The 72,089-nt window shown below is 38.9% G+C and overlaps 4 protein-coding genes and 1 long non-coding RNA gene across 6 annotated transcripts; all 5 read left to right on the top strand.

The window, feature by feature from the left end:
• Window positions 1-12,452: 12,452 nt before the first annotated feature.
• On the top strand, window positions 12,453-23,242 carry LOC113078201 (collagen alpha-1(XXI) chain-like). Its single transcript, XM_026250508.1, has 14 exons — window positions 12,453-12,534; window positions 13,106-13,663; window positions 15,755-15,924; window positions 16,077-16,298; window positions 16,914-17,087; window positions 17,204-17,281; window positions 17,682-17,693; window positions 17,780-17,872; window positions 17,942-18,141; window positions 21,667-21,720; window positions 21,914-21,967; window positions 22,203-22,250; window positions 22,737-22,790; window positions 23,127-23,242. Exons 1-9 carry the CDS (start codon window positions 12,453-12,455, stop codon window positions 18,047-18,049), a joined length of 1,497 nt encoding a protein of 498 aa, XP_026106293.1. The 3' UTR covers window positions 18,050-18,141; window positions 21,667-21,720; window positions 21,914-21,967; window positions 22,203-22,250; window positions 22,737-22,790; window positions 23,127-23,242.
• An 8,294-nt stretch (window positions 23,243-31,536) lies between these two features.
• LOC113078200 (uncharacterized) lies at window positions 31,537-35,794 on the top strand. The gene is made up of 4 exons (XM_026250507.1): window positions 31,537-31,857; window positions 32,624-32,870; window positions 33,281-33,425; window positions 34,212-35,794. The coding sequence occupies exons 1-4, from the start codon at window positions 31,537-31,539 to the stop codon at window positions 35,458-35,460; spliced, it is 1,962 nt and encodes a 653-aa protein (XP_026106292.1). The 3' UTR covers window positions 35,461-35,794.
• Window positions 35,795-38,101: 2,307 nt separating this feature from the next.
• LOC113078199 (uncharacterized) lies at window positions 38,102-43,531 on the top strand. The gene is made up of 4 exons (XR_003281468.1): window positions 38,102-38,146; window positions 41,461-41,505; window positions 42,286-42,339; window positions 43,489-43,531. It is a non-coding gene; the product is annotated as an uncharacterized LOC113078199 (long non-coding RNA).
• Window positions 43,532-43,846: 315 nt separating this feature from the next.
• Window positions 43,847-57,295, top strand: LOC113078197 (collagen alpha-1(XXI) chain). The gene is made up of 10 exons (XM_026250506.1): window positions 43,847-43,896; window positions 44,023-44,094; window positions 44,883-44,918; window positions 48,517-48,561; window positions 49,752-49,784; window positions 50,488-50,634; window positions 50,920-50,974; window positions 54,722-54,913; window positions 55,012-55,089; window positions 56,100-57,295. The coding sequence occupies exons 2-10, from the start codon at window positions 44,065-44,067 to the stop codon at window positions 56,288-56,290; spliced, it is 807 nt and encodes a 268-aa protein (XP_026106291.1). The 5' UTR covers window positions 43,847-43,896; window positions 44,023-44,064; the 3' UTR covers window positions 56,291-57,295.
• Window positions 57,296-57,447: 152 nt separating this feature from the next.
• LOC113078196 (C-C chemokine receptor type 1-like) lies at window positions 57,448-58,646 on the top strand. 2 transcript variants are annotated; one of them, XM_026250505.1, is made up of 2 exons: window positions 57,448-57,525; window positions 57,601-58,646. In XM_026250505.1, the coding sequence occupies exon 2, from the start codon at window positions 57,609-57,611 to the stop codon at window positions 58,599-58,601; it is 993 nt and encodes a 330-aa protein (XP_026106290.1). In that variant the 5' UTR covers window positions 57,448-57,525; window positions 57,601-57,608; the 3' UTR covers window positions 58,602-58,646. The 2 variants fall into 2 exon arrangements, with proteins under 2 accessions (XP_026106290.1, XP_026106289.1); XM_026250504.1 differs by having other exon boundaries at window positions 57,451-57,525; window positions 57,590-58,646.
• Window positions 58,647-72,089: the final 13,443 nt, after the last annotated feature.

Here is a 72,089-nt window from a genome sequence, read left to right as displayed (position 1 = left end):
TCACACAGAATGGAGAAGCCATTTCCATACATTCAGAAATGGCTGACGCAAACACTTTGAAGCAAATGCATTTAGAGAAGACTTTAAATCTCAATTTAAAAGCATTTCTCCTGCTTCCACTGTAAGCAATCTATCATGTTCTTTCACTCCTTCTTGTCAACGGGAATTTAATATCCTGGCATGCACAACGTTAGAATCATTCAACCGGGTCTGGCACTTTACACTGACAAAGTCTTAAAGTTTCTAATATAGGCAACACATTAAAAATGTATTTGTTGTCGAAAAGAACAGAAAATTATTCAGTACTTCATTTTAAACAACAAAACACCACATTATGAAAGTATTTCCTTTATAGGTAACTATTTCCTAAATCATTAAATGCTTGACAGCGAGTCAATGGAGGGTAAACAGGTGGGGGTCCTTCGATATAAATCACTTTCCAGTCCCGTGAACTGAAGTGGAGGTCACATTTAACACAGTAACACGTTTAACATCCCATAATATGATTGTGCTCAGTGTGTAATGAGCGATCGGGTGAAAGAGGAACCATCTCATCAGTGTTCAAGCTGGAGATCCACCTGGAAATACTGCCAGGCTTTCTGTCCAGCATCATACACAACCAGGCCAGGAGCTTTAATACTTAGAGAAATGGATAATACTATAACCAAATCAAAGATAAACATGGCATAAGCATATACTATTATTATAACAACAAAGGTCGGGGTCAGGCTTTTAAACCAATGCTTTTATTAAGGATGCATTAAATTGATCAAAAGAGTTAGTAAAGACATTTTCAGATAAAAGCTGTTCTTCTGAACTTTCTGTTCATCTGTGAATCCTGAAAAATAAAATGCATCACAGTTTCCACAGAAATATTGAGCAGCACAACTGTGTTCAACATTGATAATAATCAGAAATGTTTCTTGAGCAGTAAATCATCATATTATTCTGATTTCTGAAGTCTTCCAAAGTTTTATTCAATTAAACATATCACTGATTATAGAGAAAAAATATTATATACATTAAATGTAGCCCAAAAAAGCTTTGTGCTTTTATGACTTCATCTCCACAGACATACTGTATGCAACCAAAGGTGTGTGTCTCTCTGTCTGTGTGTCTGTGTGTGTCTCTCTCTCTCTCTCTCTGTGTGTGTGTGTGTCTCTCTCTCTCTCTCTGTGTGTGTCTCTGTGTGTGTGTGTGTCTCTCTCTCTCTCTCTCTCTCTGTGTGTGTCTCTCTCTCTCTCTGTCTGTGTGTGTCTCTCTCTCTCTCTCTCTCTCTGTGTGTGTGTGTGTGTGTGTGTGTGATAGGTGTCTCACTGCTCTGACCATCTGTGCGGCTCTCATCTGATAACATGAATTTCACATTTAATTCAATGTTACTTGTTGTTTCTTTCTAATTATGTGACATTTGCTATCAGTTTCTGAGTGAAAACTGCTTCCTTTTCTTCTGTGTATTAAATGTGCAACAGAAAGCAGAAAAATATCCTAAAAAAATATTCTTCAATATTCAGATGTATAACATTGAGAAAAAATATATTAATCTCTTACTTTAAAAATTCTGAAACATAAATTGCATAAACTACTTAGACTAGTCTTAGAAGTTATTACTAGATTATTTTCTGCAAGACTGGTCACAATTTCTTTTAACTCAGTTACATAAAACTGGTACATAAAATTGGTGAACATGTTTATGCAACTATCCCAATTTTATTATAGTTAACCTAAACTAAATAAATAAATCTTGGCTTGAAATAGAATAAACTTACTGAAAAAAAAAAAAAATCTCATTTTCTCATTAACATTTATGTAGGCCCGCTCAATACTAGTCAAAGCTATCAAATGACAACAGAAAAAAATAATAAAATAATAATAATAATTAAAAAACAAATTGTATCCACATATATAGTATATAGCATAATAAAGTGCATGCCACTCATGTTCTGAAAGGAAATGAAAAGCCGAATGAAAGTTATCAGAACTCTTGAGGATTCGGGTTTAGTTCTGACCCTGGATCAGTGACCTGCTGAGGAAAGGCTGGATGATGTTGTGTCCTAATGATTGAATCAGCACCCAGTGTCAGACTGAACTCATCAAGCACTGACCAGTGCCATAATCGGTCTGGATGATGTCTGGATGATGTCTGGATGATGTCTGGACAATGCTGGTGCAGTCTGTCTGTGAGCGAGGCCATGCAGAAGAGCACTGTCACGCTGAGCAGTGGTCGTCATGGAGACGGAGGATGCCTTCCACAATACCAGGTTCTTGTTAAAACCCTAATTAAGATGAGATTAATTCATATCGTCAAGCTCAAAACATAATGGAGATGTGATGCAGGGGGAATAATAGCCTGAGATTGGAGCGCAGAAATCCTCCCACATTCACCTGCTTTATATACACTGAGGATATTCTGTTCTGATGAACATGAGCACTCTCTCTCCTCCAGAAACATTTCTTACAGAGAAAATACTCTTCATTGAACTACTGACACACAGAATTAATTAATTTATACTGTAAGGACAAGTCAAAAAACAGATGTGCACTGACGCCACCTGCTGAACAAAAGAAGAACTGCAACTCTCTCTCTCTCTCTCTCTCTCTCTCTCTCTCTCTCTCGCTCATGCTGCAAGGCATGCTGGGAGCCCACACAACTGCAACATTCTTCATGAAACATTTTTTAAGGCCACATTAACATATTTATGACAATCATTTAGGATAATATAGTGCTTTAGTGTGTTTTTATGTGAACTCACATTAAAGTATACTGAATAAAATTCATGTTTTATGCATTGCATCATGATACTCTCTGCATTATCATCAACCTGTGCCAACATCGATCACTAGATGAATGACATTAACATTGATTCATTTGTATTAAGCACATGTCACAGAAGAAATGGCTGCTGTGGATCAAACATGCAATCATTTCATCAGACAGATTTCACACTGAATGCTGTGTAATTGTGTCATTTCACACAACAGCAGCTAATACTGGGATGTTTACTTCACTTTCAGGAAAGATCCTCCAGCTGAATCCTGAATCCACTGCACACCAGTCATATACAGGAGAAACACAAGGTAAAGCAAACTAGTTACAGCTCTGAATTTATGCTCTGAATCCAGTCTCAGATCTACCAAGTTGTTCTCAATGTCAGCTGTCAGCCGGAAACTGCTCCTGGTCTCCAGTCTTGATTCAGGACAGGAATCACCCAGCAGACAAAATCTTCAAATATGATGGAGATAAAGATTATTTCTCTGCATCCCTCTAGTGGACACATTAGACTCCTGCAGGAGAAACATCCAGAGAGAAGGGAGTCTGAGACAGAAGCTTGAATAAAAACATCATATTTCTGTCATCCCAAACCTGTCCTGCACATTTAGTGTCTCCCTAATCCTAAACACACCCAGTGTAGTTCTCACGAGCTGATGAGTGGAGTCAGCTGTGTTAGATAAGACACACACAGAATGAGCAGGACAGGTCTGGGAACCACTGCTGGATGTGTTTATAGTTGTCATTTATATGACTTTACCTGATTTAAAATAATTAGAATTAAGTGAAATAAGCTAAAAAAAATTGGGCGTTTTCATAATAAATATATATATATATTTTTTTTTTTTTTCAGTTAAGCTAAGTTCTAAAATATTTTTGTAAGTAAAAAAAATAAAAAAATAAAAAAAAATAAAATAAATATCCTTTTCCAGTAAACAACTGGAAAACTCATGCAAATTAATCTCTTGACCCTTGTGTGGTCTTCGGTCATATCTGAACGGAGAATTTTACATTTAAAATGTGTTTAATTGTAGCTTCACCAGAGTGGTAAGAAGCTTGATGGCTTTTATGGCACCTGGTATGTGAACACACAAAAAAATTGAAGGCATGATTTGAAAAAGCTAAGGTCTTTGGTCAGAAATGACAGACAATAAATAAATAGGAAGTGGGAAAAAAGAAAAAAACACAGAACATTTTTATGTGTACAATCTACAAATCCCCCAAAATGCAGAAATACATTGCACAAGGGGTGAGACTCTAAAACATCTACAGTGCAAACACACCAACTCTGAAGACTGAAAGGAGAGGTTAAAATCAGATTGTGTTACATTTTTATAGAATTTTAATGTTTTGTGTTACAAAGAGCTTTCTGTGTTCAGGTGTGAATGTAGTTATAATAATGCAAAAAATAAATAAATACTTAAATTACACTTCAAATCAACATTTAAAAAAAAAATACATATAAACCTTGACCAAAAAGTAGTTTTTGAGAATGTCTTAATATACATTTAAATCCGCAACCTAATAAAAGTAAACAATTATGTATAAAAACATGTAGGAAATTCATAGAGTCCTATACAGGCATCTAGTGGTTACACCATGACATTACAGGTTTTAATTAATTGTTTTGCTCTCACCAGGAGGTGCTATTCTGCCATGAAAATGTGGATTTTAAGGGCCTAGTCTCTATCTCAAACTGAAATACTGCATTAATTGAAAAAATAAATAAATAAATTATTTAAATCATAAATATTGCATAAATATTAATGAGTACCATGAAGTTCTCTCAAAATGCAAGAGAAAAGAGAAAAAATATTATTGAACAAAATTATATTGATTTTACTGAAGGAAAAAAAAGTTAAATTTCTGGTGTCCGGTCACTTTTGACCGTGAAGACATGAGTGAGACTCTCAAATGAGGAGCGCACAAGGGTTCAGAGGAATGGGAACCTTCAGGAAATTCAGTTCTCAAAACTTCTGGATCCTGAATAGTGCATTTAAACTAAAAAAAGTTTCAAACATGATTAATATCAGCCTACGTGATCCACACATCATTAGAAAATCATCACTGTCTTTCCCACTTAATGCATAATTAACCCTCTCCTTCCTCAGCACACTAATGGCATCTGAAGCACAGATAATCAGACTAATGTCAGAGTCAGCACACGTGCACAGAAGAGTCTCCATCATCGGCCTTCTGCGTCACAGCTCGATTCTCTTCATGGAGACGCTGAAACACACTTCTTCAGCTCAGACCTGGATTTAGAACAGAGAGAAACACATGCAGGGCTTTTAACTTACAGGAACAAATCAGAAAATGCCACAAATCTAACTTTTAAGACAACAACCTTTCAAAGAGATTTCCTTCAGTGCACTAAACTTTGTGACTTGCCTTGCTCTTCAAGTACATACTACAAACCTTTCAGCTGAGCACAGTCAGAGATGTTTATGATTATATCAGATATCTGTGTTTGTATATCTCTCATTGTTTCATTCTAAGTACACAAATGTACATTGAAAGGTAAATGAACTTTGACCTACACCATCGCCCCCTGCTGGCTGTCTTTATGAGCATCATTAATCATCTGTGCAGGAGAATTTGCCTTCTGTATATTAACCATGATAGGATTAATTCATTAGTTTAACTTGTTTTATATGTTTTTGAACACATGTCTCAAAGCATGTTGTTTCGTATGGTTTACTCACTCAGGCTTTCTTTATTTTTTATTTGTTTTACTCCCTTGGGACACTCTTCTGTTTTGAAGGAATACAGTTCAGTTATTACCGGTTCTGTGTATTTTCAGTGTGCTGTAATGCAGGGCTGTCAAACTCAGTTCCTGGAGAGTTTTCTTCCAATCCTGCTCCAACACACACACACACACCACTGAGAGTCTTCAGATGAGGAGCTGGTGTAACCGAAAATGGTCAAAGGGGCGGGGTGGGGGTGGAGCTAAAGTGTCTGTTTGCTGAAGCCACGCCTTCCTAGTGCACCGTGATCAAGTTAGCTCAGGCTAACCCTCACTTTCAGTCTTCACTACTTCTGTGACATATTTCCTGTATTTGGCTCAAGTGTTCAAGTGAGGATGAAGACCACAAGTGTGTGTAGAACTTTCATTACCTGATGGGACACACTCAATACTGTAAAAATGCAAGTGTTTACATAGCTTTATTTTTTTTGCTTGCATTTTAAAATCAACTTCTAGATGAGTAGTCCCTATAATTTTAATTTGTGGTGCTTGTAATTAAGTGATAAAAATCAGTTGCAAATGTTTGCAAAAAAAAATAAAATAATAATAATTAAATAATATCATATATATATATATATATATATTTGTTTTTTTGTTTTTTTGCTGTTATTGTTGGGTATTCTAACATGGGATTGACTCTCTTTTACAGAGACCAGAAAGTCTTTTATTTACTACAAATAAAACTCCAAAATTGTAGTTAAACCATAGTAAACACAAATTAACCCGGGTTATACTACACTATCCACAGTTTAACCATGGTATTTGAAGTAAAATTGTGCTTATACAAAGGTTAATACAAATGATGCACTTTGACTAATAAAAGGGTGTTTTTCAGTCAAATTAATTTAAAACAGGTATATGACCGGTAAGGGGAAAAATGAGAAGCTGTTAATGAGAAGACAAGCGCTGGACTTCAGCAGTGGGGAAATATAGATTATTATTCAGAACGCACATTTGGGAGGGAAATATATTTATAGGAACATTTCAGCAGGTTGAAGATAATTCACGTTAACACAGAGAATTTGATTAACAAAAATCTGCCAGCCTTAAAACATAGCAATAATCTGCTTTCTCACGAGGAACAGCTGCGTCCCAAATAATGCAGTGCACTGTGCATTTATGTAACTAAGTACTCAACCATGGGATGGATGAATTATATAAGGTTATTTTGTCATTCATAATAAGTGTCCTGAAGTGTCCAACAGTCTACACTTCATTATTCAGGTAATTAATGTGCACTATCCGGGAACTTTCACTACTTGCACGTCTATGCTACAAAAAGCCATTGAAGAGTGCATGGTTTGGGCCTAAGTGTGCTAAACTCACGGACTGTACTAGATAGAATGCATAAGTGGTTGTGCAAATAGTCTGTTAATTATCAATGAGACAGGAAAGATTAATGAAATATTCTGTAAATATGATGATTAAATGATGATTAAGTGGCCGTTATCTTTTCACTGCATTAGCATTCATTTGTAGAGTAGACTGCTCATGCATCATGAACACGTGGAGCAGATCACGGTCATGTCTGCAGATGGCAGTAGAGCAGCGTCATCACTCACATCAGCCCAAATGTGTGGTCCTGACCATAGACATGGTCCTGGGGCACTGCTGCTCATTCTGAGATAAAGAGACGTAGGTTTATCACTTCCTGAAGATGCCTCATTTTGATTAGCAGGGCATTTTAATTCGAGTTTAAATCTATATATGAGTAATAAACTCAGTTCTGTCAGGATCCTGTTACTATCCTCAGTCAAATGGCACAGACTGATCTCTGTAGTGGCAGATTTGATCACAAATAGGTTCATGTGGGATTTGTGGTGGATCGTGAAAGCAGAAGGGTGTGGAAGCTGTCAAAAACACTAACAACATTTCCCTTTCTCGTTCTGCTGTAAGCTCTCAGGTCCATTGATGCTGTACAATAATCTTAATTCAGATCTGTTTATCCTGCATTATTCATTGAACACTACAGTACTGTACAGTTTAGTGTAGATTTTTCTATCCATAATTATATTAAAAGGCAATTTAACTGCAAAATACAAGGCGTGTGCATTTGGGCACACTGGAACAATAATAGCAGTACAAGAGAGTCATGAAAGGGATGTTTTTGGCTCCAGGGGGCGTGTCCCTCTGACGTCATCGGGTCTGGCTGTATAAGCAGTGAGTGACACTATGGCTCCTCCAGTGGAGACTCAGAGTCATGCAATCATTTATCAAGTCATCTTTCCAAAACAAGCCACTCACTTTTCTGGAGGCAATTTTAAAAGAGGAGGTAAGATCCAGCATTAATTAATCATGCATACATTTTTATCACTGTGCTGGTTAAAACTTATCATTTATTTAACATTTAGTCAGAAACCCTTTTTTTATTAATATTAATTTAAAGTGCAAAGACTTTTGATCACTGTTTAATCTGTTTTTGTCATCTTACATACCCTAATCTAAATTGATGTAAATCTATACTAATTAATAATTACAGGCCTTTATTTGAAATCCACTTATTATGAAGGCATATTTTTCTTGATTTTTAAAGCATTTTCTAATATTTGCTAGCACACAGATGACGCCCTCTATAGGACAGGTGATCTCAACACAGTATTGCTCTCTTGTCTTAGTGTTATAGTTATTGTGATTATTCTCATCATTACTATTACTGTGCATTCAACAGTGCGTTCCAGTAATAAAAGAGCGGAGCAGTGCACAGGTTTTGTAAAGTGAGAGAGCAGAGAGAGCAGTGGGTTCTTATGGAGAGAGCAAACCTGTACTTACGAAGAGTGCAGAGACTACATCTGTAATTTAACATAGCTCCACTTATTTTAGTTCCTTTTGTTGTATATTCTGAGTTAAAATATGTCTAAAACCTCTTCTGACTGAAGCCTAGGCTTTATATTCCTGCATTTATTTGTGCATTTCTTGTCACTGTGCAACCAGCTGAGACACAGAGCAGAAACGCTATTATTCATATATGCACGCTGCTGCTGAATTAGAAGAATCTGCATGGTCAACACCTTTTGTTCTATTAAAAATGGACTTTATAAGCTTCAGTGATTGCTGGTGCATTGCTGTTTATGAAGAGAGAAGGTATGTAATGTAAGTCTACATGTTATAGTGATGTACTTGTGTAACTTCCCTCCTATATGTTGTGTTTGTTCCTGACTTAAATGGCCTGCTGTAAGGGACTTCTGACAGTCTTTTGAGATGGCTGTGGGAGAATATCTCCCGGGATGTTGTCTTTAGATGCCAGACAGGGATGCACGCAAGCGTCTGAGTTCATATGTTTGTGGTAATCCCTGGGGTCGGTGAGTTTGTGGTCAAGCGGTTTGTTTATTGCTAACTAAAAATGTCCCTGGCCATGCTCGGTAGAGTAGAACATACCTTCTTAGCTGGATCAGGACTGGCTCAGTCACACAGAACATAAATATAAGAGAGACACAGACTGTGTGTGTGCCAGCTTCTGTCCGTCTCTTTATTGATCAGGAGCTGCCTGATGGCCGTGTAGCATACTGAAGATCCATCTGATCACACTTCAACAGAGGACAGCACGGAGGAATTCATTGATCTTTCAAAACCCAGATGTTCTCAGTTTTGTTTTACTGAAGTATTAGCTTAGTCTCAAGTGCTTCCCTTAAAAAAGAACATAAATTTGAACAATGTAAAACAGGAATAGACATAAAAACTTAACACAGGTAACATATTTAGGCAATGGTAGTTCACAGTCCTGTCATTATTTATTCCCTCTCATGTCATGCCAAACCTGTGTTACTTCTGCCTAACACAAATAAGATGTTTTAGTTACTAAAAGTTTGGTTACCGTTGACTTCCATTGTGTTAAATACAAAACAACACACAGAGCCATTTCTCAAAATATCATCTTGAGAAATATTGTTAATAAAATATTTTACATTTTAGATTAGATATGCCATATGTATAAATCAGAGGTGTAAAGAAAACTGAAAACCGTACTTGAGTAAAAGTATAGACACCTTACAGCAGAAATGACTCTATTACAAGTCACTGATCATAAAACGACTTGAGTAAAAGTCTTAGAATATCTCATTTCAACAGCACAGAAGTATTTTACTGAATGTAGCCTCAAAAATGCATTAGTACTCAACCAATGATAAAGAAGAAATTGTTGATTTGTAAGGAGAGCAAATAAAAATTAACACCTTTAAAAAAAATCCAATAAATCAGTGTCAACACAACCGTCTCTCAGACGGGTACAGACACTCAAGTCTCAGCGAAGCACAAGTGCTGGAAAACAGCATAAGTAAACCAATATCCTTCAAAAAGATCTCTTCAATTTGATGGATAAATAAAATAATGTTAATAAAATTAAAAATGCTTCTTGCACTAGACGTGCTGGTTTGAGCCTCGTTGCCGGCTGCAGTCATGTCCTCATCTCGTGTATAAAACCCCAGCGATTCACAGATACCTGCTAATGCACTTGCATTCACGCAGAGAAGCCTATGACAAGTTTGGGTGAGCGAGGGCAAAACACACAAGATATATCACCGTTAATAACAGGAGATGGAAATATTGATTCTTTTGTAGCAGAAATAAACTACAGCAGAAAAAGTCGGATGCCATGCAAAAAGTAATTAAACTCAATATATAATATGTATATTAGGAGTTTTAAAGTATTTTCTTTCTAAAGGGTTACTGATAAAATAAAAAAATTAAATACAGTGTTTTAAGATGTGCATTTTTAGATATCCTAACTAAAGGTAAAAATAGAGTGAAAAACCCAAAAAGGTTTGGGACTGGACTGTTAAGAAAGTCCTAGCATACACCCTTGTTGCATCTCTGTTATTGAAGCAATCTTGTAGACTCTTCCACACTGAACATGAAAGGCTGTGATATACCGCAGCACATCTGGAGGAGGAAAACACCAGGCCTTCCCAATCTGTGGCACAATCACAAGGTCCTGACTGATGAAGGGACCACACCACACGCTCTTTATCCAATCAGTTATTTAGTGATGTTCTGTTCAGCCCACTGATGATGTTTGCAGGAAACCAGTTCAGACTAATTCAAATCTGAATCTGGTAGCTGTTTTGTGGGTTTTGTAATGGATGGACTGAACACTAGTGCCCCTAAACACATTTAATAGTCAGACCCCATGAACTTGTTGAAAGTGATGAGTAATTTACAAGGGATTTGAGATTCCTGACTCCTGGATGTAAGTTTAACGCAGTACACCAACTTCAGCTGGTTTCTTCTCTATTTAATCTTCAATCCAGTAACAGCTTTGCATTAGCATTCCTCACAAACTCATGAAGTGTCTTTGAATGTCTGGTGTTTAGCATGTTATCATGGATATCGCAGTCAAAGCCACAGTCAAACAAAATGTTCCCATGGCCTTTCAGATGTGCTCAACGCCTAGTGTCAAAGTCTCTAACATTTCATTATGGTTTTATGGGACAGTGCTCTACTATAGGGAGCGATTCCTTGTGTTGTGTTTGCCCTGGACAATGCCTTCGCCTCGGTCAAGCGTGCTTTTCCTCAGAATAACCCTTGTAAAGTAGATGAACACTTTGTGCAATGTGTGTTTTTAAAGAATGGCTGTTTGACATGCAATTACATCTAATCCAACATGTTGTACTCTTTACACTATGGTACTTTTTGCACTGCTTAATAAACATGATTTACAGCATTTTAGGCATTGATGAATGATGAACTACATAAAGTGTTTTCTGTAAGTATAGGTTTGTGTGTAATGTCGGGATTGTCTCGTAATCCAGTACACGGCCACATGCCATGTTTATTTCCATGTTGTGTTTTTAGCTTACGCTGTTATTTTCTTCGCTGCTGTCTGTGGTCTGTTGGGCAGTGTTTTATGCTAAATGAGAGCTTGTAGATTTCACTGAAGCATAGCGAGAAAATAAGACCACATGTCATTTGGTACCAAGCAAAATGTCCCTCTTACCAAGGAGACTTTTATATGGTTGAATAAAAGGGAATTGTCGTAGTCTGTAAAGTTATAGAGGGCCTGTCGCTTGGCCAATGAAATCCTAGCAAAACAGCCTGACGCATGTTGATTTATTTATATAAATTTATGCATATTATTTAGGGTGTGTCTGGCTGAGAAGTTTATGGAGGAATGTAAAATTCTGGGTGGAGTTTTAGGTTAAATGTGAATATTTTTGCAGAAAATATTAGTTTTGCTTAAGCTGTAACTTCAGAGGTACAACATCTTTTCACTTTGAGAGTACTTTTAAAGGGACAATTATGTACCGTATTTACCCCTTAACGGTTCATAGTAATACTCCAGGTACTCATATGCACATTTTAGGTGTAGATAAGATAGAAACTTGTCTCTACTGTCTCAGTGACAAGCTGTTAAAGGTACAGTTTTGAATGTTTTTGTCTGGTAGAACTGTGACCAGCAAGATGCTAGCATTGCTAGATAATTGCACAAGTTCAGGTTACTTGGTGGTCTCTTAGTGTATAGAGTCGAAGGAGCTCATATTCAAGTCTATATGATGCAAGTATCAACCACTAATTATCTGATGATGATGATTTTCAAGATACTGCTTCTTTTTTGGGATCATAATGTCTGCATAAATCTTTATTTAAGAAACATGGTTATGTTGGTTTTTCAGAACATGGGTCAAACGCGGCCCAATGACAGAACGCAATAGGCCTTTCCATTATTCTGTAGTAAATGCTTAATCTCAGAAGTGATACTTGATTGTTTCTGAGAACGCATCCCCTGTGAACAACTGTGCGCTGATCTGATTAGCTTAAGTGAGTGTGTAACATCAGAGGTATAATCAAATGAAACAGCCATCTTTGAGTAATTATGTGAGCAAACTGATTCTGAACTGTTTAGAATAATTATAGATAGTATCCAAAACAAACACATTTTAATTCTCTTCATTTAACAGGACTCTTAAGACTGACATTTTAGGGAAAGGACTGGAAGTTTGGTTGGGAATGTCGTGGATTCTGAAGAGCTTTCCGGCACTGCTCTTATTGGTGTACTCACGCGCCGCAGAGGACCATGACATTCGAGCGGGTATTGACAGTTTATTAACCCTTTGAGCGATGCATCTGATGTATTAAGAACTAAGAAATAGCCAGTTCATATTTTGAAATAGAATGTTAAATTATTATCAAAAAATGTTTCTATGCATATAATAATTTTTTTATTAATGTGCCCCCGTAATCTTTATTAAAAACATATCCCACCTTCACAATGACTGGGCAATATTCCCTTCTCTCCAGCAGCATGTATTTCGCAAAACGTTCATTTTTTTCCTTGTTTGAGAAGCCGTTTCAAATATAAGCCACAATAGAGGAGAGTGGATTGCAATTCCGGTTTCATGATGACTTTAAGGTTTTCGAAACCTTGTGAGGTGCCAAAATAGGCAGCATTTTAAAGCATCATATTTGAGCAAAAACTCCATATTTGGTCCAAAACTGTAAATGATGCTCCAAAAGAGAGATACTTCGGCAGGGTAGAATGCATGTATTCTTCACAGAGAATCCAATCCATTAATGCATTTCAATGAGCTTAGTAAAATAAATCTATGAAAAATAGTAAACAGATAAAGTGAAACGTGACAATTCTTGTCCTCATCTTGTAGGCTGCAGCACTGCTGTGAATGACCTGGTCTACATCATGGATGGCTCCTGGAGTGTGGGAAGTGACGACTTTGAGACAGCCAAGCTCTGGCTAGTCAATGTCACCAGTGGCTTCGACGTGAGTTCACACTACTCGCAGGTGGGTGTAGTACAATACAGCGACACCCCCAGGTTGGAGATCCCTCTCGGTCTCCACAAGACCACTCGAGATCTCATTAAAGCCATTGAGGACATCAGCTATTTAGGTGGCAACACGCAGACGGGGCGTGCCATCAAGTTTGCCGTGGACCACGTCTTTGCATCTTCGCAACGAAGTGACGTGAAGAACCGCATTGCTGTAGTGGTGACTGATGGAAAGTCGCAGGACGATGTTATGGATGCTAGCATTGATGCGCGAGCACAAGGGATTAAAGTATTTGCGGTGGGTGTCGGGACGGAGATCACCACATCAGAGCTAGTGACCATCGCCAACAAGCCAGAGGGTGAATACGTGCTGTATGCGGAGGACTACACCAATATCGACCGTATCCGTGATGCTATGGAACAGAAGCTGTGTGAGGGTGAGATTTGCATGCGTGTGAGCCTACCCATAAACATTTACCACATTAAAACTAGGTTTTGGCATTACCAGTCCACTCCTGGGCGTGCAGTTCTATCAGTGAACCACCAAAACACCACAGTCCATTCATGCCCAGTGACAGGGAAAGCCACAAAGCTCGTGGGCCAAACCAGCGGCATGATGCCATGGCAGGGAGGAACTGAAGGGGAGTGGTAACAGGAACCAGATGTGGCTTTGCCCACTTTTAACCACAAAGCAGCTGGCAGCTCTGGTTTGGACAGAGAGTTGACACTAGTAGCAGGCGTGTAGTTTCTCTAACTGGAAGTCATTACAAACCTACACCTCATTGTTTGGCACAAAATGTGTCAGCGCAAGGTGTCAAAGGTACAAAAATGGTACTCATGTAGGGAGATACTTACTGTACACATTATTTCAACCCTCTCCACATTTTCTAAACTTTGCCCACTTCTAAATATCTGTTTAGTCCCAGTATAACAAGTTACAATTTAATAGCGGTGCTTCTAATTAAGGGATAAAAAGCAGTTCCAAATGTCTTACACTTACACTTTAAGTTTGGTTGCACTTTATTTTGATGGTCCCCTTTACACATTCTGTTGACTAAAGCAACTACATGTCAGAGTATTAGAGTATTAGTAGACTAGGGTTAGGATTAGTAAAATAGGTTGACATGCACTTGTTAGTTAGTCAACAGAATGTTTTACATTTTTCTACCAAATTATATCTGCATCTAATTAATTGAACATACAATGTAAATTATTTTCCTTGACATTGCACGATTTCAGGGCACATGCGTTCCTGATAATGTGATACTCAACTTCACATACCACTCTGATCTTAGAGATCTTAGTGTGCGTTAAAGGGATAGTTGACCCAAACAATGAAAATGTGATGTTTATCTGCTTGACCCAGGGCATCTAAGATGTAGGTGACTTTGTTTCTTCAGTAGAACACATATTATGATTTTTATCTTCAGTTGTTGCAGTCTCTCAGTTGCACAATTCATGGCAAATGGTAACAAAATCTATGAGAGTAGAAAAACACATGCACAGACAAATCCATATTAAACTCTGTGGCTCGTGACGATGCATTGATGTGTAAAGACACAAAACGATCAGTCTGTGCAAGAAACTGAACAGTATTTATATATGCTTTTTTTTTTTTTTTTACCTCTGTTAACACAATGTCCGAACTGTTAGAACTCTCTTGAACACGCTTCACAGCAGCAAGTGTGAGGCATTCTTCTTCTTCTTCTTGCATTATGGCAGATCGCAGACTTATAAGTGCATTACCGCCACCTGTCTCTCGAGTGGACCATTGACACTCCTTATTGAGATTGTTGATAGAGTGTCAATGGTCCATTAGCTACATTTTCTCATGAGATTGTTTTATAAAACTATTATACTTGTTTTATAAGAGGAATTAAATTAATCACGTGGTGCTTGTTTACAAGACATATAGTATGGTATAAAAACAAGTAGTGATCGATTTTAATCAATCATCAAATCCGCCACATTAAATATGCACAAGTAGAAAAAGCTTTTGAAAAAGTAAAAAAAAAGAAAGTGTTTCTGTGAGCAAGCTTATTGTTTGGCTACAGAGGACTTTGACTATAGCATAGCAGACATATGGACTACTTTCTTGGTGCTTTTCTTTTGGAGCAGGACATCTCTTCATACATACACTTTATACTTTAATTGAATGGAAAAGACCAGGTCAAACAATTTTCAAAATATCTTATTTTGCAATCCACAGAAGAAAGTAGGTCAGTTTGAAGAACTTTCATGTTCAGTCCCTTGGATTATTTTGGCACTTTTTGCTTCGAAATAAGCTTTTAACCATTCCTATGAATTGGGTGGATTATCACATTTAGTGAGGCCACATGAAATATGGATTGAAATAAATGTGAGACAGCATAATATATATATATATATATATATATATATATATATATATATATATATATATATATATATATATATATTTGTATAAATGCTGGTTCTGAAAGCTTAAGATGCAATGTGTGTGGTAATGTTTTTGAAATAGCATCCATGTTGAATGTGTTCTCATGCAGAATCGGTTTGCCCCACTCGTATTCCTGTGGCTTCCCGTGATGAGAAAGGCTTTGAGCTGATATTGGGCATGAAGATCCATCAGAAAGCCAAGAAGATCCAGGGCTCATTAGTGTCGGAGGCAGCGTATCTGCTGGACAAGAGCACCGACATCACTGAAAACACCAGGCTGGTTTTAATCTAATCATAAATATTTAACATATGTTTAATAATGCAATTATCTGTGATTCTGCATCTTTTGAATCACTTTCTAGAGCTCCCATAAATGTATGTTTTTTTATTGTGAAAATGTATTCATCTGTTTTAAATGTGTTTTAAAGGGAGATTTTTCCGGAAGGTCTTCCTCCCTCCTATGTGTTTGTGTCCACTCTGAGGCTGAGAGGGTCTTCAAGAAGGGAAAAGCTGGACCTGTGGAGGGTCCTGTCTAAAGACGGACAGATCCAGGCGGCTGTCACACTCAACGGACTGGACAAATCTGTCATCTTCACTTCCACAGACACAGTTAACGAGGAACAGAGAGTTACTTTTGATGCACAAGACATTGAGGTGAGTGAAATCTACCAGCAACTTGTCGACTGAGTGGGCAATCTTCAAATTGCTACTGCTATTTTTTTGTGTAACTTCACAAGAGAAGCATTTGTCATGAATCGTCCTTACACTAATGTCACAGATCTATTTAAACAGAAGTTGTCCGTTTAGACAGCAGAATGTAGAAATAAGCTGCTTTATGACAGCTCCTTTCAGATCTGGGACTTGGCTGTATTTGTTCAGTAAAAGCAATTTCCTGTTCAAAATCCCATGTCACTTTTTCCACTAATGCTCCTCACTTATTCACTTAATACACATTCTCAGAAATGTTTTCATCATCCCTGTTCCAGCAATTATCATCCTGTACCTGTTCCATGTCTTCTTTTGCTCTTAATGCCAACAGTAGTTCTGTGAGCTGTTTTTCTTGCTCAATTGCGTCTTGCCAAGAGCCATTTTCCTCCATCACGGCCCCTCATTCATGTAGAACCGCTTGTTTTGGAAAATTGTCAGACTCCTGTGACATTTACGTTCATGGAAATATTTTTTTTGTACACACCTTTAGACGTTATTTATCTTCTCGGTGCATCTTTAATCAGCACAGACCCATTTCTCAGAGTCTGAAATGTCCTGCAGGCTCTTTTCGATGGAGGCTGGCACCAGCTGAAGGTTCTGGTTAGACCCAGACGTGTCTCCTGTTTTCTGGATGACCAGCAGATCCAGGATGAGGCTCTGGAGGCTGTGGTTCCCATCTTCATCAATGGGAAGACTCAGATCTCCAAACGCTCTGGCTCTGACGCCACACTTCCTGTAAGTACAGTAACTTCCTGTAGTGTACCTGAACACTGGATATAGCTGGCAGCCAGAGTCATTTCTGAACGGCTGTGGTTGGGCTGCTTTTCTTAGTTTCTCTTTGACCTCCACAGACAGAAATCCAGAAACTGAGGCTTTACTGCGACCCCCAGCAAAGCGAGAGAGAGACGGCATGTGAGATCTACTCTGTGGTGAGAGAACAGAACACAAGGCGGCTTCTGACCAACAAATCCGTATTGAAAACTGAACAATCTGTTAAATATCTGGAAAAATGTGATGGCAAATTAGACACACACACTCCCACACACACGCACACACACACACACACACACACACACACACACACACACACACACACACACACACACACACACACACACACACTTTATTCTTGAATTAAATGCTGTAATGTTTTGATTCATCTCTAATTTGGCTGATTTGGTGTATTTAAGGAAATGCATAATGCAAAAATACTTTGAGAAGCAATGCCCCTGATCAATGTTAACGAGCGACTGCAAGCTCAAAGACTCGATTGAATCTGCAAACAGATCAGACAAACTAACTCTTCTTATTCTGCTTGTTGTCCTGCAGGATGATGAACGGGTGAGTTAACGTTTGACTCTTACTCTCGTGAATTCACTGTCATTGGAAAGAATGTAAGTGAAAGCAGTTTATGCCGGTGTTTCTAGTGTCCTCTGGATCGTGAGCCCACCGATGAGACTGAAGAGGTGTGCGACTGCAACCACGGCCCGCCGGGGCCAGCAGGACCTCCAGGACCCAGGGTCAGTCCGGATCATTCCTCTTTACATACACACAGTCAGATATTTACAGCTAGGGTCTGATCTCAACAGGGTGTGCGCGGAGAGAGAGGAGGAGAAGGACCTCCGGGGCCAGATGGTACGCCTGTGAGTAAAACCCATGTATTCAGGATACGAGTCTTTTCTGGCCAATCTGTGTGAACTGTACGGCTCTGAAATCTGTGTTTTTTTCAATAAAGGGACCCCCAGGTTCAAGAGGAGAGCCAGGAGATCCAGGTATACCTGGAGAGAAGGTGAGATGTTGGGTTTAATACAGTCAAACTGAAGGACATGTGTGTTCATACATATAATCACATGAACATCTCCAGAACTGCTCGGAGAGTCACTTCATCAGCATTTCTTTTGAGAAAAACTGTCACCGTAGCATTCACACAGAGAAACTTAAAGGTCTTCACAGCCACCCGTCAAAATAAAAGTTCAGTTTCAGTTTCAATTTGTGACAGGAATACATTACTAAAGTACAGTACAATGTATATCTTGATGTAATAATACTAGTCATACTGTGAATAATCACACAGTTTTCTTCCGTGTTTTAATTTTAAACCGTAAACCTCTGTTGTGCAGCACTTGTTTTACAAAAAAGTTATTTAATATTAATTTGATTAAAAACTAAATTAAATGAATGTTTTATTGTCTTCATCTGGTTACCAGAAACACTGATTCAGAAAAAAAAGGAAAAAAAAGTGTGTATATATATATATATATATATATATATATATATATATATATATATAATAAAGATTAGGGCCCTATTAGCATATCCTACCGAAAAGCATTAAAAACTGCTAGATCTGATTACTTTTCTTCTCTTTTAGAAGAAAACAAACATAACCCCAGGTATTTATTCAATACAGTGGCTAAATTAACGAAAAATAAAGCCTCAACAAGTGTTGACATTTCCCAACACCACAGCAGTAATGACTTTATGAACTACTTTACTTCTAAAATCGATACTATTAGAGATAAAATTGCAACCATTCAGCCCTCAGCTACAGTATTGCATCAGACAGTGCACTATAGACCCCCTGAGGAACAGTTCCACTCATTCTCTACTATAGGAGAGGAAGAATTGTATAAACTTGTTAAATCATCTAAACTTACAACATGTATGTTAGACCCTATACCATCTAAGCTCTTAAAAGAGGTGCTTCCAGAAGTCATAGGTCCTCTTCTGACTATTATTAATTCCTCATTGTTATTAGGACATGTCCCCAAAACCTTCAAACTGGCTGTTATTAAGCCTCTCATAAAAAAGCCACAACTTGACCCCAGAGAACTAGTTAATTATAGACCAATCTCGAATCTCCCTTTTCTGTCCAAGATACTAGAAAAGGTGGTATCCTCACAATTATATTCCTTCTTAGAGAAAAATGGTATATGTGAGGATTTCCAGTCAGGATTTAGACCGTATCATAGTACTGAAACTGCTCTCCTTAGAGTTACAAATGATCTGCTCTTATCATCTGATCGTGGGTGTATCTCTCTATTAGTTTTATTGGATCTTAGTGCTGCGTTTGACACAATTGACCACAACATTCTTTTGCATAGACTTGAACACTTTGTTGGCATCAGTGGAAGTGCATTAGCATGGTTTAAATCGTACTTATATGACCGCCATCAGTTCGTAGCAGTGAATGAAGATGTATCATATCGATCACAAGTGCAGTATGGAGTACCTCAAGGCTCAGTTCTAGGGCCGCTACTCTTCACGCTTTATATGTTACCCTTGGGAGATATCATCAGGAAACATGGTGTTAGCTTTCACTGTTATGCTGATGATACGCAGCTCTATATTTCCTCGCAGCCCGGTGAAACACACCAATTTGAAAAACTAATGGAATGCATAGTCGATATAAAAAATTGGATGACGAGTAATTTCTTACTGCTAAATTCAGAAAAAACAGAGGTGTTAATCATAGGGCCTAAAAACTCTACTTGTAATAACCTAGAACACTGTCTAAGACTTGATGGTTGCTCTGTCAATTCTTCGTCATCAGTTAGGAACCTAGGTGTGCTACTTGATCGCAATCTTTCCTTAGAAAGCCACGTTTCTAGCATTTGTAAAACTGCATTTTTCCATCTCAAAAATATATCTAAATTACGGCCTATGCTCTCAATGTCAAATGCAGAAATGTTAATCCATGCATTTATGACTTCAAGGTTAGACTACTGTAATGCTTTATTGGGTGGTTGTTCTGCACGCTTAGTAAACAAACTACAGCTAGTCCAAAATGCAGCAGCAAGAGTTCTTACTAGAACCAGGAAGTATGACCATATTAGCCCGGTCCTGTCCACACTGCACTGGCTCCCTATCAAACATCGTATAGATTTTAAAATATTGCTTATTACTTATAAAGCCCTGAATGGTTTAGCACCTCAGTATTTGAATGAGCTCCTTTTACATTATACTCCTCTACGTCCGCTACGTTCTCAAAACTCAGGCAATTTGATAATACCTAGAATATCAAAATCAACTGCGGGCGGCAGATCCTTTTCCTATTTGGCGCCTAAACTCTGGAATAACCTACCTAACATTGTTCGGGAGGCAGACACACTCTTGCAGTTTAAATCTAGATTAAAGACCCATCTCTTTAACCTGGCATACACATAACATACTAATATGCTTTTAATATCCAAATCCGTTAAAGGATTTTTAGGCTGCATTAATTAGGTAAACTGGAACCGGAACACTTCACATAACACCGTACTTTCTACATCATTAGAAGAATGGCATCTACGCTAATATTTGTCTGTTTCTCTCTTGTTCCGAGGTCACCGTGGCCACCAGATCCAGTCTGTGTCCAGATCAGAGGGTCACTGCAGTCACCCGGATCCAGTACGTATCCAGACCAGATGGTGGATCAGCACCTAGAAAGGACCTCTACTGACCTGAAAGACAGCGGAGACCAGGACAACTAGAGCCCCAGATACAGATCCCCTGTAAAGACCTTGTCTCAGAGGAGCACCAGGACAAGACCACAGGAAACAGATGATTCTTCTGCACAATCTGACTTTGCTGCAGCCTGGAATTGAACTACTGGTTTCGTCTGGTCAGAGGAGAACTGGCCCCCCAACTGAGCCTGGTTTCTCCCAAGGTTTTTTTCTCCATTCTGTCACCGATGGAGTTTCGGTTCCTTGCCGCTGTCGCCTCTGGCTTGCTTAGTTGGGGTCACTTCATCTACAGCGATATCGTTGACTTGATTGCAAATTAAAACAGACACTATTTCAACTGAACAGAGATGACATCAATGAATTCAATGATGAACTGCCTTTAACTATCATTTTGCATTATTGAGACACTGTTTTCCAAATGAATGTTGTTCAGTGCTTTGGCGCAATGTATTTTGTTTAAAGCACTATATAAATAAAGGTGATTGATTGATTGATTGATTGATATTATTGTAAGTAATAATAATAATAATAATAATAATAATAATAATAATAATAATAATATGTTAGTAAAAAGCAATTAAAGCCATTACAATGGAATCTAGAAAAAATAAAACTGAAAACACAGAATTTGGTACATAAAAAAGGAAATTGATATTAAAAAAGGGGAAAAAAGGGGAGAACTAATTATACGAACTTTTTTTTATACATAACAGACCTGGAAATGCAAAATGACATGAAATAAAATAACTTTCAGAAAAAAATAAATGGGAAACTTTATGATTTCATAGAGCCCATTGCTAAGCATGTGTTTTTATCTCTCTTGAAGAAAATGATTGCTCTGTGTTTTTTGTTCTCCTCTCACTTAGGGCGACCTGGGTCCAGCGGGGCCGAGAGGCCATCCAGGACTTCAGGGGTTAAAAGTAATTTCACACCCTTCCTCACAAAATAATCATCAGATTCTTTGAGATGCTCATCCTCAAATTTAGATGAAACAAGCCTTTGGCAGGAACACAGCCTCTTCTCACTTTAGTGGAGCGTGATGCTCTCATTACCAGCTCTTAGATGCTTTCCTTTCCTTTACTGCGAGTCACATCGGGTCTATTTTATTTCCAGGGTGATCGAGGAGAGCAAGGGCTGCCAGGGAAACCGGGGCCGCCAGGACCCATGGTAAGAGCTGAAAGAACGGTTTCCTCTTTCCAATCCCTCTGACGTCTGACAGAAGTGTGTAGAGAGAACAAACACTGGCCAGAGACGAACAACCTGCTTTAAACTAGACAGAGGAAGTGAAGAAGAGCTGGAGACAAACACAAAGACTTGAGGAAAATCTGCTTTCATGTGCGCTGACATGCACCTGTTATGGTTTGGTGTGCATTTAATCATGCTTCTTGTCTTTTTGTTTCAGGGAGCATCAAAACCAAACATTGGGATAGTTGGATTGCCAGGAAAAAAGGTAATTATATTTATTAATAATATTTCAATTCAATCAAACAGATTATGGGCAAGCTTATCTGAAAATGGGTAATACAATGGGAATCAGCATTTAGAATAATACAAGTCGAATGTCAAGATGCATTACAGCCAAGACAAACTGAGAGAAAGTGTTCTTAAAGGGACAGTCCACCCCAAAATAAAAAAAATCTGCTAAAAAAGATGTCAGCAGAAACAAAAACTGTTTGGTTACCAACATTCTTCAAAATATCTTCTACTATGTTCCACAGAATAAAGAGAGGTTTTTCAACGATTTGGCTGGACTATCTCTTTAAATGTACTTTTAAATTATCCAATGTATTAATATATTATTTCTGTTTTATTTATTTATTTGTAAATGACCATGTACTATATAAAGAAACAAGCAGTGAAAAGGCCTTATTCATAAATTGTTAGTTGTCATAACAAGTTTGATGGAAATAAACTTGACATGTATTTTATTAAACAGGGAGAGCAGGGAGGAAAAGGAGAACAAGGACCTCCTGGAGAGCCTGGTCCAATGGTAATATACTGCTACATGACGGCACAAAATAATAATCCAGAAATTATCTTTGTCCAGCGATGTCCTCTAACAATTAGTCCTTCATCTGCTCTGTTACTTAAAACACAAAAGCAGATATAAAATATAATGTATTTAAACATGATGCAATGGTAAATCCTCCTGTTAGATTCTTCACTGTGATTAAGATTTAGAAATGTGCACAGAACTGGAGATTAGAGCATGTGCACATAAATACACAATAAAGAGCACGAGAAGTACTGTTCGGCTTCAGACCATCTTCTTACTGAGCATAATCTGTCTTGAGCTGCTGTGATCCGATGTTTCTGTGTTTTTCAGGGAAAACCAGGACTCGCTGGGAATGACGGAGCGACCGGCGCTGCTGGAGCAAAGGTCAGTCAATCCAGAAAGTATATTAACTGCATCCAGCGGTGTAAAGAAACATAAACGTGTGTACTGTCACTCAGAGTGCGGTATGATAGTAATTTCCCATCAGCCCATGTCTCGAGACACTGAGAGTCGACCCATCGTTTCTGTCACAGGCTGATTGAATGCATGTCATGTGATTAATACACAGATGTTTATAGGTCGACAGTAAAGGCATGGACGTTAGGAGAGGTTGGCCATGAATTACAGTTAAAGTCTAAGCGTATAACTACCGTCATGTTCAGTTAATCAGCCTGACACGTCTGCGTTGTAAAACAGAGCTTTTCAGCATTAATAAACAGGAAAAAACGTCAAAGAACAGAGAAAACCTGGCAACAGTGTGACATGCATATCTGTATTTGTGTATATTTATGTTTGTGGCATTTATCCTTTTTTAAACACAGACCAGCATTTAATAAAAAAAAATCATCATGCTCTTTTCACAAAACAAGAATGACAATGTTTCAAATTACATTTAAATTCAATGAATACACTTTAAAAAATAAAAACTCAAATATCAGAAAGTATCATTTTTAATAAAAATAAAAAATAAAAACTTTTTAAACTGATTCATTTAACTTGCTAGAGCTTATAAACAAGCTTTTTCACAAGACCGGTGGTTTTTCTATGTCTGTTTGGATGCAGATAAAGCAGAATCATCTGCATCTCCTAATATCATACAGGTGAAAACTGGCCAAGAGCTGATCTGATTGGCTCAGATTTCTGCTTAATAACGGAGGATAAGACTTCACCACATTCATGACTGTCAAAAGTATTTTGGCACTATTTTTAAAATCAGATTTGAAAAGAAATAAATGAAGAGATTGCCGAAAGCTTTATTTTACCCAAAAGTGGCTGAAACATTTTAGCGAAGGCTGTAAAATGTGCCAGAGCGAACTCTCGGCAAGCGTAATGCTACCCAAAACAGTGACTTCAGACTCTTTACCCTTCTCGTTATCTCTCTCAGTGGTCAAGTGTATAAAGACAGATTGTCCTTAACACTCTTCCTGTGTCTGTAATGAGGAGATCTGAAGTGTTTTCAGAGAAGTGCTAGCGCAGTAATAGCTCTCTTTTGTTGAGCTGGAGTTCACAGCTGGTGTTGTTAATGTTAAGCGTGCTAGTTTCTGTCTGTGGGCATTGAAATCATGCCAGCTTTCTGTGCAGCTATACATCAACAGTTGCTTTTTATTCCATAAAGATTTGCCTCTGTTTTTGAGTGTCTAGATTAACCAAAGAGCCCAAGCTTGTTACCCATCATCTGGTCTTGAGGCTCTACTTAGATGCCACTGGGATAATAAATAAAGTGGATTTGCCTTGGTATAGTTTCAAGGAACATTGCAGCGGTTAATAGTTTACAGGAACTAAGCAGCTGCTCATGTGTAGAGTCCAAACTGTGTCCACTGCTTGTCTGTAAAGTTATGCAATCTTGATTAAGCAAGACTAATGACCCTCATCTGCAAATTAGACAGAGAGGCCTTAAATCATCAGTGTTTTGTGAAGGAAACAGGAAACATGTATTTCAACCGCTGCAGAACGGAAATAAATAAATAAATAAAATGAAGTGAAAAATGTTCTCCACATGGCACCATTTAGAAATGTATATGAAAATTAATCACTAAACCTAAAGAAATTGTCTGGAAAGCTGTGGAATTTAGACAAAGTCATTCATCATCTTTAGCTTTTTATTTTATATTCTGTCTTATTGTTTGCCAAAAAATATCTCATGTACACTGCTGTTCAAAAGCTGTAAGAAGTTAATACTTTTATTCAGCAATGATACTCTGATCAAAAGTGACAGTAAAGACGTTTATAATAAAAAAAAGGTTTCTATTTCAAATAAAAGCTTTCCTTCTGAACTTTCTGTTCATCTGTGAATCTTGAAAAATTTAATTTATCACATTTTACACAGAAATATTGAGCAGCACAACTGTGTTCAACATTGATAATAATCAGAAATGTTTCTTGAGCAGTAAATCATATTATTCTGATTTCTGAAGATCATGTGACACTGAAGACTGGAGAAATGATGCTGAAAATACAGCGGAGCATCACAGAAATACATTACACTTTAACACAGATTCACATAGAAGATGGTTATTTGAAATTATAGTAATATTTTATAATTTAAATCATAATTTATTGATCAGAGCAAAAAATAAAAAAAATAATAATAAAAAAAATTAAATAAAAACAAACCTTGACCTGATCCCATGGTAGGAAAATACATGATTCAGGAGTTATTAAATCTTTAATGGTTTGCTTTTTTTTTTTTTTTTCAATGTGGCATTACTGCTATTATTTTAGGTTAAGTCCGACTACGCCACCCGGAAATAGTCCAGGAACACACAGATTGTCCGGATACACAAAGCACGCAGATACGTAGTGGCTGAGTAAGATAACAGACAACAATGATAATACAAAACTGTCTCAGGTTACGTATGTAACCATAGTTCCCTGAGTAGGGAACGAGACACTGCGTCCTCTAGGGGCTGCTTTCTTAGACTCCAGAGGGTAAAAAAAAATCCCCAAAGGGAAAGAGTAGATACCTCGGTATCACACTGATTCGGACGAGAACGTTGCCTCGTCTAGATCATACCCCTTAGGTTCTGCTTACCTCCTCGTGACCCATGATTCCTCTAACCCCTGCCCGCAGGTGAGGGAGGAGCGCGAGTTGCGACACTGACCTGCTACTGACAAGCCACAGCCTGACCTGCTACTGCGTATGCCTTGCCATTTACACGAGATGATTTTCTGAAGGGGCTTAAATGGCAAGGAGGGAGATTAAGAGAGGATGTTTCCCCTGCAGAAAGAAAAAAAAATCACAGATAAAAATTATTTATAAATTATTTATAAAAATATTGCTCTTTCTACAGGGGGCATTCCCTCATAGCCACTTTCGCGCATCACTTCGATGTCGGCAGATTCATTTAATGCTGAAACCGATGGATGCGAGAAGAAAATGGCATCTTTCATTTCTTTTAAATCTTTGTATGGAGATCAAGCAGAAATAAAAGGCTCACCTGAGCTGGAGGGTTATGGTCAAAAGGTAATTTTCGCTCAATAACCTCCAACAGCTCTACATACGCAGGGCAGGAGAATTGAGAAGACTCGGCCTCAGCTTCTTCACCATCTTCAAATATCTCCTGCTTTTCCTGGGTAAAATCCCAGCAGAGCACTAACCTCAGTATCAGAAAGTGTTAAAGATATAACATCATCCTCCCGAGGCTCTCTCTCATCCACCGCCCTTCTTTCTTTTTTTTTTCTTTTTTTCCCAAGCGTGAAAGGGAAAGTCCTTCTTTAAACCATTAAGACAGATCCACCTGTATTCTTACGAGCTCATTCTCTTCCAGGCCTCAGCGCAGACAGATCCTGAACCGCGGAAAGCAGATGGCTGTCTTTTTTTCCCCTTTTCTTTCAGAAGAAAGACGAGCGAGAGCAGAGCTTTTTCCATTGAAAAAATGCTCACAATGCACGCAAATTGCCTCTTCAAAGACATCGCGTGCGTGCTCTTCACCCAAACAAATGACGTTTTTATTAACAAGATTCGGGAGGAGCGCGTAAGATGCTTAGCCTAATCGACACAGGTGGACCATAATCAAGTAATCAATCCCATAGTATAAATATCGTTGACTTACCTCTATCCATTCACGGTTTATCAGCATCCCTCCTCCACCCCATCTCCTCACTCTGAGTTCACTTTATGAATAGACGGGGAAGGGAGATACTTTAGGTTCGGGCAACCTGAGCTCGGAGCCCTTCCCCGGACAGCATGCCAAATATCCGCAGACACGGATGCACACATCGTCTAAACGCTTGCTAGTTGTCGCCATGATAAACAGAGAAAGATCGCCCTTACTGGTTCTTTCAGATGCACGCTTCAAACAAAACAGTCAGTGAAGATGAAAAAGATAATGACGTGCTCTCCCGCATGCAATAACAGATAATTATTTTACTTATTGACAAGCAGATAAACCCAAAATCACAAACAGAAAAAGTACAAAACCCGAACACTCTTCATAACATCCAAACATAAGGGATGACATCCATAGATGTTCGAACCGGAATAGCACGCCCTTAGATGCCTGTCGAGTCTCTTTTTATACTCACGGAACGCCATATTTAGGAATTAACCCTATGATGGCTGATTACATCACCACATAATAATTAATCACATAAAGGAATGCTCTAAATGGGACAGTTCTAGTAATTAGTGAGGAATATATCTGAGCAGTAAATTCAGCTGCGGTTGACACTGAAGTGAGTTTGTGGAGCGTGTTTGACTCTGAGACTTCATCAGCGCAGTCATTAATCAGTCTGACTGACAGAGTAAACCTCTGATGCCAGCTGATTCAGTGCCATGCACGCTCCAAACCTGGACTCTTGTCTGGAGTCCATGAATAGATGTATACTTAGACATACCTTGAATTATAAATGATGCTTTTAGATGAAATGAATCGGCCTCTCAGTGCTCAAGTGGATGAGAGCAGTTGGATGGCCATCGAGGGGTCAGAGCATAGACATCTTGTTTAAACAAAAAGCATTCTGTTATTGAGCTCTGAAAGCATTAATGGCTCATGTTCATCTTGTAATCTTCATTCACGGCTACATACTCGGCCAAACCCATTTCAGCTCAAGTGTTTTACCTAGAGCCGCTGAGCGCCGTCTGTTTTCTGTGTGAGCTTCAGCTGAACTACACGTTCAGGAGTTATGACGTAACGCTGGTGTTTGTTCAGCTCTGAGTGTCCAGCCTGCTGTCCAATCCTGTAGATTTCATATGCACTCGATTGGTAAAAAAAACGAATCTGTCAACACATTTTCCACTGGGCTGACAAATGAATCTAAATATTAGTTCTGCTAGCACAAGCTGGAATGGCTTGGTTAGATGATGCGGAGTGACCTGGTTTTCATTGGGAACGGTTCAAGCACTCGTTTATTCTCTGTGTGCAGAATGTCATGTATGTTCTTACAGTCTAAATAACCCACAGACAATACATCTTAAGCTCAAGGCTTTTGATGTTTTAAACAACATTATGGAATTAACTTTAAATGTTTGCATTTAATTCCCTTTGTGACATAGATGTACACTCCATAATGTGACTGTGTTCTGTTTTTTTTTTTTTTTTTTTTTTTTTACACTGTTTTAGGTTAACAACCCTAACCCTAACCCTAACCCTAACCCTAACCCTAAGCAAGAGTCAACAGTATAATAACAGTAGATTCTATCCATAAACTTCCCAGATTAAGGGTGTTTTTCTTATATGGTATAATAATTATTCATGATGTCAGTTATTTATGATTGTTAGATTTATAACCAGTTTTAACTTAGAAGCAGGTAAAGCTAATTTCAGCTGAAAAGTACCTTTAAAAATCAGACTTTGTTCAGATTTTGAGCTAGTTTCTCAAACAAACCTCTGAGATTTTATTTCTGATCTTCATCTTTTTGATGTCGAACACTTCCAAGATTTTAAGTCTTAAACTCTGTTAAATCTTCCTCAGATGCATGTACAGTAGAAACTATGATGAATGTCATGTTAGGCCACCCTCAATACAATCAAATCTAAATAAACTAAATGGACTTTAGATTCTCCCTTCTGTCCTTTTACTCCTCTTCTTCTGTTCCTGATTAGTTCTTAGAAATATGCAACTTGCTGTTTATGAGACCATTCAAAGAAAACTAAAGTTTACGTACAAATGTCTTTTACGTTCAGTCAGCATCAGCTTGTGTAATTCTGCACGCTGCTATAAAGTTTAACACTCCAGTCTAACAAACACAGGACTTCGCACTTTTTTAGGTTTTTAAGAATTATTCTGTGGTGTAACTCTTTAAAACAAGCTCCTAACTTTAGTAGAAGAAATAAAGTCCCCAGATAACCCCAAACTGGGTCAAAAAACCTCCTCTTTTAGGATTTGAGGACTGTTAAAAGACCACAGAAGCCTCCCCAGATCCATATAAAGCGTCAGTCCCTGCGAGGTCCTCTTCTACCGAGCCGCAGATAACCAGTCCTCTCTGCTGACTTTCTTGTGGCCTTTGAGTTTTACTGCAGAGGTTTTACAGTTTCAGAGCGTCTCGAGTCCATTTCAGAATTAAATCACATGCTGCATGTACGCAAACACATGCGTTTATGAGTCGTGAACGTCAACAGCCCTCACACACACTCAGACCTTATTCTGAAGGACTCGTGTCACAGCAAAACAAATACAAAATAATTTTTTTCTTAATCAGTACTTTTGTCTTGTTTTCTTGTTTGTGGTCCTCAAATTTGATTGGCGGCTTGTCTGTGTTTGTGCATTAGTGATGGGGATTTTTTCACTGACTCTTACTGCAAAACACAAAACTACATTTCTAGAGATTGGCTCCATTAAATGATAGACATGAGCAAATGCTTTTCTCAAACGCCTAACACTTTATGTTTTCAGTTTTAATGTAAACCCTAGAGCTCTGTAAAGAAGCATCCATCTTGTTTTCCTGCATGGTAAACCATCTTGCTGAATGAAATAACTTTTAGTTAATGCTCTTTATTATGTTCTCAATCTCTTCAATTAAAAGTCACAGACAAGCAGAAGGCTTGAAAGGACCATGATTTCCAAACCACTGACTGCAGCACTGGCCGAAAACTACAAATAAACAAACAGGATTCCTTAAAGTAGAGAAAGAGCCTTTGTCCAAGGGTGATTTTCCAATTACTGTGGGGGGAAATTAGTTTTAGGGATATGTTTGTCTATGCTTATGAATGGTATTTCTGGCATATACTGTCAGTATTTATTATCCTACAAATAATGTTGACCAGCCCTTCTGTTGAAGAACAGAAAACATGTTTACAGGAATACATTTGCAGGCCACAGGGTGTAAACGGAAACGTGAAGCTTGTTCTTCAGTGAAACGTTTGATTTTTGAGCCTGTAAGTCTTTATTCTGATGTGCGGCTATACTTTCCAAGGTGGATGAACATCTGGTTATGTGATACAGATGTGATTCCTGTGGGAAACTGTAGTAGTGAACAAGCAAAATCACATCAATGTGAAGCTCAGCCGGTGTCTTACTTCACACTGTCTGCTTCTAGACTGTTTTCAGCAGATTTTTAGAATAGATTTTGCAGTTGTGTATTTTGCACATTATTAGTGATGTTTACTGATGCATACTCAAAACATCTTTTACTGCTATATTGTTTCTAAAATGGTATTTTATTGTAATATAAAAACATTTCTGTCAATTATATTCTGTTTTATATATCCTTTTATATTGTTTATAAAATGGTTATGTTTAGGTTTGGATCTTAATATCTAAGTCATAAAATTATAAATGTGCTTCCCCATCGAGGGAGAGACGATGCGTCGATAACGCTTTGGGAACGCATTCTGCGTGAGTGCGTCTGAAGCATCCATGTCAACTAGTCCAATGGCGAGAGTGAGCGTCAGGAGTGACGTCACGACCAGGAATTGATAAAAACCCCAACCGGAGCAACCGGTGTTAGCTTTCTGTGCCTCAGCAAGCGATCTGTGTCAAACCTGTCTGTCATATTTACTGTTGTCTTGTGCAAAGTTTATATACTATGGCTAAGCAACTATTCAAACCGTGTGCTTCTCCCTGTCCGCGTTATTTAACGGGTGGGGATACACACGAGCTTTGTGTAGTTTGTTTGGGAGTGGAGCATGCGTTATCAGCCTTCGAGGAGACTGATTGCCCGCATTGTGAGAAGCTTTCGCTTCGCATGCTCCGCTCCCGCTTGTCACTCTTTGATGAGAAGAGCGGCGAGCCTCGCGCTCCTCAGGGTGCAGGACCCGCTTCTGCCGAGGCAGATCGGAGAATGCATTCCTGGGGTTCGCAAATGGATCTCTCAGCGGGGTTGGAGACGGGTCCGAGGGCTCTTTCTCCTCCCTTACCTGGGAGATCCATAGCTCAAACTCCGGTGTCGGAAGCCCGCCCCGCGGCTTCTTCCGCCCGGGGGGAGAGCCCATTGCTTCGTTGCTCTAGCTCCGAGGAGTTAGATGTAACGGGCATTGAAGGTGACACAATCAGGGGGGAAGAGGATTCGCCATCTCTTTCCCCAGCATATGAGGAGTTGGTTGATGTATTAACACGAGCTGTAGATAAATTACATATATCTTGGCCATCTGATAAACAGAGCGCTCGTCCTAAAAGCAAATTAGACGAGCGTTTTCTGTCTTCTAAAACATCGCCTACATCACGGGGTCTCCCTTTTTTCCCTGATCTTCACAGTGAGCTGTCTAGATCGTGGAATAAGCCATATTCATCACGTCTTTTCAGCCCTCAAGTGCGCATTTATTCTGATATAAGAGGGCTGAAAGAAAATGGTTATGAGGCGATGCCCCGGGCGGAGCAGACGCTCGCGAGCTATCTTTCCCCTGGTTCAGCGTCATCTGTTAAGAACCCGACTTTGCCCACGGAGCCTTTAAAGATCACATCTAATTTAGTGGGTAAAGCTTACACAGCAGCAGGTCAGGCTGGAGCTTGCCTTCACTCGATGGCTTTGCTTCAGGCTTATCAGGCTGAGCTGCTGGGGGAGTTAGATAACAGCGAGGGAGTCAGCCGTGACGAAATTCGCAAACTTCGTCGGGCTACGGATTTATCTCTCAGGGCGACTAAAGAAACAGCACGTGCTATTGGTAGATCTATGGCTGCTTTGGTTTCTACAGAAAGACACCTTTGGCTTAATCTTTCAGATATTAAAGATAAAGATAGATCTTTTCTTTTAGACGCTCCCATTTCTCATGAAGGTCTGTTTGGTGATGCTGTGAATGAAGTGGTTGAAAGATTTCAAGAAAATAAAAAGCAATCTGAAGCTTTTAAAAGTTTTCTCCCTCGCCGTTCTAATCCTGATGCTGCTGGGCATGCAAGGCAGCCCCAGCCATCATGCTCCTCATATCGTGTTTTTCAAAAAGAGGTTGTTGCGTTTCGCGCTCCTCCTCAAAAATCACGGGGACCGAGCCAGCACTCACAGCCAAAGCAATCTAAGCAGAAGCCGGATCTGAGGACCGTTCTTCTCGCTAAGAAAGCTTCGGCTCAGAAGAAAAGGTCCTGACGCCAAATGGGTCAGACCTGTGAGGGCAGCCCCAATCGAGACGGTGCGGTGTACACCTCAGTATACGGTGCCCGTCCGGTCTCGGTGCTCTCACGGGGCCGTCCTGCCAACCCCGCCACCCTTGGTGCCTCGGGGCGCAGCGGTCTCCAGCAGGTCTCTGGCGCTGTGTCTCCCAGACGCTGCGTCAGTCTCGCTCCCTCTGAGGGGGGTCCAAGAGCAGTTAGCTCGGGTGGTTCCTGCGCTTCGGCTTCAGGTCCCCGAACTAGCTGTTCAAATTACACCAGAGGCCAGCCTCGAGAGGCTGGTTCCCTTAGTAGAATGTCTGACAGAATGGAAAAGTCTGCCGAATATATCTCAATGGGTCCTGCAGATAGTAGAGCATTGTTACAGAATCCAGTTCGGTTCTCGTCCCCCACGCTACAACGGGGTGTTGCTCACAGTAGTGCATCCCGAGCAGGCTCTGGTCATGGAGCAAGAAGTGAAATCTCTTTTAGCGAAAAATGCTATAGAGCAGGTGTATCCTCCCGACAGGGCATCGGGTTTTTACAGCCGTTATTTCATTGTTCCAAAAAAGGATGGAGGGCTGCGTCCCATTTTAGATCTTCGTCTGTTGAATCGTACAGTTCAGAAATTAAAATTCAAGATGCTGACACTCAAACAGATCGTGACTCAAATCAGATCCGAGGACTGGTTCGTCACAATAGACCTAAAAGATGCGTACTTCCATATCTCCATCCTCCCTCAGCACAGGAAGTTCCTAAGGTTTTCTTTCGGGGGCAAAGAATACCAGTATCGGGTACTTCCCTTCGGTCTAGCTCTCTCACCCCGCACATTCACGAAATGCGTAGATGCAGCTCTGGCCCCGCTCAGGCTGCAGGGCATACGTATTCTGAATTACCTGGACGACTGGTTGATTTTAGCGGAATCAGAACAGTTGGCGGTTCGGCATCGAGATGTCGTCCTCGCTCATATGCAAAAGTTGGGTTTGAGGCTCAATACCAAGAAGAGTGTGCTATCTCCATTACAGAGGACCACTTTTCTTGGGGTGGTATGGGACTCGGTCACGATGCGAGCCTCTCTTTCGCCCGCTCGTGTAGCCAACATCCTCGCAGCCACTTCGGAGCTAAAGCTAGGCCAGTCACGCACTGTAAAACAGTTCGAGAGATTGTTGGGTCTCATGGCAGCAGCGTCCAATGTGATCCCCTTTGGCCTGCTGGGCATGAGACCTTTACAGTGGTGGCTCAGGACCAGAGGGTTCTCCCCGAGGGGAAACCCACTTCGTACGATCAAGATCACGCGGCGGTGTCTCCGCGCTTTGGTCATATGGAGAGAACACTGGTTCCTGTCCCAGGGTCCGGTATTGGGAGCTCTTTGTCATCGGGTTACCATCTCGACAGATGCTTCCCTTACCGGCTGGGGAGCGGTAATGGAAGGCCGCTCAGCTCAGGGTCTGTGGGAGAGCCATCATCACTCTTGGCACATCAACTGCCTGGAGATGATGGCTGTCTTCAAAGCTTTGAGGCACTTCCTGCCAGACCTGAGGGACCATCATGTGCTGGTCCGCACAGACAATACATCGGTGGTCTCTTACATCAACCGTCAGGGGGGTCTGCGCTCGCGCCCTCTCTGCAAATTAGCGCACCAGATCCTCCTGTGGTCTCTGGGGAAATTACGCTCTCTGAGGGCGATGTATATACCAGGGACTCAGAATATTGGAGCAGACACCCTGTCGAGGCAGGTGCTGAGGCCAGGGGAATGGAGGCTTCACCCGGAGGTGGTGGAGCTCATATGGGAAAGTTATGGCCAAGCAGAAGTGGATCTGTTTGCTTCTCAGTACACGACGCACTGTCCACTATGGTTCTCCCTTACTCATCCAGCCCGCCTGGGGTTGGACGCTATGGTACAGACGTGGCCGAGGCTACGTCTGTACGCCTTTCCCCCTGTTGCTCTGCTCCCAGGAGTTCTGGAGAGAGTCTGCCAGGACGGAGTAAGTCTACTTCTCGTAGCTCCACACTGGCCGAGTCGAATCTGGTTTGCGGACCTGATTCATCTCCTCGACGGTTCTCCCTTGGAGATCCCGATCAGAAAAGACCTTCTATCTCAGGCCGGGGGCACTATATTTCACCCCCGGCCAGAGATTTGGAAGCTTTGGGTGTGGCCTCTGAGGGGGCGCAACTCATAGAGAGTGGTCTCTCAACTGAGGTTGTGGAGACCATTCTTAGCTCCAGAGCTCCAGCTACGAGGAAACTTTATAGACTCAAATGGAATGTTTTTTCTTCTTGGTGTTACCAACATCAGTGTGACCCCGTCCACTGCTCTGTTGGCTCAGTTCTTGAGTTTTTACAAGACCGCTTCGCTTCTGGTCTATGTCCATCCACCTTAAAAGTTTACGTGGCGGCCATCTCGGCTTTCCATGCCCCAGTGGGTGGTGCATCTCTGGGTCGAGACCCTCTTATCTCTCGTTTCCTTCGTGGCACCTTGAGGCTGAGACCTGCAACTCGTTCTAGAGTGCCGGCCTGGGACCTGGCTATAGTTTTAGAAGGCCTTTCTAGGGCTCCGTTTGAACCCCTAGATTCGGTCTCTGAGAAGTTTCTTTCGTTTAAGACTACTTTTCTCCTTGCTATTTCGTCCCTTAAAAGAGTCGGAGACCTTCAGGCTCTCTCGGTTTCTCCCACCTGCCTTGAATTTGCACCTGGGATGGTCAAAGCATTTCTCTACCCGAAGCAGGGATACGTCCCTAAGGTACCGACCGTTGTTCCGAGACCTATTGTTCTGCAGGCTTTCTGTCCTCCCCCGTTTGCATCATCGGACCAGGAAAAGTCTAACCTCTTGTGCCCGGTGCGAGCATTGGACACTTATGTTCATCGGACTTCTTCTTTTCGGAAATCCGATCAGCTGTTTGTTTGTTTCGGGTCACCTAAGATAGGTCTTCCTGCCACTAAACAGACACTTAGTAAGTGGATAGTTGGGGCTATCCTTCTTGCCTATGAGTCTTCTGACCTACCGTGCCCTTTGGGGGTCAGAGCTCATTCTACTAGGAGTATGGTGGCCTCTAGAGCCTTATTATCTGGGGCCTCTCTTCAGGATGTTTGTGATGCGGCAGGCTGGTCCTCGCCACTCACATTCGTCAGGTTTTATAGCCTAGACCTGGACGCTACTCCCGGGTCTCAGGTTTTTAATTCTAGAGGCGTTGGGTTTTCTGTCTGACACTCAGGCACTTGTAATATGGCGGTTTGGGTATTCTCGTTCCCAAAGCGTTATCGACGCATCGTCTCTCCCTCGATGGGGAACGTCTCGGTTACGTCTGTAACCTCGGTTCCCCGAGAAGGGAACGAGACGATGCGTCTCCCTGCCATACTTCCTTCGTTCCTGTGATCGACTTGCTTCGGCACTGTCGAAGCTAACACCGGTTGCTCCGGTTGGGGTTTTTATCAATTCCTGGTCGTGACGTCACTCCTGACGCTCACTCTCGCCATTGGACTAGTTGACATGGATGCTTCAGACGCACTCACGCAGAATGCGTTCCCAAAGCGTTATCGACGCATCGTCTCGTTCCCTTCTCGGGGAACCGAGGTTACAGACGTAACCGAGACGATCTATACAAATATCTTACATATTTGACCATCTTTAGTTATAAATATGTTATAATGCTATTTTTGTATATGTGCAAATTGTATGCTTCAGCATCAATCAAAACATAAAAATGAATATTTTTTACCTGTAAATGTTACCTATTAATACCTGTGTAACAGTGAAACCAGACATTTCAACATAGCATAACACCAGCCTCTTATATTTATTTTTGCACCCATTAAAATTACAGATTATTGGTTAATAAAGCCTTATTTTTGTGCAGTTTGTTGCACAATACTGTGTTATGAGTTCAAAAGACATTTACCATAGTGCATGGTTTATAAACTAATACATTTTGATGTTTGTATCACATAACAGCTCCATATATTTTCTGATGTAGTAAACTTGTTCGGTAGCGCATCCGGTGCAGCACTGAACTTGTGATGTGAAGTAATAACACTTAATAAAACATTGTCACAGATTGATGTTTTCAATTAAAATAAATGTGCCACTCTTTGGCCATCTCATTTTGAAAATGTTGCAAAACGTGCAAAAAGTAACATAATATCATTTTGCAGAAATGTTGCACAGGCACATTTTTCCAAGAAGCCTGTGCTTGAAATGCACGATACCTTAATAGCAGAAAGGCAATATTTATAGAACATATATAGTTTGGACATTCTGCATGTGTTAGAACTGAACATACATGAGTGAGACGGACTGTGCAGTTTATGTCTGAGACATCTTTTCCACAAACTGTGTGCTTTGAGTGTTTTCTCACCATAGAACATGTTTTATTTAGCCAAACACACCTACAGATGTCAGGCCAGAGTCAGAGTAGTTATTGGGTCCAGCTCCACAGGCCGCAGCAGTCCACATTCATGTTTTCTCTAACAGACTCGCTTCTCTTCTAATGAAAGGTTTGCTTGCTTAGATGTTTATATGTCCTGGAATGCCAAACTTGAAACAAAAAAACACAACTCTCAGTTTCTCTTTCTCCTGGCCTTTCTTCTTTAAAGTGCTTCACAAAGCTGAAGTGTTAGTGAGTCTGCTTAAAGCTTTCATGGAAGGCAAACATTTGTTCTTTGCTTAAGGCAATGACACTTGAATGGGACGCCTGCCTCCTCTCCACCTGTGGCTCTGATCAAAGTCTGCTTGAAACTCTTCATCTCACACACTCTTTAGACTCCAGCCCGTTATTGTCTTCTGCTGTATGTATCTCAACACTGCTGGAGCTCCAGTAGTGCCAAGATCTACAAATAAGAGGAAAAAAGCATATAGTAATTACAATAACTATGTAATAACTAGGAACTAACCCTGAACCTACCCCTAAACCTAACCCTACCCCATGTAGTTACCTTGTGTTACCAGAACTATCTTAGATAAATACACTGTAAGTACACTATAATATAAATAATAATATAAATAAAGTACAACCACAATTTTTATAAATGTTGCTGTTTTTGATAATGAACATGAATTTACATCTGCATCCAAACTCAAGCTACTACTGTCAAATGTGTGTTTCTAACAGAAATAAATAAATACATTTTAAAATAACATTATTAATACTGCAGCCTGCTGTGCTGAAGATACTTGTCATCAAACCTGCTTCATGATTTGAAACAATATCAAGAACATGCAGAAACTAAGAAATTAATTCTATTACGATATTTATTTTTGTCAAGGAAAAGTGACTGGTGAGAAAGAAAGAGTGTAAAGAATTCAAAAGAATGACATATTCGTCATGTTCATCTAACAGTCTGTTTCTACTGTACTTAACTTTTACGAACACCTTTGCTTTTAAACATGAAATAAATAAAGATCTGAAATTTTATTGTGATAATTTTTTTTGGCCATACAGCATGCTTTATGTTCCTCAATAGTGATGGAAAACACATGCTACGTGACCACTCATGCACACTGTAGCATCATGCTACATACGACTTTTTCACTTTTTAAAATGTTTGTAATAACTTCTGATTGCAATCTAATGAGGGATTTGGTCATGTAAATGTTTCAGAAATATGTTATTTGTAGCCCTTTATATCAAGCTAATTGCTACACCTGCTTAGCATTTCTCATGTAAACACCATGTATTATGAAAACAGGCATAATCTCAATCTCACTTTGAATGTTTTTCTTGTAGACACGACAGTTATATGTAATGACTTTATATGAGCGACATACGAGCAGCGAATGATTCTTAGTGGCACAATCTGAAGAAGGTGATATGTTGGTCAATCCGTCTGTGTTTGTTTCTCAGGGAGAGAAAGGAGACTCGGGGCTGCCGGGTGCTGACGGACCACGAGGAGTTCCTGTGAGTCGCTTCCTCTTTTAATAAAAGATGCATCTGTTAAATATCTGTCAGATGTATGTAAATGCATATCTAAAGTGATCCCACCAGTTTAGTACTACACTTTAAATCTAGACAAACATCATTTGCACATGTTGACTGTAAAACTTTGGAGCTCTTCATAATTAGCCGTGTCAGAAATCTGACAGTCGTCTCGCAGTGGTGTCATGAAGTAAAACGACTAAATGAAGAAGGATATGCTGTAGACCGCAGGGTTTATAAGTGTACGGGCACGACGAGAGCCAGCATGTCAACAGAAGAATCAGATGTTCCCATCGCTCTCGCTCTACACCTGCCGTCTACAGCAGGGAGCTGTGTTTCCATGTCAAAACATCCTGTACATGTGACCAAAAAGAAGGAGATTTGATCTAAATCTTTACAATCTGGAGTGTACCACTAAAATCTTTCACTTTCTGAGGCCAGGAGAGGGACGTTCTCACAAGAGCAGTTGTCACTAATTTAATTGGCCTCATTACCACAGGATTAAAGAGAGAGAAAAAGTTAATTGCAACTTTTTCTCTCCCACAATTTTTCAATCTGGAATGCATTATATAGAGTCAGAAGCGTGCAACTGAAAATGTTGCAATTCAGTTTTATTTTTCTGCCACAGAATATAAAATATATGTAATACGGTAACTGTCAATTTTTATTACAATTCAAACAATTCAATTCACTTCAATTATTATTATTATTATTATTTTGCAATTGCATTTGCAAGTTTATATCTCACAATTATAAACTATAAATCTCACATTTCTGAATATATACAATTTTACAATTCTTAGTTTATATTTCATATTTCTCAGTTTATATCTCACAATGCTTAGTTTTTATCTCTTAATTCTGAAAAAAAAGAACTGAGAAATAAACTTGAGTAGCAAGTAGTCAGAAGAGAAATATGAACTGTGAGATAAACTTATTATTCGATTAAAAGTTGCAATTGAATTGTTTTATTCTGTGTTTGACAGAGTTGCATGCACTCGAGTCATATCTATGAACAGAATATCATAGAAACTAGCACAGACAAGAGCCACTCGCTTGTACCTTTATTTACACATTACAGCTGTAATGAATTATCATTAGCTCTGTTTGCCTCCTTGATTGAGAGCACTACACAGTAACAAGAGAAAAATGGATTTCATATTTGATCTACATGTGGGTTAAATCCATACACACAGTCAAGATGAAATAATTGCGTTTTCACGAGCTGCTCGTCAAATGAACACGAGTCTCGGTGGAGAACAGAGACTGGCGTCCGGACACAAAAATATACAAGTCTGTTCTCCTTCTTAATGTGGCCCACACACTTAAAAACCGAGTCTGAAGGAAGCGCTGCTACTCTCATTCAGGAGTAAGGGAGAATCTCATGGAGAAAACATTGAATCTTTACATTTATGTTTTTATGCCTTTGTTGCAGTGTAATGTTAGTCCTGACATTTTTGTGTTTTTGTGTTTATTTGTAAATTTAGTTAAGGTTTTATTTATTTTTTTGCACTAGAAGGTGCTTATTTTTTCCTTTAAAGGTCTAATTTTCTTCATGCAAAATGTATATATTGCACTTGAAAGCCTAACTGTGATTTGCTAATAAATCATTTCATCTCAACTGGTTTTTCTAGTCAGGTGTGACACGTTTCATCTTTTAATGTAATTACTTTTACAGTCTCTCTTCCTGCTCTTACATTTCTGCGCTGTTTCCTCTCAAATTAAACCAGGGAAGGCTTTTTCTTTTCGATGTAGTTCAGCTTTTCTGAAAGAAGAAGAGTCTTTGAGTGAAACGCGATCAATGGAGCCACTCACTATAATATGACTCATTAATGCCAGATAACATGCAGGCATCTTCCCCTGGTTCCTACTCTTGTTTCTGTAGTCTCTGAGGATGGTGGAATCGCTGTTTCAGGTGTTTTTCTGCGACACACAGGGGGCTGTGATGCATCGCTGAAGTCTGTGTCCGGTCGCACGCTTGTTGTTGTTGAGTTCTGAAGCTGCAACAGAAGATGTGTCTCCTGAATGCAAACACTGAGGCAGGTGCTGAGAGATCTGGGTGTAATGCGGGACCCTCGTCTGAGTCCCAGTAACAGACAGACATCAGCACACAGCTGTGGGAACTTATTACTCAGTTTGTGGCAGGAAGGAAGAGGTGTTTGTTCTCACATTTCATATTTGGAGAAAATAGTGGTACTTCATAGTTTACGGTCACTCGGCTGTTAAGATATTTACATTTTCATCTTACAAATGCACAAAAATAAGTAATGCAGCATTTTTTAAGGGGAACAGCTGGTGCATGTTATTTAAACATTTCAGTTTTAATTTTGTTAAGAATCTGTTTAACCCTTTAATGTAAAATATGACGTATTTTAAAGTTTTCGTGGTCCTGTATTAAAAGGAATTAGCCCCCCCCCCATTATTTATTTATTGCTAATTCCAGTTATTTTTATGATTCTCTTTATATTATCAAAAATACTGCTAGAGTAATGACAAATAAATTAAATAACAGTTTTTATAAAAATAAAATATTTTAATGAAAAAAATAAATGTATATAAATAATATATTTGAAATAATAATAATAATAATAATAAATTCATTATTTTGGAACTTTTTAGATAATTCATATTATTATTATTTTTCATATAAATAATAAAGATCTATACATCATTTTTTTATTTTAAGGTATTAAACCTTGGGGCACTTTTTAGGCAATTTGTATCTTATTATTGTAGTATATTTCTTCTGATAAACACATGAATAAATAATAATAATAATAATAATGTAATTAAAAGTCTGTGGTATTACTGGCATTAGACTCTTGATGTCAAAACAGAGCAGGATCTAATGCAGTCAGATGTTTGAGGATGTTTGAGATGATGGTGCTAACAGAGCTAGCTAATTTTAACACATTATAATGTTCTTGACTTCTTGTTCTCTCATCACACGGGGTTCATCGCTGCCACGCACCGGAGCCTCAGAGGAAGCAGATGGATGGAGGACGTTTTTAATGGATCTCAATTAAAGTAATTTAGCGGGCTAGAAAAACAGACAGTAGAAATGTGTGAATGTCAGAGAGTCAATTGTGTTCTTTTTCTTGGCAGGCTACTATTTGAGCAATAGCTTTGCCAGAGCGTAGATTAATTGAGTGGCATCCTGGTAATGCTGTAATAACAGTAACCGGAGAAGAAGAACGTGATGAATGATGGAATAACAGCGAGGCCTTGATGTGTGAAACACACTTGTCCCGTCTGTCAGAGTGACCCATGCGAATCACATCTCATGTTCTTTCCAGGGAATGCGTGGTCTTCCCGGTGAGGAGGGAGCGAGCGGAGCGCAGGTATGGACTCACACACACACACACACACACACACACATACTGTAGACTACTACACACTCGGTTCAGTCAGATCTGACTCCTCAGCTCCTGTCCGGTGCAGGGATGTCAGGTCTACTTCTTTTCTTCTTTACTTTACTTTTAAAATCTCATGGATTGAGTTTCCCACATGGGTTACAGGTTTGAAATGTTGCATAAATTAATTTAGCATTCTACCTCTGATGAGGTTTTGTGAAGGAGGGCCACTGGTAGGACGCTTTTTAACTCGTTTATGATCAATATGGATATCAGTGGCTGTAAAATATGTGTTTTAGGTATGGAGACGGCATATTGTGAGTTTTGAGATTTGCTTGTGCTACTTTGGACACTACTTTAACCACCAACCAATGCACATACACACACATACATGCACACTTACATACTGTACATAAATGTTATTATTATTATTATTACATTTATTTTTGCAGTTTAATAAATAGGTGTGTTTTTTTTTGTTAAATATATAATTGTATATTATATTGTATTGAATTTGGATAATAATAATAAAACGTATTTATTTAAAATTAATAATTTCACAACAATTCATGTTAATGGTGCGCAATATATTTTATTTATGAATGAAATGTGACCAGGTTTTGTGAAGTTCACCCATGTGCAGCCAGATTCAGTCAGTGTAAGATGAGTAAATGAGGTTAAAAACCTACAGTAACACATGCATCATCTTTAATTGTCACATGGCGTATCACAAACCCATGCTATCCGTCTTGTGTTTCATGAGTTTAGGGTGCGAGAGGAGCACCTGGACAGAAAGGATCACCTGGGCCAAGAGGATCTCCTGTAAGTAAACGTCCCTTACCATCTGTGCACTGACCTGTTCAAATGGGACACTTCAGAGAAACTGGACTGGATGGAGTCCCAGGCAGCTGTAGAGCTGGACAGGGGTCAAACACTGACCAGCGCTCGCTCCAGGACGGGGGAACACAATGTTAGGGTGACCTCTGATGGAGAGAGCCAAACATTCAGTCTGTGTTTGCCGTGATCTGCTGCCATCTAGTGCTGGATGAGATCTGAACACAGGCTTTCTGGAGCTACATTTAAGACAGGACCATTCAAGGACTAAGTGTAAATGGAACAGAATATGTCAGTACGGTCTCTGATGTCTTGCATTCGCAATGGTTCAAAGTTTTCAAAGAAAGCTTCCAACTTCCATTACTTTTCTATTGTTAAATAATAATAATAAAAATACATGCATACATACAACTTTTACAGTACTCTACCTTCACTGATCACACTGCAAAAAATTACAAAGATTCCTAAATCAAGATACATTTACTCGAGAAGCGATATAACAAAATAAGATGCTGTGTTTTCTGACAAATTTATCAAAATTAAGTGAGTTGGGCTCAGAAACACCGGCTCAATTCAAAGCTAAAAAGTTTTCCCTTCCCTTGTTATAAACATAAACTCACTTTTTGTTCAATTTCCCAGAATCTTCATATCGTAATTTTGTATCTCCAGTACATGTGCCTCGATGTAAAGATGTTTTAGATAACTGTACTAGAAAACAAGACAAATAATAATAATAATAATAATAATAATAATAATAAAAATGAAGAATATAATCTTTTTTTTTTTTTTTTTTTTGGCTCATCCAACATTTAATCCCTGCTCTGATTTTTTAGGCCTTTATTTGTCAAAACATGAATTAAGACATTTTAAGGCCTGCAGAAACCTGTGTATCAAAATCATTTTCAAAAAGTCATTTTTATAGCTTTTTTTTGCACATCATAATTTCTTAAATTTATGTTATTTCTTACTGTGCATTTTGGTTTAAGTTCATTTTCCTATTCTGGTCAAATAAGTATCTCCTGGAGTTTTTCTGAAACTGTATTTGCAGTGCTCGAGCGAGCCGCTGTGTGTTATCAGCGTCCTGTGTGTTATTCAGGCAGAGTTTAACTCTGAATCCTGTCTGATTGAATCCTTCAGGGCACGCCGGGGCCTTCAGGGCCCTCTGGAGCAGACGGACTCCACGGCCCAAGGTTGGTCTGCTCCAAACATCACCTTTAGCAATTATGCTAATACCTTGCCTTGAATCAGGTGGGAATAGCCGTGCTAAGATTACATTTACTCTGTTCCTGGATTTGTGCTCTTATCAAATGGATTATAGAAGCACGCTGAACAAAACCATTTAGATTGCTGGGTTTGCAACAGTATTTCATTTAATATTTAGAGTGATTAATAGTCTTTTTTATCTGTCTATGGAAACAAATGGCTTCTTCTAGCTAGGTTTTAGTGGAGGAATTATATAAGTGTGTTTATAAATGTGTTGTGTGTGTTCAGGGTAACGCAGGAGAAAAGGGAGATGCAGGAACTCCTGGAGCCGCAGGTCAAAAGGTAAGAGTCTCGTCTTTTGTAGTTTAGATTTGTGCATTAAGTCACTCAGTTGTGAAGTTCGCCTTCAGAGCTGTGTGGATAAGTGAGGTGAAGAGGTTATTCTCAGAGGTTTGGTGAATCTCTCAGGGTGTCCAGGGTGAGCCGGGATTTCCAGGACTTCAGGGAGCCATGGGCCTTCCTGGATTTAAAGGACACAAGGTGACGCTGCCGTCCTCATTAAACACCTGCATGCACTAGTGCTCAAAATACTGTCTCTTCTGCTCACCAGGGCGGTGTTTATTTGATCAAAAAATTTTAATATTTTTTGCAATTTAAAACAGCTGTTTTCTGTGAATCTGTGTTAAAGTGTAATGTATTTCTGTGATGCTCCGCTGTATTTTCAGCATCATTCCTCCAGTCTTCAGTGTCACATGATCTTCAGAAATCATGAATAATATGATGATTTACTGCTCAAGAAACATTTCTGATTATTAGCAATGTTGAACACAGTTGTGCTGCTCAATATTTCTGTGGAAACTGTGATGCATTTTATTTTTCAGGATTCACAGATGAACAGAAAGTTCAGAAGAACAGCTTTTATCTGAAATAGAAATCTACTGTAACATTATAACTGTCTTTACTGACACTTTTGATCAATTTAATGCATCACTAATGAATCAAAGTTCAGACTTTCTCATGTTTTAAAACACTTAGCTGTAGTGTCCATCAGGGATGTGCTTGTCTTGATGTTGAACACGCTACTCACTGTATGTTTTATATGTCTATACATACATGTTCATTCTGTATATGCAGTATTAAGATGCATAGAGAAGTGCCAGTGCTGTCTCTGCTATACATCTATTTAGTCACTTTGGATAAAGCATCTGCTTGTAAGGAAGATAAGCCTAATCTCCTGGCGTTTCAGCTCATTAAATGTAGTTTTTGATATACTGATATGCTAGAGAACTGAAGGTAGAAGTGAGTCGATGTTTCTCTTTTATTTTCAGGGAGAGAGAGGAGAACCGGGAGCCAAAGGCATTCAGGTGGATCCCAGTCATTTCCTTCACATTTAAACAATGCTTTTGACTAATACTGTATGATTTATCAAATGGTTTAGATTTGGCTTCAATACAGATTCAGATTCGTTTCTGATCTCAGATGTATCTCTAAACTAGATGTTTGAGTCGTAATGATAAGCTTAGTGCGGAATTAGTGTTAACTTTATCACTCTTAAAACTGATATGTGTCATTTTTTGGAAGATCAAATCAAATCTCATCTCTATAGACCGAGATTAGTAGAAATGAGACATCAGAGGCAGAGCAGACATTGCTGTGTCTGTTTGATGAGCAATGGCCAACGAAACCTGCTAGTGATGCAAAAATGGCACACAAGTCCAAGAAACCAAAATGTTTGAGCTTCAAAAAGAACAGCAAGATGCAATAAAAGAAAGTCATTTTTGTACATGTCTCCTGATGAGATTAATATGATAAACAGATTAATTTAATGACATTAATACAAGTAAAACATTGCTGAACATCTCGTTTACGTTCGTAACCCTCTTTCCCTGATGGAGAGAACGGAGACGTTATGTCGAACGACATATGGGGTCTCACTTGGGAGTCCAATCATCTCTGAGTTTAAGAGAAAACGGCAATTAAAATTGGCTTGTGGATTTAAGATACCTGAGCCACTCCCCGTGCCAACGGGTATAAATAGGGCGATAGGTGCCTCCACTCATTAGGTTTTACGCTGTTGAGCCGAGAACGTGTCCCAGCAACAGCGACCGGTTCAAGGTTGTGGCATGGGGACATAACGTCTCCGTTCCCTCCATCAGGGAACGAGGGTTACATACGTAAACAAGACGTTCCCTATCTGTCGGTCACTATGAGTTATGTCGAACGACATATGGGGTCTTATGGAAAACGACACAACCTGAACACCGTCACAACCCTGTGGCGCTGCAATTGTCGACAAGCCTGGCGTGCCTCAAAAGATACGCTTAAGGTCGTAACCTTCCCAAAGCCCCAGCACAAATTCACTGACCTTGGTACCGAAGGGGCCAAAGGGAGAGTACATCGCTGCTGGAGGAGGCCACGCTGCTGTTCCTCCCACACAAAGTTAGTGGAAGGGATTTCAACCTTCGGAGAAAGATTGCTTCAAATCTTCCCTATTTGTTCTTACAGCTTGGCAGGATGATGGGGAAGCGAGCCGTAGGAAAAGGTCGCTACGGAGACCACATCCTACCTGTAGGGAGGTGACATGTGGAGATACTGATATGGACTGGCCTGGGGGGCAGTACTACATATGAAATGGGTCTCTGAGGCAGGTCCTACCTTAGAGTAGGGATGGAACAGCTGCCAGAAGAGACTGACAGAGCAGGTCTGTCAAGGGAAGACACGGGTTTGCCAAGAGGGAAACCTTACCGTGGAAGAATACACATATGGGATTGCCTGTAGGGATGTGGATAGCGCGCAGCGACTTGAGACTCCAGAGGAGGAGATGACGGGTTGAGACATGCGACGTGATCATAGACCACCCTGCCGGTTGATGTATGAAACAGCCACAGTGTTGTCCGTGCGGACCAACACGTGCCTGTCTAGCAACAGAGGCCGGAACCGCTGTAAGGCTAGATGCACTGCCAGCAACTCCAGACAGTTGATGTGCCAAAGCATTCGAGATCCTGTCCAGGACCCTGAAGCTGCCTGCCCGTTGCATGTCGCGCCCCAGCCCGTGTTGGAGGCATCTGTTGTGACAACAACGTGCCGGGACACTTGTTCTAAGGGCACGCCGGCCTGTAGAAAGGCACAAGAACACACAAAAACACATTTCTTAGAAGACTTCGCGGTCGGGAGTGACACGGGGGGCGACGCTCTCCGGCCTCGAAGAACTCTCAGCACGGGGCGGAGCTAGTGTGGAGGATGCAGGGGGGCACCCACGGTGATGAGCAGGCCGAGGCACTGCCCGCGACGGAATGGTGGCAACCGGAGGATCACGTCGGGGCAAGATGTGCTGGATAGCCTCAGTCTGCTTTTGCACCGCCGAGAACTGCTGGGCAAAGTCCTCGACAGTGTCGCCAAACAGGCCTGCCTGGGAGACGGGAGCATCGAGAAAGCGGGCTTTGTCAATGTCTCTAATCTTGGCCAGGGTCAGCCAGAGATCAACGTGGACATCGCCTTCCCGAGGGACCGCGCCGTGACCTTCGTCGCCCGTAAGTCGAAGTCAGTCGCCGTGCGCAGTTCCTACATTAACCTCGGGTCGGTACCACCCTCGTGCATGGATTTCAGTGCCTTGGCTTGGAGACGCGGACGATTCCTTGAAGTGGCGGCGTTTTGTGGGCACAGGTGCACCGCAACCGCTCTCTCCACCTGGGGAATGTCCACGTACCCCCTGGCTGCCCCGCCATCGAGGGTGGTGAGGATGGAAGAGGGAGACGAGCGGTTTCTGGCCGTGAAAGGGACCGTCCACGACTTCGTTCACCTCTTCATGCACCTCCGGGAAGAAAGGAACTGGGGCAGAACGAGGTTGTGGGCCGCGCTCCGCACCGAGAAACCAATCATCCAGCCGCGAGGGCTCAGGGCTGGGCGGTGTAGTTACCTCCAGCCCGATACTCACACCCCCCGAGGGGGGCAGCCCCGCCTCATCCTCATCCTCAGAGGTCGATAACCCATCCCCCGATGCAGCAATCGACATCTGATCCTCGGCGGCGCACCAGAAGACACGCTGGGGCCGCTGTAAGACTGCCCAGCAGAATTAATCGGCAGCAGCACGGGACAGGCGCTGCGGGAGGAGATAGAGGTCCGTGGGGCGTGGCCCGGCGGAGAAGCTCTCACTGTAACCCTCAGATCTCCCAGAGCGCCAGCCGGCGGTCCTCTAATAATAATAATAATTTATTACACTTTTATAATAAATTAAATCTACTTTTTTATATCTAAAACTATATTTTGCTCTCCATATATTTACATTAATGAAAATACATTCACGTGTGTCACATATGAAGAAAATGTTTGTTTGTTTATTACTTGCATGAATATTATAACATATTTGAATCAAAATCAGCAGGAAGATACCTTACAATGTCTAAAAAAAATATTATATTGAAATATATATATGTAAATTATACATGATTAAATTATTATAAAGTTTCGAACTCTAGTAGGCTACTCCATCCACATTTTCTTGACTCTGAAATACATTTTGAAATATATTTTGGTATATTAAGGTTGACACTAAATATCCTATCAATTTAAAAAATATATTCCTTCGAGCTTCACCGTTTACACATATATTCAGTGTATATTTAAAATGGAATTTGTCCCTAACAAATAAAAAAAAAAACCTTACTAAATAAAATGTAGTTTGGGTTTATGAAAGCATGGTTGCTAAATCATAAATGTCCTAATATTATAATCAGTAATTTCCAGTGATAGTTCTCATGCTGACACTGCTGCAGTATGATTAGTGTAGTGTACTGCAGCAGTCTCAGTAGGGTACACTAAGTGTTGTTGGCTCAGTGTCTCTCAGTTAAACGGGATGTGACACAGTCTTCTAAAGGTTATAGGGAGCCACCTACTGTTTTGAATGCTAATGATAACCTTTCAGAGTTTGGGACTCCTGCTAACACCGTCTCCTCTCATTCACAGGGTGAAAAAGGCAGCAAAGGCCTCCCAGGATTCCCTGGTTTTCCAGTAAGTGTACAATCTCCTCTCACCCAGCAGGAGGCGTGTCTTCTTACAGCGCCGCACCTCAACATCGACCGCCGTTATTGGGCCAGTCAGAAATTCAGAACTGGAATTTCAACTGGAATGACAATATATATATATATATATAAACAAAACAGCATCGTGTATGCATGCATAGTTTAATACAAAGCCAAGGCGGAGAAGCCAATCACACAGAGCCCCTTTTTCCATTTAAAAACATGAGATGCAGTTGGATGAGGAAAAAGCCGCCGATTTCCTCCGCATTGATGTTCTCTTTTTCCGTAATATTTTGGATGAACAGCGTAGCTGCGCTGCATATTGCTCTGGGGGTTTACTGCTAATTTACGGTCTCTGTTTTACGATTTAAATCCTACAGCAACAGTAATATACTGATTTGTGTCAAAAATAATATTGACAGCTTGTAAAATCAAAACAAGACTTCACACCTGTCATGAAACAGCAATTTCCATTTAGGAAAATTGTCATTTGAAGTAAAAACATATATGATACCTATTAGAAATGGCAATAATATTATATGTATGTTTGTGTTATACATGTCTGGACACGTCATTTATATCCATCTATAAACTCGTCAATACATGTTGATATTATAGAAGTAAATATAAAAGATAGGCATGTAATTTATCAAGTGGTTTGTTAAAATAAAATTTCTCTCTCTATATACATATATTGTCAACATACTGTGTATATACTATATATAATACAATATTAAAAACATTAAATATATTATAATTTATGCACATATACAGATTTAACTATACAGTTTTATTATGTATATAGGAGGGTATGTCTTTTTAAATATATAAATGTGTTTATATAGCTTATATCTACAATTAGAACACAAAAGATGCATACAAAATAAATGGTGAGAAAGATCAACAGGGTTTTGTAACGCTTTGCTTCACTGTTTGATTGTATGAACTCGTACACATTATTGTAGTCTGAACCGTCCGATGCGCAGACACTGAAATGTTCTTCTTTTTGGACGTGACTCAGTGTGCAAAACACATGCAGGGCTTGAGAATCATTTCGTGGGGTTTCCCTGAGCTTTTCCTCCTGTTGTCTGCTGTGAAAACTTTGTCTTTGTGTTTAATAACAGATCTCTCTCTGATTTTATCACAAACGTTTCCTCTTTCTCGTTCCTCCTGAATCAGGGCGAAGTGGGACCCAGAGGCAGCAAAGGAGAGGTTTGCAAATTTACACGACTCAGTCACCTTTAAACAAATCCTGCCTATTACACAAGAAACCCGATGGTCTCCGCCTCCTAACAAGGAAGTCACATGGGACAGCAGAGCACTTCGGAGCGCTTTCAGGCGTTTACATTCGACAGCTTGAGAGTTAGACTAAACTGCTTTCAGCGTGCTGTCAGAACAGCTAAAGGAAATATCCCATGTATATTTATTATTTTGTGTTTTGTTTATTTATTATATTAAATCAGTAGCAGACATATGCAAATCAGTCGCTTCCTTTAAAAGAATGTAAAGAAATTGAGCATGTTTATTAAATATTTCTGTACTGTAGGTTAGCTCCACACTAGAGCTGCAGAATATAATATTGTGATTATTTGATATGAAAAAGTTTAACTTTACATATTGCTGCTCAACTAAAGGTAAATTGTAACTTATTTATTTGTTATTTTTCAGTCTACCTGAATATGGTGGCATATTATCAGGGCTATTATTATTGACTATGTTTTGTTAATTTAAATATTTGAAAAATTTCGATTTAAATGAAAATGTCAAAAGTTGCCTTGGCTACTAATTGAAAATAGGTTTGTTAAATTACCTTTAATTTCTAATTAATATATGAATAAATACTAATAAAAAATATATAAGTAATGCAAGTATGCGTGTACAGTAGGCTTTAAGAGCGGTGTTTTTAATCTACTAGAAAGGTACGCCGGGTGAAACTGGGGTCAAAGGTCGTGACGGACAGAAGGGAGACACGGGACACATGGGTGTAGTCGGACCGCGTGGATTCCCCGGTCAGGACGGTTTGCCAGGGCTTCCCGGCGCTCCGGGCTTTCCAGGGAAGCCTGTGAGTATTCTCACAGTTCTCACAACTACATGATAGCAATTACAATTTTGTTACAGCCACCAGGTTTTCCTTTCGTAAGAAATAGACACATTGTAAACAAAGTATGGCTAGGGCTGGAGCAATGTCAGGACGCATCATTTGAACTGATTCATGAAAGAAACAACAAGGCCCGAGGTCAAGACTGTGTAATTGAGTCTCTTCCTGTATTATCTGTGAAGACTTCTCATCTCTATGTGTTTTTCATGTAGCGACGCCATCTAATGAGTGACTCAATGTGTGTTTCAGGGTAAGCCTCCCTCAGAGGAGTCCTTAATAAAACTCTGTGGGGACATTTTGAGAAGTGAGTATCCGACCTTGTTCAAGGTCATTATTCTCTTGAGAACAAAGAGCACAAGGAACGCTTTCTTTTCCCTTTTATAATACGAACAAGCCTGATATGTAAAGAGCCGAGAATAGCATGGGGCTTCCAATTAAAGCTGTTAGATAAAAGCAAAGTTCACTAGAAAGGAGCTTTTGTTACGGAAACTTGCTGAGCTATCAGAGTTTTCCAGTTTGCCTTGAATTAAAGTAATATAGTACAATCTGTTATCATTTTACTTTTTCCCCTGTGGTCCACTTACAAGCCTAGTGAGCTGCCTCACTTCATAGTGTCTACATGTGGCCTTACCATCACAGAGACTTAAAACTGACTGATCTGAAATGATCTACTGTACTTTGACAGAAACTCCAGGGAGTTTTTTTTTTCTCTCCACTGGAATCAACAGTCAACTTGAATCACTTATGCCTTGATGTCATTGATTTCAGAGTTGTGTTATAGTTTAATTGTTTGTGGATACCACAAAATGAACTACAAATGCCTTAAACTGAATCCTAGCTCTCATCAAATTACTCGCGACTTCTGTTATATGGAGTAAACTCCCAAAATAGATCAACCCAAAATGAATGTTTAATGGTCAAGCTGAAGACTAGCCGATGTTACAAATCTGTTACAAATAGACTCAATGGGAAAAATGATGCATTTTTGCAAAACCCCAAAAACATACCTATACATACAATTCACTCCTGTTTCTAGCTGATATGAGCATTAGTGGCAGTAAAACACCAACAACTTTTTTCCTTTTCACACAAATTAGTAAGTAGACTTGGTAAACGTGCTCGGTAGTGCACCCGGTACAGCACTGCACTTATGAGTCCCATGAAATGCAAGTCATGATAAAAGAGCTTGAAGACTTTTATCAAGCTAAATGAGCAAAATTGACATGTTTGCCTCATCAGATCTGTTTTTATCTTACATTTACTTTTGTTAACACTACTGGTTAGTATAAGCATAGGTTTTATTCTATTTCAAACTCAATAGTTTTTTATTTTTCCTGACTGTGCCTTTTATGCGAATTGTAACGCATGACACAGTTGCAGAACTACTGCACTTTAATCACGATCCAAACATAAATACTACATGTAGCATGGGCAGTTTTTTGAAGTAAATTAGATTGAATATTTTCACAATCTGAATACGAACAACAGGATGGTCTGACCATAGCTTTGTGAAATGCTGCTATATAAAACATATCTGCACAAAAAAGAAGCAGCAGACGGACTGAATAAGCCCTTTCACACACTAAATTATCAGTAAATTGCCGTAAAGAGATAATGTGTGAACAGGATCTTTTCAAAAATACCGTTAAATTTGTTCCGGCAATTTACTGGCATGAGAAGTTGTAACATTACCAGTAAATTGCCTGAATTCTGCTGTGTGTGAACGCAGAAGGAAAATTACCGGTATGAGCACCGGTGACGTAAGACGTCTACTCCGGGCTAATCATAACAATGTGACACATTCATGCACTGTTTAAGAAAATAAAATAAATGTCATCCAACTGAAGCGACAGTGAAATTAAAGCGCTTCTCCTTATCTGGGTGGATGAAGAAATTTGTCGTCATCTGAGAGGAACTGTTAGTGATGCAATAACTTCTTCTTGCAATGCATTCACAGGGCAAAGTCAGGTTATCAAAATAAACTGAAAACATTGTGTCTTAATATCTAAAAAATAAGTAGTAGTGGAAGTATTTCTTGTTCCTATTATGACTTTTGTCAATCTATTTCTGGATCCTGCTAGCCGGCCAGCACAGAGTGAGAGAGTTGATCTATGTTTGATCAGTTTAGCCTTCTCAAATCATCACAAATTGTCTAAAATAAAATCTAAAGATATAAAACAGCTCAAGCATGTAATGATGTGTTAACTTTAAACCCAGATACATGTGCGCTATATCAAATATTTTGTGCGGAGAGTGAAAGATAAAGCAAACAACAAAAAAATCTCAATACAATCATAATCCGTTTAGGAAGCGCGTCTAATGAGGAGATGATGAGTCAGGCAACTTCATCCTTTGCACACAGACTCAGAAAACACTAGTTTATTATTAAATAATTCAAATATATTTTTACGATTTCCCTCAGTCACATTCGTGGTAATTACATTTTTCCGGTGCGTTGTGATATCTTTTGAACTCAATTTGAACGCAGAACTGTTTATCTGCGCTGATAGACTATTTGATATTAATTTGAATCAGCATAGTCTACATTTGTGAACGCACCTTTTCTGCGATGTCGTGCGTCTTACAGACTGCAATTTACAATCGCAACTTCATTGTGCTGTTACTCCTTTCACGACAATTTCACTAAATTGTTCAGCTCCCGACAGCATCAGGTGTTTTATTAATGGTGAGTATAATTATTTAAACCATTTGTCTATTACGATGTCCCCATAACAAAAGCAGTTGCATGAATACTAAAGTTTGAAACAAAAATGAAACCATCAACAGAAATACTGATCACGTATTACCCTCCATGTTTAGTGAGTATCGAGTTTATTGATGTCACAGAATTTACTGGTATTTTGGAATGGATGTGTGAATGGTGCTTTTCCGGAAAAAAGACTGAATGTCATTGACTGTGTGAACAGCGGATATTTGAATTTACTGGTAAAGTCGTTCCGGTAATTTTACGGCAATTTACTGGTATTACTGTGTGAAAGAGACTAATGAGACACAGATTCACTCTGTGACAGCAGGTGGCGCTTCTGGAACAGCAGCATTGCAGCGTTTCCCTGGTTACTGCTGTAAACAAAGCAGCACTGTGGTTTAAATGCAACATTAATATGCATTATATATGGAAGTAAGATGAAGCACCTAAAGAATTAGTTGTGTTATAAATAGTTCTAAAAGTACTCTAACCATGCAGATAACCGCGACCTCCTTGTTAAAATGTAAGCAGGTTCACTAACTGGACTTTTCCAAGTTTCCATTTCAAGTGTTACAATTCATGCAAGCAGCAACATATCATTCAGTAGAAATGTTGCACAGGCACATTTTTCAAATGACCATGGGATTAAAAAAATTAACCCATTTTTTCGGTGAACCCATTTTTAGTGATCCTTCAATATTGACTAATTTACAGTATATTTTATTATCAACTTTTTTATGTTGCCTTGTCCACCATCCTGGATTTATTTTTTACTTCACATGACTTGGAAAACAGCAACATTAGTCATGCTTCTTTTTTGTGCCTCATGAGTTTCCTTATGACCATTTTCTTCCTGTTTTCCAACTCTTAAGCTGTGTCTGAAATCGCTCACTCATTCACTCATTCACTAATCCCTACATAGTGTACGGCAGTTGAGTTCACTATATCAAGAAGGAGTGAACAAAAAAAATATTGTATTATTGTATGTAAATGTGGTGGTATATTGATGAACTTGATGCTAAATAAGTGATGTAACAGAAATAGTGATAAACTCAATATTGCCTATTACAGTATGTCTCCATTAAGTGAATTAGTGAAAAAAAAAAAGAACCAAAAAAAGTAGGGTGTCATTCTCTCTACCGATTGTTGGTTGGATAGAGGATGATCTAAATGCAAGTCCTGCACACATCACAAGAGAGTCCGTTGTTTCTCACATTTTAGTGCAATACGATGCATGTGAGAACAGACTGAGTAAATACTTGACTGAGTCAAGTAATTTCTCAAAATTCTCATCATATGACCCCTTGTGCTTCAGTCATCTCTACTATAATGCATCTCTCTCAGATCAGCTGCCGCAGCTACTGCAGATGATGAATCCTCAGCGCTGTGAACACTGTGAGACCATTAAGGGACCGCAGGGACCCCCTGGAGCTCCAGGGCCTAAAGGGTCCACCGGGTCCCCTGGGTATCCCGGCAGACATGGTGCTCAGGGCTACCCAGGGCCTCCGGGCATTCAAGGACCTCCGGGAGTCAAAGGTAACAGAGGCGTCTGGCTGTAACACTTCCAGATTATGTAAATGGATTTTGCTTTGGGTTTTTATTTTAATTGCATAACATGTTTGCCACTCTGTTAGGGGACATGGGCACAAGGGGATTTAAGGGCAATAAAGGAGAGAGCAGACCAGGATACCCAGGGCCTCCTGGAGACACAGGTACAATGACATCACTACATTATTAACCCTCACAACACATTCAGGTCCTTTTCTACACAGAGGAACACATCTGTAGTTTTTAGTTTTTAGGGGACAAACTTTGCAAAATGCATAATTCATTTGTCAGATTTTTTTTTCAGTTATTTTTAAGATGTATTACCATTTAAACAAAAATGTTAATTATTCATGTTCTGGTAATTTTGGACCTGTGTCAAAAATACTTTTCACAAAATAATTTATAAAGTTATGTTAATGTAAAAAATAATAATAAATAAATAAAATAAAAATAACCTTTTGCATATTTATCTTGTTGATGTTTTGTTAGAAATACATATACAGATTATATACAGATGTGAACTTTTTGAGCCACCAATAAATATTAATTCAAATGAACACACACACACACACACACACACACACACACACACACACACACACACACACACACACACACACACACACACACACACACACACAGTGGAGAGCAAAATGAGAGAATAATCTACACATTTCAGAAATATTGTTATTCTTCATCTGTCAAAATTTGTAGGAATATAAGCTGTAGGTAAACCACTGTTACACTAATATGTTTGACAAAATACTGTAACAAAGCATTTCAACAAAAACATTATTTTGTGAGAACACACATTGATCAAAATTAGAGAACATTAACCACCAACACACGAAAGATTACAACAAAATTGTAAATTCAGTAATAAGATAGTAATAACATGTTCACATGTAAACTGTTTGGACATTTGCTCATAACTTACAATATCAGATCAAGTATATTGTTTCATGTGAAAAATATTGCATTATGACTTTTATAAATGTCTTTGGGTCCAAATAGACCTAAGCTGTGAAAATAGTCAGTAGATACTGAATGCATCATGAGGGTTAATGTAATAATGTCTGATTCATCATGTGACTGTAATATACGGCACAAACGCGCAGCAGTTGGGAAGGAATCTTGTGTAACTGTCAGATTGTGTATTCCCTCAACACAACAGGGATTCAGGGTCCTCGCGGCAGTGATGGCATTGGCATTCCGGGCCCTCCGGGAATCACAGGTAAATCCGGGGCTCCGGGCGTTCCAGGGAAGCAAGGTCCCCCAGGGCCGGCCGGAGTGTGCGACATGTCCATCTGCTACCAATCATATGACCTCAGGGAGGAGCGCTACAGTAAAGGACCCGATTTCTAACACACGCGCTTGAGTGAACACATGGGCTCAGCTCTCAGATGGACAAAAGCCACATCCAGAGGAATTTACTGACATGGCTTTGGACGTTGTCTGTGCATTGCTATGGTGCAAGGAAACATCAGGGGCTTGTAGAAGAACAACAGTCATTAGAGAGAAATTTAAAGACATGAAACCTGCCTTTTGATGCACAAAGAGTGGATCAGTAAACATCATTAGCACAATAGTACATACATGAGGTAATTTGCAAAACAATACTGCAAATATATTAATGTGGATAGATGTCAATGTCATGAACATTAGTTTAATTAATTATGAGGCAAATGGCTATTTTGTTTGCAACATGTTATGAGATGCAGTAATAAAAGCATTAGCTCGTTTGTGTTCTAGTACTAATGAAGACTTCAGGGACAGATGTTAATAATAAAGGGGATAAGCTTCATGTTTATGTTTGTGTTTGGCAAAAATATGTTTTTAATCTTGACTTCAACAATACTTGACTTGGGATGTTGGATTGGACAGCTTTTTAAGACACAGCTGCGATCATATTTTCATATTTAATTGAATTACTAACTGCTTAACATTGTTGGCTAGGTTGATTTAATAAAGAGCAATTGTTGTTTTATATGATTTACATACTTGTGTACTTTTTTATTCTTGGCACTGCCTGAAGGGAAGGTAAATACACACTAACCTCACTGAATATTAAATAAAAGGAACACAAACCTTTATAATCAAAGCTATTCAGTTCTGTGTATTTTATTCTTCTCTTTTGGCAGTAACGTGTTTCAGCTGTGTAAGGTTTGGCAGATGTAATTATTTTAAATACTGTTTTTGTAAGTCCATGCAAAGTGCTTGTTACATAAATATTGTCTTCCAGTGAAATCTTGGATATCTCAATTTTCTCTTCTATAATCTTTTTCTATCGAACATTCAATTCTAATCTGTTGTTTTATTCATATTTTTAAATGATGCAAATCTAATCTGTCAAGAATGACTTTGTGTGAATAAAATGTAATGGACACTTTGTGATTGGTCTGTGGTTTCTTGAGATGATGTATGTTGTCAAGGTTTTAAACACATGTCGGGTCTTGAGAAAATTCTGACATCACATAAAAAGGAAGTAGAGGAAGATTTCCAAGATATGATTCAGATTTGTGCAGCTGTAGACAGACACACATCCACATTAGAAGACTGCAGTTTCTATTAATGAACCGACAGTAACACAGTACTTTGGGGTAAGTCTACAATCTGACTTATTTATCCAGCTTTTCATTTGAATAAACTGGCTCAATCCTGCAGGTTGTTGGTAGCCACCAAGATGGAAACGCCTAACACAACACCAGACGTTTATGAAGACTATTCGCTGATGACCGGAAGAACGGTTCAGTGCAACACCATCGCCATCAACAACTTCTGCCAACATTTTCTTCCACCCTTCTACTACATCATCTTCATCGCCAGCGTACTGGGCAACGGAGTGGTTCTGCTCGTCCTCTACAAGTTCGAAAAGCTCAACACGGTCACAAACATATTCCTCATCAACCTGCTGGCTTCCAATGCCATCTTCACCCTCACACTCCCGTTTCAAGCCGTTCATCATTCGGACCAGTGGATCTTCGGAGAAGCTCTGTGTAAGCTGGTCAATGTCGCAGACTATCTGGGCTTCTACAGCTCCATCCTCTTCCTCACCCTCATGACGTTCGACCGCTATCTGGCCGTGGTGCATTGTGTGGTCGCCAACAAACAGCGCAGAAGCTGCTACGCTGTGGTGCTTTCTGCAGTCGTCTGGATCATTAGCCTCCTCGCTAGCCTCGAACCCTTCCTCCACTTCACCGTTGAAGAGTATCCGATGGAAGGACTGGTGTGTGAAGACTCCAGCGACGCTCAGTGGAAAGTCTTCAGTCTCTATAATCAGTTCGTGTTGTTTTTTATCCTGCCGTTGACTGTATTCGTCTACTGCTACTTCAGGATAACGCTGACCGTCCTGGCCACGAGGATGACAGGCAAACACCGCACCGTGTGGCTCATATTCATCATCGTCCTGATGTTTTTCACATTCTGGAGCCCGTATAACATTATACTGATAATAAACGATAATCAAGATCCCAAGCAGTGTAATAGCAGCCTCTTGTATGCGCAGTACGTCACCAGTAACATCGCCCGCTTGTATTTCTGCATTAACCCTTTATTTTACACCTTTCTGGGAAGGAAGTTTCAGAATCATGTGCGAGGCATGTTAGTGAATCAGGTCCCGTGTTTATCAGACCGGATCAGTGTCAGCGCAAGCAGCAGAACATTAGCGAAAGACTGAGTGATTACTGCAAGCGTTGAGCTTTCGTCAACATTCACGCTTTTATTCTACGTGCCTTTACAGAAAAAATTGCAATGAACTAGCAAATGATTTGTAGATGAACTTGATTGATGTTTATACACAGTATAATAAACTGCTGTGACTTCAGAAATATTCATAAAGATTTGTGTTTCTCGCTGAATTACTGATGTGTTTCTTTTATGTGATTCAGGGTTATTATAGTTAACTAAAACCAACAACTTTAATATTTTGTTTCTTAAAATAAACTGAAACAAAAAAATGTCCTATCTTGATGTACTAAAATGACTAAAACTGTGATTAAAATGAATAAAATCTATATGTGTATTAATATAATGTAATGTAAATAAAGATTTATAAAACTTTAAAATATAAAAAAATGAAAACTAAACATTAATAAAAACTATATTATATAGTATGTCAATTATTCATCAGGAAGTATTTTAAACAGTTTTAAAATGTTTATGCATTAAGTAATTGAAAATTATTTCCAAAATGCGAGACATTTTAGATTACATTTTTAGATTTTATTTTTTTCAAACTTGTTTTGACCTTACGTTAAATACACACACACACACACACACACACACACACACACACACACACACACACACACCAGGCTTAATATAAGAACTGGAGAGTGTTTGTGAGTTGTAATAATGTAAAGAGTCAAACACACATAAACAATATTTGCTTGCCTTCATGTGAGTCTGGCCATTAACCAACATCGGAGAATGTTAACATGGACATGTGTTGTTTAATTATTGAAATATTAACGTCCTCAGAGACATTTCAAGTAAAATATTTAATCTTAAGGGGTATTGTTGACAAAAATGTTTGGGAATCCCTGCTTTTAATAAATAAACATTATTAAGCATGAAAATAAATTGCTTGAGAAGAGCTTTTTCTGCATCACTGAGATTTTATTATTGAATAATTGTATTTATAAACTTTCTGTTTTCATTTAAATTTGTTAAAGTTTTACCATTTTAGTTGACATTTTAATCTTTATGTCTCTATTTATTTATTTATTTATTATGTTAGTACTTCAAATTACTTTTTATTATCACTTTTGTACCTGTTTTATAAAATGTCAACACCAACATTTACCTATTTCCGTTTTGTATTAAAACCTACAAAATATTTAGTATTTAGAAGAGATTCACTTCATGGCAGGTGTTAACCCCAAAGCACTGTAAACAGGAGCAGATCCCTCGTCCAGCAGCACCTGTAATGCAGTCGCTGTTCAAGGAAATACTGTGATTAGTGCTGGACTCCTGAGGGGCCTCCCACCCACAGAGCTGCACACGGGCCCCGAGGAGCCTCCACCTGTTTGTCCAGATCCTTGTTCCTCAGCGGGAGAGCCACAGCATGCTGGGAACGCAGTGGAAAGCAGAAGGTAGGGTGAGTCACGGGTCAGAATAGTGAAGTTTGGGTTAATGACACACAGTCATGTCCTGAATGAGGCGTCTTCGCTGGGAAACAGTGGAGGGTGGGGAAAGAACAGCTTGCTTTTCCAGAAAAACAATGCAAAAACAATATATTTCAAGGTGTTTGCACTAAAATAGGCCTATAAAAGTATGACCAGTGGCTCAGTTTGCCCTAAAAACCAAACTGGCGAATCAAACACCACAAACACACTGCATTGTTTGCTTTGAAACCCAAGCTCTCAATGCTTTCCTCCTGCAGATTCTTGACCCAGTCGCTCTTAGATTTCTCAATCAATGCAATTTCATGCATGCAGTCACACAGTTCATTAAAAACCAAGACACAGAAATATCTAGACCACTTCTCATCTTCCTCTTTCCTTAGAAATTGTTTTCTTCTTCTGTAATTTTGCAATATTTTGATCAGAGTCACTTGCTTAAAAAACTAAATCAAATTGTTACACTGACCATGCTGAAAAACTACTTCTTACACATGCAAACAAAAAAGAAAAAAAAGAAAACATAGTTATTTAAAAAATATAAATAAACACAATATAATAAAAATAAAATATAAATAAATAATAAAATTAATTGTAATTAAATAAATACAATTTAAAAAATAAATACTAAATATGTTTTTAGGGGTAAAAGTTGAGCTGATTGTGATGACAATGTGATGATGAAAGTTTAGTGCATGCATTTTAATTAGGTATTATAAAACTAAAATGTCTAAACTAATTTAAAATAGCACATCAAGTGGTTATTTTTTGTTTAAAAACAAACCAGTGACATTTACTGTGATACATTTAGTGTATTAATTCATAGACGAACCCTAAAAAATGACTTGTTGGTAATTGTCATAATGGCTTCCAGTAATTATTGAAGTCGTTATGATGCCAAAATGAATTGCCCCGATGATGTCATAATGCTCTTTATAATGCCATAACAGCTATTATGATATTATAATGACTTCCAGCAATGATTAAAATGATAAATTGCAGCTTCAGATCGGCTCTCATTAACATAGAGACATATTCAAGACTAATTGCATGAGAATATCTGGAGATGCTTCCTCTGTAAATATGCAAACTCTTTCACTGGTGGCTTGGTCACAGCAAATAACAGTTTCTTAGTTGGAGAGGGAGGCTCACGTAACGCCACTCAAGAGAGAAGCGAGGATCTTAAATTAATTTAGACATTTGAAAAGCACTTCCAATTACCAGCCGCGTGCTTTTGGGAGTCAGAAGCCTGATGTGCTCACAACAGATAAAGAGAGGCCAGAAGGGCCAAGAAACCAATCCTTTTATTAAGCAAAGTATTAAAAAAATATTCAAGGACAGGATCTACAAAATACAACTTTGTACCAAAATGCATAACCCAAGCGCATGGACTAACTAATTACGTGTAATGAGAAGTCAAAGTTTCGTAGATTTCCAAACAAAACACATGTTTCATGAAACTAATGTACCGACAAACCAAAGTGATTCTTCAGCCATTGTTTGCATTCCTCCAGACATCTATATCAAGAGAAAAATGAGTGAACAAATGCTTAAACAAGCAGTGTAATGTTCCTCTGGTGTGCTCTATTTTATATTTAATATAATCAACAAATTGAGTTCCTTTGCTCTAAATTTGAGTTGAATTTTTCTTAATTATGGGATTATGGCAGCGTGCACCTTGTGGTTTACCGTGGCCTCTGGCACAGTGATTGCCAGTGTTTCTTAAACTCTCTCTCCCGCTCTCCCGCTTGCCTCTTGATTTGGATGTCTTTCCCTCTGAGCTGTTTTTCATTCAGAGGATTTTTAAAAAAGATTGGGTTCTTGACTTTTAAACATGACTGTGAAATAAGCATGCACCTTGGGGTTTAAAAGCAATTTCCGGGCTGTTGCCTCTGTGAGCGGTGTATACTGCAATTGATGCACGAGTCTGCATGCATCTTCCTCATCGCCGGCCTGAACCTCTCTCACCTCTTCAGTTTCTCATGTGATTTGGCAGTTGTGTGACTTCCTTTTTTTTTTTTTTTTTGCACTGAAGATGTCTCATAATGATGAAAAAATGGTTTGCTTTGTCATTCAGCAACACTGACTTATATAAACAGTTCAATAATATTGAGTAACTTGGTAGCACTTTATTTTACAGTCCTGTTCCTCATGTACATACTATATACTTATTATAGTAATAACAATAACTATGTTATAACTATGTAATAACTATGTAATAACTAGGTACTAACCCTGAACCTACCCCTAAACCTAACCCCATGTAGTTACCTTGTCTTACCAGAACTTTCTTAGATAAATACACTGTAAGTACACTATAAGTACATGTAAGTACACGTACTGTAAAATAAAGTGCAACCAGTAACTTATAAAGATATGATTTGGCCATTAACTTTTAAATGCATCGTTATGCAAACATATGAGGAGAGTTCTTGACATTAAAGACCAGGAACTGGCAGATCAAATGCCTCTTCATTTATTTCTGATGCAGCAGGTAATTAAATGAAAGTAAATGCAATGCATGTAACCGAGCAACAGAGGAGTTTCATTAACCATGGTTTTACTAAAGATTAAACAAACAAACAAAATAAAACCATGGTTACTATAGTTAAATCATGGTAACCATACATTAACCATGGTTTTGCTACACTAACCATAGTTTAACCATGGTGTTTGCAGTAACATGGTAATTAATATGACAAAAAACATGGTTACTACCCTTTTACTATAATACAACTATGGTTAATTTTCATAACTACATGTCCCAAAGCTACTATTCTGCTACACATTAAAAAGTATGAACTTTTTCCTCACAAAAATATTTTAGGTTGTAGTATAAGTGGGAGAATTCGGATGCAGCAAGCATAGAACACACTTTTTTTATTAATTGTGCTACTTTTACATTGATTTCTACGCACTTGACTGACGTGTTTGACCATTGCACTCTCATCTTGCATACTATGCATGATACAGTTGTAAAAACGCAATGCTCAATTTTTAAAAATAACTTCAACGTGCATTTCAAATTTTTTTATCTTTTTTTACCATTTTTTTTTTTCTGAGCAGTGATCAGTTGTCTCACTTCTAAATTAATCAGCATTTTTTTTAAGCTATCAGCTAACAATCGACTTGATAACAAAGACCTCCTACTGGCATAACAACATAACGTGCAGAAATGGTCACTGGAAAACAACTAATAGCCACAAAAACTGGCAGTTTGTCTGGAGCATGCAAACACTGACACGGTTTTAAAACCAAGCAGTTTACTATATTTTCATAATATACTGTAACTTTTAAAAAATTCCCTAATCGAAAAAAGAAAAAAAATATATATATTCTTGCAATAAAAACAACAACAAACAGCCTGTGTAATTCTGAGAAAGGGTGCAAAGTGGTCATGATCTCTTGACCTACATGTGAACATCTGAAATGATAAAAAATGTATGAAACAATTTCTTTAAGGAAGACTACTGTATATTATTAAAGCCCAACACGTTCTTAATAGATTTATATGAGGCCCACATAATGTACCGTCAAACTCATTCTGACACAAGATATGCTGAGACATCTTCTTTAACATCACAATTTAGCACTAAAAATCCAGTTCTATCCTCCCAAGACAAACCCCCTTGCCTCGTCTCTCCCGCGGCATGTTGATGGTGCAGCAGGCGCCCCGCAGTGCTTTTGTCAGCCAACGTCTTGCCCTCTAGACACGAGCGTCTGGCTTTTCTCCAGGCTGTATGTTGTCAGCGCTAGCAGACATGCTAGATCCTCAGGCAAAGCAATTATTGGCTGGTTTCATTGTTGAGTGCACTGCTGCCGGGGCCCCGAGAGACAGAGAGACAACTCCTCGGGAAAAAGTTTTCTTCAAATTGGCCACCAGCTGCCTTACAGTCTCATGTAGATTCCCTCAGTAGTGCAAACAGAGCAGACTAAATTAGAACAAGCTTCCAGTCTACAGGCCTAGGATGAAAATGAAAGCGAAAAAGGAGGAGAAAATGCACCACCCATTCATTCGCAATTTGTTTTGTTTTTTTCTACCTCGGCATTCACCAATGCATTTAATCAAGTGGTACTCGTCTAAATCTTCAGCGTAATCAAAACCAAGCTGTGCATTAATAATGGAGAACTACAGAACACCTTGTGGAAGAGCAGTGGTAAACACATGCATTGTCATTTCTTCATCAGTCCCTCAGCAAAAATGTTCATTTCCATATAGTCCTTCATCTGATAATGGAAACATCATTAGTGAAATTATTTATTTTATTTTGATAGTCCACTTTAGACATTCTCTTAACTGAAAGCATATTTGAAACTACATTAGAGCATTTGTAGACTGTTAAGAAACGGTTAGTAAAATAAGTTGTCATTCTTGCAAAGTTACACACAGTCAGCAGAACGACTGTTGAGTGACCATCAAGATAAAGTTGGTAGATACAGTATTAAGCAGACAGTCTACCAATACTCAATAAGTATCACAATAAAATAATGACTACTAGTTGCAAAGTTATTCATAGGTAGCGTAATGTCTGAAGTGGACTGTCAAACTAAAGTATTTTTTAATTAGATATTGAATGGTATCTTCCACCTTATGATTGGTTTTGAGAATTTCTGTTAAAGATCTGAGAAACCATGCAATAGACAATGATTTATTACACATAATTTGATGTTTAGAGCTGTGTTGCACTCTGTTTTTTTCTCTTTCAATTCCTCTGATTTGCTCAAGTCTTCCACCAAAATTATTCTAAAACTTTATTTATAGGTTGTGTGCAGGCATTAGCAATAAGTTACTTATTGAACAAATAAATATTTGCCCAACAATTGTTTCCAAATTTTGAGTTGGAATTTTATTAAGTGTATTTCTGATTTGTAAAGTTCAAGGCACATTTGCATTTCTGTCACGTTTCACAGGGATCGAGGAGCAAGGAGACGCTGGAGATTTCTTCAACGTGGTATTTTAATTCAAGGACCTGGAAAACACAGTTCTATGTTAAAAGACTTGTATTATTATTATAAAACTGCAGGGGGATTGTGAGTCAAGGGAAAGCTAATAATTTGTCATAAAAAATTTACAATTAAATAAATGTTATTATATGAGATAAAACTGTATTTACAGCAGAAAACAGCAAATGTGATTGTGTGGTTGAATTAATGAATTATTAACTTCTTAGTGGAATCTTTGAAGGACAAGAACATATTTAAGAGTTCGGCTGACAAAAAAAGTTCTTGTTTTATCAAAAGTGTAATAATTTGTTCCACCTCTTACATCACAAAAACCTCTTACTTTTCAAACCCTCTCTTCTAGCAACATCTCTGCTTACTGGTATGTTATGCCCATTTTTCATGAGCCAATCAATTCCAGATGGATAAAATCAAGTCCCACCCTGCATGTTTTCTCATTAAATATCTAGTTTCACACAGAAATGCATCAAGACACAGAAGTAAAATGTGTCGATGCCGAGCATAAAAAACAAGCAAAAGGCCGGTTGAGATTCACAGGTTCAGATATTTCAGCAGTAACTGTTGCTGATTTACAAGACAGAAGAGTTCATCGTTAACTGCAATTGAAATGAACCTGGAGAGTTTCTCAATGATAGAACACTCTCCTCTCCTCTCCTCTCATAATATGATTTACAGTCACATTTATTTATATATATATATATTTTTTACGGGAGCCCCGAGTCATATTTCTCATTGTCCGTGCTTGTATTTATAAGCGTGGGTATATTTTGTACTGTTGCTCATTTGTTAATTGAGGCCTGACACACACCAACACATTTTCCTTGCTTTCACGAAAGGTCAAAGCTCATCTATAGAGCACTTTTATAAATTAGCTTCTTAATTTACGAAGTGTAGTTTCTGCTTTAATAATGCTTACCGCACATTTCCATAAGGGACTGAAGTCTGTGCAAAGTCGTTTTAAAAAAGTTAAAAATCACTAAAACTTCATAACAGACAACAGTCTTGATAGATTTCCTTCCCATTATGTTAATATCTTCCTTCATTAATTTATATTCTTCCTTAATTGTGTTAATTGTGTGCCACCGACAGAGCTAAAATAAATATTCCCTGCTAAGCCTTATATAATGTATAGACTTAATTATATGCATACATTGAATATTAATAAACACAACAGTGTTGCAGCAACTTTAATCTGAATAAATATCTTTAATTTAATCATAACATATTTAACTTCAGGAAACAAGAACTACCAAACTTATCAATTCAACCAAATTCTAGCCCACCCAAAAAATAATTGGGGGTAAATGAGGGCACATCTAACATAATACATTAACTTAACTTAGGATACAACATTAATCACAGACAAAGAGGAACTCAAAAGACAGGGTATTTAAACACGAGGGAGAAATCAGGTGAATGGAGACAGGTGGGGATTAATCAATTAACCAAACAAGAAAAGGAAGATGACCAAATAAGGAAACAGAAAGTCACTGAACATAACAATACTAGAGATCAAAGGTAGAGAACAAATCAAGTCTAGGTAAACAGGTTGGGAACAAGACACAGGTAAACAGGCTGAAACATAAAATATATAAATACAACTTGACTATAACTAGAAATTGGGAACTAAAGCAATTGGATTCGCAGAGCTGCTGACACTAAACAATACTCAGTACTGAAGTGTGGCTTGAGTGTGGCTTTTATAGTGTATCCCTGTGTCTCAGTTTTCATACTGTCCATCCTAATAGCATGTGAGATTAGAATATGTATGTCCCAAAGCATACTATGTTGAAAAGAGTTTGCCAAAAAACTTGCCCACAATCCAATGCTCTCTGGCAAATAATTCGGTCCAGGACTACAAACACGAACACAATGCGATAGAAAAACTACAAATTTGGCAGATGCGTGTGATCGATGGTTCGGTAGGGAGGTTTACAAAAAAAAGTTTGAGTTACTAATAATCAACATTTAACCTAGTAAAAATATTGATTTTTATTATCCGTGTTATATTTCATCTGCAACAGCTATGTGAACTTTTATTAACATCCATTTGGTCCTTAACATTGAATTGCTCATTATGCAGAAAATTTCTCAGCATGTTCTTAGCATGCAAAAGATCTCAGCATGAAAGACACTACTTCTTTTCTCTCTAGTATGGTAGGAAGTTAAATGAAATGAAATCTGGAGGATGTTAACTGTGAGAAGATGATTGACAGGCCAGTTTACAGCGACAGAGTGCATGTAAGAGGTGCGACAGAGCGGTCCTTTAAAGACACAATATTATGATGTGATAGTATGTCACAAAGCTTGCCTACTCTTCTGCATGATTTAGCAAATCGAGGAAACAAATGATTAAATTGTTTGCACAATTTATAAATCGAGGGAACGGAATGGTAAATCATGCACCCAATTTAGCCTACTATTGTTTTCCTGCATGCTGTGTACCCATCATTATACAAACTGTTTCACCTCTCTCTGGACTGCATTTCCCAGAACCCATTGCACTATACTGAATACGGACTCACCTGGATTCAATTACAATAGCATGGACTGAATTTGTGTCATATACATTTGATTTATATAAAAAAATCGAAATGGCCAAAAATATATTGGTAGAAAACATTTTTATGTAAATATATTCTGAAACATATTTTAGCAAATATACATTTCCATTTTTTTGTGAGTGTACTGTGTATATATATCGTTCTGAGGTCACCGTAGCCACCAGATCCAGTCTGTGTCCAGATCAGAGGGTCACTGCAGTCACCCGGATCCAGTATGTATCCAGACCAGATGGTGGATCAGCACCTAGAAAGGACCTCTACTGCCCTGAAAGACAGCGGAGACCAGGACAACTAGAGCCCAGATACAGATCCCCTGTAAAGACCTTGTCTCAGAGGAGCACCAGGACAAGACCACAGGAAACAGATGATTCTTCTGCACAATCTGACTTTGCTGCAGCCTGGAATTGAACTACTGGTTTCGTCTGGTCAGAGGAGAACTGACCCCCAACTGAGTCTGGTTTCTCCCAAGGTTTTTTTCTCCATTCTGTCACCGATGGAGTTTCGGTTCCTTGCCGCTGTCGCCTCTGGCTTGCTTAGTTGGGGTCACTTCATCTACAGCGATATCATTGACTTGATTGCAAATAAATGCACAGACACTATTTAAGCTGAACAGAGATGACCACTGAATTCAATGATGAACTGCCTTTAACTATCATTCTGCATTATTGACACACTGTTTTCCTAATGAATGTTGTTCAGTGCTTTGACGCAATGTATTTTGTTTAAAGCACTATATAAATAAAGGTGATATATATATATATATATATACAGTATTGTTCAAAATAATAGCAGTACAATGTGACTAACCAGAATAATCAAGGTTTTTCGTATATTTTTTTATTGCTACGTGGCAAACAAGTTACCAGTAGGTTCAGTAGATTCTCAGAAAACAAATGAGACCCAGCATTCATGATATGCACGCTCTTAAGGCTGTGCAATTGGGCAATTAGTTGAATTGGTTGAAAGGGGTGTGTTCAAAAAAATAGCAGTGTGGCTTTCAATCACTGAGGTCATCAATTTTGTGAAGAAACAGGTGTGAATCAGGTGGCCCCTATTTAAGGATGAAGCCAACACTTGTTGAACATGCATTTGAAAGCTGAGGAAAATGGGTCGTTCAAGACATTGTTCAGAAGAACAGCGTACTTTGATTAAAAAGTTGATTAGAGAGGGGAAAACCTATAAAGAGGTGCAAAAAATGATAGGCTGTTCAGCTAAAATGATCTCCAATGCCTTAAAATGGAGAGCAAAACCAGAGAGACGTGGAAGAAAACGGAAGACAACCATCAAAATGGATAGAAGAATAACCAGAATGGCAAAGGCTCAGCCAATGATCACCTCCAGGATGATCAAAGACAGTCTGGAGTTACCTGTAAGTACTGTGACAGTTAGAAGACGTCTGTGTGAAGCTAATCTATTTTCAAGAATCCCCCGCAAAGTCCCTCTGTTAAAAAAAAGGCATGTGCAGAAGAGGTTACAATTTGCCAAAGAACACATCAACTGGCCTAAAGAGAAATGGAGGAACATTTTGTGGACTGATGAGAGTAAAATTGTTCTTTTTGGGTCCAAGGGCCACAGGCAGTTTGTGAGACGACCCCCAAACTCTGAATTCAAGCCACAGTACCAGGCACGTGCACAGGTAGGGCTCAACCTGTGCAGAGCACATGCCCTTTTTGCCCTTACACTCCGAAGTGCCCTTTTTTTGGTAGTGTTTTTTTTTTTTTTTTTTTTTTTTTCGCCCCCTCTATAGGCTATTCATTGAATCAACTGAAGTTCCACAGCAGCCTGCCAGCCGCACAGTAGACAACAGCGGAGCTGAACAAAGTTTTGCGAAGGGTAAATAAATATCTTGTTGTTTGAATAAGTACTACTAAACACTACGTCTATAAAGGCTCATATTTTATTTATTTGATGTCTCACTGACTCACTGACTGAGACATGTGGGACGTCGCCTGAGAGAGAGAGAGAGAGAGAGAGAGAGAGAGGGCTAGCATTTTGCCATCTAGTCATAGCCATAGCCAACATTTAAATAGCCTGTGCAAATAGTAGCATTTCATCTTTTATAAAATGCGATTAAGGCCAAATGCATTTTACCACAGGAAAAACTGAGCGCTCCGTCTATATAGCTAACGTTACAAAAACTAGTTTGTAACCTGTAGATGAAAATGTAATGTGATGCCGGTGTTCTGTCGATTTGTCATACGCTGTCAGATTTTCGGTGTAGTAGCAGTCGATTCTGTTCCCCTCGGAATGTCTGCTCCCCTTAACGCAAACATACTACAATTGTTGCGTAGTTGCCGAGTTACTATACGTACGATCAGAACTAGCGTGCGCAAGAAGCGTGACTGGATGTACGGCATGTCAAATAGTTCAAAATACCGTCCTAAATCTTAAACTTGAAAATAAATTTAGGACGAGAGGTTTTTCAACTTGAAATGTAAAAATATAAGACAAAAATAACGGAACAACTGCAAGATGAATAATAATAAAAAAGAACATAAACGGGAGTGTGAGAATCATTTTACTATGCTGCAGTGTAGCAAGAAATTTGTCATTTTTTGCATTCCTTAAATCCAGGTGTGTTTGGTGTATTTGCTTGCGGGAATGTTGCCAAATCCGCGGAATTTAGGCTACTTTGGGAAAATGTTTGATTAACTATTTGGTTGGGTTTATCACACGGACCTGGCAACCCGAGGGGAACAGAATCGTCTGCTGCAGCGGCAGACGCCGTCGCCGTTTTAATGACGGGCAAAAAAAAAAATCACATTTTCACACATTCACTGGTCAAAAACTATATATTGATAAGTAATACAACACCATATAATTTGTTTTTACTATCGAAAAATCATAACAGGTGCGCCCCCGCGCTGTTTCGTACCTCGTCACCTTGATAACATATATTTCTAAGAAATTTTCTTCTTTGATTTATGATTGCTGATACACTTAATTTATTAACATTTAGGCTAATCATGTTATGGTATATTCTCCGCTCGTCCTGACATGTATAAAATGTAGTAAAACATGGTTTACGACAGTAATGTAGTAGTAACTAAAAAAAAAATTACAGAAGATCTCTGTGAAATCTTTATATTTTATCATGCAGAATGTAATTCATGATTCATTCCAAAGCTTCATTTATTTGATCCAAAATACAGCAAAAACAGTAATATTGTGTAATATTTTTTACAATTTTAAATAACTGTTTTCTATTTGAATATATTTTCAAATGTAATTTATTTTTCTGATCAAAGCTGAATTTTCAGCATGATTACTCCAGTTCAGTACTCTTCAGTGTCACGTGATCCTTCAGAAATGTTTTTCACTGCAACTGTACTTTTCACACTATTTTTATTTATTTTTTCATTGCTGACTTATTTTAGGGAAAGTGTAGTTTATAAGAGACCTTCAAGAGACCAACATCCCTGGTCCACCAAAGTATCAAATTTTTGCCAGGTAGGCTGATACATGTTGGATATGTTATAGTAACGGTATGGCTATAGTTTCTTATAATCTGGAATTGAGTTGTACCGTAGTGTTGGACATAATTACTTAAATTATATTTCAAAAAAGTTTGTCAAAAATACTTGACTCATTGCTCACCTTCCCCTCTTCTCAATGTCATTCATAATCATGTTAACCAAATAATACAAATTAGCTTATAAAACCAAACAGAATAGCTAAAAAAGAGAATATATATATAATTGATATAAAAAAATGGAGGGGGTGCCCTTTTTCGGTTTCAGCACATGCCCCTCAAAAGGTCTGTGCACAGTACACAGTGAAGACAGTGAAGCATGGAGGTGCAAGCATCATGATATGGGCATGTTTCTCCTACTATGGTGTTGGGCCTATTTATCGCATACCAGGGATCATGGATCAGTTTGCATATGTTAAAATACTTGAAGAGGTCATGTTGCCCTATGCTGAAGAGGACATGCCCTTGAAATGGTTGTTTCAACAAGACAATGACCCAAAACACACTAGTAAACGGGCAAAGTCTTGGTTCCAAACCAACAAAATTAATGTTATGGAGTGGCCAGCCCAATCTCCAGACCTTAATCCAATTGAGAACTTGTGGGGTGATATCAAAAATGCTGTTTCTGAAGCAAAACCAAGAAATGTGAATGAATTGTGGAATGTTGTTAAAGAATCATGGAGTGGAGTAACAGCTGAGAGGTGCCACAAGTTGGTTGACTCCATGCCACACAGATGTCAAGCAGTTTTAAAAAACTGTGGTCATACAACTAAATATTAGTTTAGTGATTCACAGGATTGCTAAATCCCAGAAAAAAAAATTTTTGTACAAAATAGTTTTGAGTTTGTACAGTGAAAGGTAGACACTGCTATTTTTTTTAACACACCCCTTTCAACTAATTGCCCAATTGCACAGCCTTAAGAGCGTGCATATCATGAATGCTGGGTCTCATTTGTTTTCTGAGAATCTACTGAACCTACTGGTAACTTGTTTGCCACGTAGCAATAAAAAATATACTAAAAACCTTGATTATTCTGGTTAGTCAC

Source organism: Carassius auratus, unplaced genomic scaffold (assembly GCF_003368295.1).
Source record: "Carassius auratus strain Wakin unplaced genomic scaffold, ASM336829v1 scaf_tig00024632, whole genome shotgun sequence".
Classification (NCBI taxonomy): domain Eukaryota; kingdom Metazoa; phylum Chordata; class Actinopteri; order Cypriniformes; family Cyprinidae; genus Carassius; species Carassius auratus.
This window is presented reverse-complemented; position numbering and strand designations above follow the sequence as displayed.

Excerpts from the sequence above, each read along its gene's own strand:
- LOC113078196 (XM_026250505.1), top strand. The coding sequence starts at position 57,609 with ATGGAAACGCCTAACACAACACCAGACGTTTATGAAGACTATTCGCTG.
- LOC113078201 (XM_026250508.1), top strand. The coding sequence starts at position 12,453 with ATGTCGTGGATTCTGAAGAGCTTTCCGGCACTGCTCTTATTGGTGTAC. Across the intron at positions 13,664-15,754 it reads GGAACAGAAGCTGTGTGAGG|AATCGGTTTGCCCCACTCGT; the intron begins GTGAGATTTGCA and ends GTTCTCATGCAG. Across the intron at positions 15,925-16,076 it reads TCACTGAAAACACCAGGCTG|ATTTTTCCGGAAGGTCTTCC; the intron begins GTTTTAATCTAA and ends TTTTAAAGGGAG.
- LOC113078197 (XM_026250506.1), top strand. The coding sequence starts at position 44,065 with ATGGGCCTTCCTGGATTTAAAGGACACAAG. Across the intron at positions 50,635-50,919 it reads CGGGCTTTCCAGGGAAGCCT|GGTAAGCCTCCCTCAGAGGA; the intron begins GTGAGTATTCTC and ends TGTGTGTTTCAG. Across the intron at positions 55,090-56,099 it reads AGGGCCTCCTGGAGACACAG|GGATTCAGGGTCCTCGCGGC; the intron begins GTACAATGACAT and ends TCAACACAACAG.
- LOC113078200 (XM_026250507.1), top strand. The coding sequence starts at position 31,537 with ATGCCCCGGGCGGAGCAGACGCTCGCGAGCTATCTTTCCCCTGGTTCA. Across the intron at positions 32,871-33,280 it reads AGATCTTCGTCTGTTGAATC|AGGACCACTTTTCTTGGGGT; the intron begins GTACAGTTCAGA and ends TCTCCATTACAG. Across the intron at positions 33,426-34,211 it reads ACAGTTCGAGAGATTGTTGG|GAGTTCTGGAGAGAGTCTGC; the intron begins GTCTCATGGCAG and ends CTCTGCTCCCAG.